Raw genomic sequence first — 71,611 nt, 5'->3', positions numbered from 1 at the left:
ACCTCCTTACTCTTGTACTCGATACAGCATTCTCTGCTTTATTAAGAAGGGTATGTTTTACTTACTGCTCTCTTTACCTGTCCTACCACCTTCAATGATCGATGAACATGTACACCCAGGTTCAGTAGCTCCTGCATTTAGAACTCTTCTCCTTATTTAAGATGATCTGTCCCTGTTTCTCCAATCAAATGCATGACCTCACATTTCTCTGCACTGAACCTCATCTGCCACCTATTTGCCCTCTCCCAACTTGACTTTTTCCTTTGAAGTTTACATTGCCCTCCACACAGTTTACAATCCTTCCAAGTTTCATTTCAGCTGCAAACTTTGAAATTATCAAGATTTAGATCACTAATCAAAATCAGGAAGAGCAAGCATCCCAATACAGACACTTGGGGAAATTCACGAGAAATCTTTCTTCAGCCTAATAAATAATTATTGACCATTAACTAGTTTCTTATCACCCAGCCAATTTTGTGTCCACATTGCTACAGTTTTATTCCAAGGTCTATATTTTCTTCAAATTTGTTATGTGGCACTGTGTCAACGCCTCACTCCATACCAACAGCATTTATCTCAGTGAGCCTGTTACCTCAACCTCAAATTTAACACATCAAAAACTCAAACATTTTCAGAGTTAGGTAAATCAAAAGGGAGAATGATCAGGAATGCAGGAACCAGAAAATGTTTACATACCCATCATAGGAGTATATGGAATAATTATTGTACCTGTTCCTCCAGCCACATCAAGCAGCTTTGTTCCAGGCAGTGGGTTCATCATACGAATCAGTGCATCTTTCCATAACCTGTGAATGCCGAGGCTCATGGCGTCGTTCATTATATCATAATTTTTGGCAACATTTTTAAATACTTTGTAAACTGTAACAAGAAATAAAAAAATTATTCTACAAAAACCACCATACATACAAGTTCAACTAAGTTGTATGCGAGTCCCTATCAGGACTGAAAGAAAATCCTGTATTCAAAGCTGGCAAATGTCAAAGACAAAAGTCAAAGGGTGGCTCAGTGGTTAGCACTGCTGCCTCACCCTCTGGTTTGATTCCACCCTCTGGTTACTGTCTGTGTGGAGTGCGCATATTTTCTTTTTTATTCCAGGTGCTTTGGTTTCCTTACACAATCCAAAGATGTGTAGATTAGGTGGATTGGCCATGTCAAATTTCCCATTGTATCCAGTGATGTGCAGGCTAGGTGTATTAGCCATAGGAAATGCAGGGTTACAGGGATAGGGAAGTGGTGGGGCACTCTTCAGAGGAGTGGTGTTGACTCAATGGGCCCAATGGCCTGCTTCCACACTGTAGGTGTTCTATGAGAAAAGAATTCTGTGAAAAGGATCTTGTGAAAAGGATCCTACTTCATTCCAAACAATCATTCACTGAAATTTTGGTTTGTGTCTCATAGCCAATTTTGCATAACTGCCAATTATTCCTTGTATTCTACAGATTTTGCAAACAAGTTTATTACATGCTACTTTGTCAAACACCTTATTGAAAGTTCACATATAGGCTCTTTATCCTTAACTCTAAGCCAGGAGACCTCAGATTGAGTTCCACCTTCTCTAAAAGTGTGTAATAGCATCCAAATAGGTTGATTGGAAAGTTTCTACAGATAGATAAAGCAATGAAGAGTGAAAATCCACACTCACATCAACTGTATTACACATCAACTCTCTCCGTTATTTGAACAAAAGCACTTAAATTAGTCAGATGTGATTTACTTTTTTCCAGTTCAGGATAGCTTTTGTTTATTAATCTAAGTTTGTCAAAATGACAATTACATCTTGCATTCGCGTCTCTGGATGTTTCATTGCCATTAACACTAGGTTAACTGGTCTTTAATTGACTGTTTTGAACAGGGTTGTATAACATTTGCAGCCATCCAGACACCTAACACCAATTGTGTATATCCAAGAATTGAAATATTGTTGGTACAGCAGACAGTATTTCCACTCTTACCTCCTTCAGCAACCCAAGAACCCATCTGTCCCAGACAATTTATCTACTCTGAGCACTGTCAACAATTTTGTATCCAACTTATCTACTTTTATCTTTCCCAATTCCTTTACCACTACCTTCTTTATTGTAACAATGGTAGTATTATTTCTAAAATGTGAAGTCAGATGCAAAGTAGTCATACAATGTCAGCATACTCTCTGGTTCCATAAGACAATTTTATTTTTGTAGCATAATTTGCCTTATTTTCCTTTGACTAACCTTTTACACTACTAAATAATAGTATTCCCTTTTAAGTTATCTACAATCTTTTCTCATACTTTTGCATTCTCTTCACTTTCTTTTCAGCTTTCCTCTAAAAAGGAAGAGGACTAATTAGGAATTAAAGGGGATTTAGGCACAGAAACAGGTGATATGGCTGAAATACGAAATCAGTACCTTGCATCTATCTTTACCAAGGAAGATGATGCTAGCAAATCATAATGAAAGAGGAGGTAGTTGAGATAATTGACGACCTAAAAATAGACACAAAAAGTGTTGGAAATGCTGGCTGGACTTTAAGTCACCAACATCTGATCAGATTCTCTGCAGGTTAATGATTGAAGTAAGGCTGGAAATTGCAGATGCTCTGGCCTTATCTTCCAACCGCCTGTAGATGGTGGAGTGGTGCCAGAGAATGGCCTGTTTCCACACTGTAGGGATTTTATGATGAGCTATGATGATTGACAAACTGCAAACGTTGCACCATTCTTCAATAAAAAGGTTATAAAGGACACGTCCAGCAATTATAGACTGGTCAGTTTAACTTCATTGATAAAGGAGTTCTTGGGGGAAAGAAAAATCAGGACAAAATTCTTAAATCCACATTTGTTTAAGTGTTTAAGGAAAGTCACAATGAATTTGGCAATGGCAATTGTTTCACTAACTTAGTTGAGTTTGTTGTTTTAAATGGAGAGCGCTGATGAGAGAGATGTGGGCTTCTGAATAGGCATTTGATAAAATGACAGGCTTATGAGCAAAGTTAACACCCATGGAATAAGAGAGACTGTACCAGTATAGTTAAGTGACAGGAAACACTGTAGTGAATGGTTTTTGTTCAGACTGGAGGAAGATGAATTACAGCAGTTGCACAGAGGTCATGACTAGAGCCACTTCCTTCTCTAGCAATCTAGTTCATCAATTGCCCAGGTCACAATTTCAAAATTTGCAGACGACTTGGAAATATTGTCAAATGTGAGGAGGATTATGATAATTCATCAAGAGGACACAAACTGATGGGCAGATGAAATTCAATGAAGAACATGAAGTGAAGAGCATGATGTTAAGGCAAAAAAAAATTTCAGAGATAGGACTGAATAAGATCACAAAGAGACTGGAAAATGAGGATGAGAACTTTAAAGATCAAGTCACTTCTTGACCAGGAGGCAATGTAAGTTATGAGCTAAGGATTGATAAGTGAATGGGACATGGTAAGAGTTAAGACATCAGTAGAATTTTGGATGACCTCAGATTTTTGAAGGACAGAATACTACAGCCAGATAAGAATAGCTTGGAATACTAAAACTCAGAAATAGCAAGGGCATTGAAGAAGTTTTCAGCAAGAGTTGAGGCAGGAGCAAAATCAGGTGGCAGTATCACAGAAGAAATAGGCTTAGTGAAGTAGGTGGTCTAAAACACATCTCAGAGTCAATTATGACACCAAGGTGGCCAACTGTGTGTTTCAATTTCTGATAGCTGCTAAGGAAAGGGAAGGTGTCAGGAGCTACGTCTAGAAATTGCAGCAGGGACCAAAGACAAAAGTTTCTGTCTTCCTAATATTTAATAGGAGAAAATATCTGGTAATACGAGATATCATATAAGCAGGCTGACAATTTAGCACCAGTGGAAGAATCAAGAGATCTCAAGGGCAACACAGTGGTTAGCACTGCTGCCTGACAACACCAGGGATCTGGGTTTGATTCTCGCCTTGACTGTCTATATGGAGTTTGCATGCTCTCCCCGACTTGCATGGGTTTCCACTGGATGCTCCAGTTTCTTCCCACAGTCCAAAGATGAGCAGGTTAAGTGGATTGGCCATACCAAATTGTCTGTAGTCTCCAAGGGTGTGTGGGCGAGGTGGTTTAACAACTAGGAGTGTGGTTATAGGACTAAGTGGGATGGCTCTGTGGAGGGTTCGTGCAGAGACTATCGGTCAAATCGCTTCTTTCCGCACTGTGGGGTTCTATGGGGAGGTAGAGGTAAGAGTCATCAAGTACATGTGAAAAGTAATAGCGTGTGCTCAAATGCTCAACTAAAATCCAACACTTCCCACATGACATAAGGAGGGACATAACTGAGAGTGAACAGGAAGACAAAGACAATTCGGGTATCGGGCTCCTAATTAATATGCCCTTTACCAACCTGAGGTCAACTGCATGTCAGCAGTGTTTAGCTCAGCGAAGTCATTTCAGAGCAGCTCACTGGAGCTTTGGGATTTCCTGGTTTCTATGGCTCGGCTACTCACAGTTATGGATCCCTTAACAGGAGGAAAGTCAAGGGTCTTCCCAGGTTCACCCAAACCTCCCAAACCCCAGTCCGCCTGAGCCTGCCCACACTCGCACCTTTCTCCGCCTTTTCCGACTCGGACACGTTCTCGAAGCCGAAATGAGTTTGCTTTTCCTCGGCTCGAGCGGAACGAGCTCTCACAAAAACGGGAGCCACAAGATTCCGGCGACAAATAAAGAGCCCGACTGGAAGTGACCCCAGTAACCGACAGACAGCCATCTTGTTTCTGACCCCCCCCCCTCCCGTTCCCGTGTATCTGGTTTCCGCTTCCGGGGCCAGGCAGCAAGTGGGTCATGAGTCAGCTGGGAGTTGATGGCAGTTACTGCTTTCGAATCAAACAATACTCTGTTGTACCAAAAGACCCTAATATCCAGTAAATGCGAGCACTGAGATCTTAAAACAAGTGCCCAGACTACTTAAATAATTGAGTCTGTATTTATTTTGTAGTAATGAGAGACATGGAGACCACCTCCCAGAAAATACAAAGTTCACTCATGGAATGCGAGAATTGTTGGCTGGGACAGCATTTATTGCCCATCCATAGTTTCCTTTGGGAAGATAGTTGTGAGCTGCCGTCTTATTAAAGTCCATTTGGTGTAGATACACCGAGAATACTGTTAGGGAGTGTGTTCCAGAACTTTGACCAGCAATCCTGAAGGAACAGCAATATACTTCCAAGTCACGATGGCGAGTGGCTTGGAGGGAACTTGTAGGTGGCGGTGTTTCCATGTATCTGCTGCCTGTGTCCTTCTTGATGGAAGTCATCACAGATTTATAAGATGTTGTCTAAGGAGCCTTGATGAATTTCTGCAGTGCACCTTATTGATTGTACACAGCTGTTGGATGGAGTAATTCTTTGTGGATGTGGTACCAATCAAATGATTGCTGCTTTATCCTGGATCGTGTTGAACTTTTTGAGTGTTGTAGCTGCACGCTTCCAGACAGAAGAAGTGTTCCATCACATTCTTGACATCCCTTATAGATGATGGACTGACTTTGGGAGCCTGGAGGTGAGTTACTCATTGCAAGATTCCTAACCTCTGACAGGTTCTTGTAGCCACAATACTTATATGACTTCACCTGCACATCCACCAATGTCATTTATTGTATCCATTGCTCCCGATGTAGTCTCCTCTACATTGGGGAGTCTGGACGCCTCCTCGCAGAGTGCTTTAGGGAAAATCTCCAGGACACCCGCACCTATCAACCCCACCGCCCCGTGGTCCAACATTTCAACTCCCCTCCCACTGTGCCAAGGACATGCAGGTCCTGGGCAGCCTCCACCACCGCTCCCTCACCACCTGACACCTGGAGGAAGAATGCCTCATCTTCCGCCTCGGAACACTTCAACCCCAGGGCATCAATGTGGACTTCACCACTTTCCTCGTTTCCCCTCCTCCCCATCTTACCCCATTTCCAACCTTCCAGCCCAGCACTGTCCTCATGACCTGTCCTACCTGACAATCTCCCTTCCCACCTATCCCCTCTGACCTATCACCTCCATCCCCACCCCCCATTCACCTATTGTACTCTTTGCTACCTTCTCACCAGTCTCACCCCCCCCATCTCTCCACCCTGGAGGCTCCCTGCCTCCATTCCTGATAAAGGGTTTTTGCCCAAAACATTGATTTTCCTGCTCCTTGGATGCTGTCTGACCTGCTATGCTTTTCCAACACCACTTTAATCTAAACTCTGGTTTCCAGCGTCTGCAGTCCTCACTTTTGCATACTGATATGACTAGTCCAGCTCGGTCAGTGATAACCTCCAGTGTTGATAGAAGGGAATTCAGTGATAGTGATGCCATTGAATGTCAGGGGCGATGGTTAAATTCTCTTTTGAAATAGAATTTAGAACATAAAACAGTACAGCACAGGACAGGCCCTTCAGCCCTCGATGTTGTGCTGACCTTTTATCCTACTCGAAGATCAAACTAATCTACATACCTTTCATTTTACTATCATCATGTGCATATCCAAGAGTTACTTAAATATGCCTAATGTATCTGACTCTACTACCATTGCTGGCAGTGCATTCCACGCACTCACCACTCTCTGTGTAAAGAACCTGCCTCTGAAATCTTCCCCTAAACCTTCCACTAATCACCTTAAAATTATGCCCCCCTTGTGATAGCCATTTCTGCCCTGGGAAAATGTCTCTGGTTATCCACTCTATCTATCCCTCTCCTCATCTTGAATACCTCTATCAAGGCACCTCTAATTCTTCATTGCTCCAATGAGAATATCCCTAGCTCCCTCAACCTTTCTTCATAAGACATGCCCTGCAGTTCAGGCAGCATCTACACTACACCCTCTCTAAAGCTTCTACATGAGGTGACCAGAACTGAACACAATATTCCAAGTATGGTCTAACTAGGGCTTTATGGAGCTATAGCATAACCTCCAGCTCTTAAACTTAATCCCCCTGCTAATGAAAGCCAACCCACCTTCTTAACAAACAGTCGGAGAAATTTGCCCAATAGGTTAGAGATCACAAAACACAGCTCGAAGTGAAATTGACAAACAGTTTATTGCAAACTATATCGCTGGAAGAGAAAGCAGACCAGCTGACACAGAACTGACAGTCTGTACAGGTAGATCAGATTTCTCTTCCCAGAGCTGAGGATGAGACCAGTTTTCTAGTAATATTGCACAATGACACTGATTAAGAAATGGGAAACTACAATGTATCTGGAAGTGGAATAATCTAATTGCAAGGAAGCTAATTAGAAAACAGTTATCGGAGGAATGTCCTGTTCCTTCACACAATGCAACATCCTGACAATATCGACCGGTTCCATTCCTCTTCACAGGTAGGAGTTAATGTCTCCTCTGAAGTGTTGAGGTGCTTCCATTGTCCTGTTCCTGGAGCATGTCCTTGCTGGGAGCTTAAAGTGTATTCCCTTGTCTGCGTGCTGTCTGATTCGGCTTGTGAGCTGCTTGGGAATTCTGGGTGTTTTGGTACAGTTTAGCCAATTTTGCTTTTGTGGGTCTATCATGCGTTAGCAAATCTTTTCCCACAATTCCCCCATTTTTTGTTTTGCTTAGGGGAGGGACAAGAAGGGGGCAATGTTGCTGGAGCCAGGGGGATTGTTGGGTGAGGGGGGGGCGGGGGGGTCCGTATCGGACAGTTGGCTCTCAGTATCCGAGTCTCGCTCAGCAGTGCCAATGCCAGGGGCAGGGATGTTCCGCCAGTGGATCTGTGCTAGCTGAGTGGTGGAGGGAGCAGAGGGTAACAAGATTGCACATAGGCTTGAGCAGCACACTCGGATGGCCATGGCTTGCGCTATAAGGCCAGCAATGAGGGCTATCAATCCCTGTAGTAGGGCTGTGCCCCGTGACCCCAGCCAGGAGGCAGCCCAGTCCCATAAGTCCCTGTGGGAGTTCTGATCATGCAGGACAGAAGCTGCCTGCTGGATATGTTGAGCCAGGTCTGTGTTGTTTTCACTGGGGTCAGGAATGTAAGTGCAGCAGTCAGCACCAATAAGGGCACGTGTGTCCCCTTTCGCAGCGAGCAGGTAATCCAGGGCCATCCTGTTCTGCAGAGCCACAGTACGGATGGTAACAGCCTCTGCATTCAGCTGGGCGAGTGCTTCTGCTGTGGAGTTTGCCACCTCCTCCAGTGTGGCGGCGAGTTTGTGGGCTTCTACCTGTAACCGCAGGGTTGCAGAGTGGGGTGATATCAGTTAGAGACCTGCTTTAATGGCAGCAAGGGCTCGTCTGCTGTGGGTCATGGGCATACCCGACATAGCAGCTCCCAGTCCAGGATAACGGCAACCAGGGTTGGCTTTGTGGCCACAGATAAAATAGGTGCCGTTGTAGGGTCGGAGATGGCGGGTCTGGATCCCTGTCAGATGGTGAGGGAGGCGGTGTTCTGGCTGGTCCTGTTGAGGACCTGTAGGTTTAAAATGCTGCCTTCTGCAGCGGATCGGCATGCTGCGGGAGTTAGGACTAGGGAGTCAGTGCACTGGCTACAGCCAGCCTCCCATCTGAATGGCTGTATGCTTTTTAAACAGATGGATCCCATAGATGGCCCTTGTGTGTTAGTGTCAGCAATAGTCAGGGCTGGGGGCTCATGGGAGAGGTTGTAGGCCGGGTAAAACCACCCTGTAAATTTCACCAGGTGGTACCCTGCCGAACTCCAGCGGGCTGGGCTGTTGTCCCCGTAGTTGGCCATGGCAAGTGTGGTTAGTTCAGGGACCTAGCTGGGTCTAGCCACCGTTCCGCCATGTCAGAGGTATTTAATGGGATTGAGGCTAAAGGAATGCCTCCGTGAGAGTGGTCAGGGACCAAGTGCAGACCCAGCAGCGGGTCTGATTAAATCTCTGGGCATACCCATGGGCCATTTTGAGGAAGGTATTGGCCCGTAAGTCACGGTGGGTTATGAAATGTCCTGCCCCTTGTCCCTGTTTACCAGCAAGCCACAGTGTGACGGTCAGATAGCTCAGGCCGAGAGTGCTGATGGCGATGGCTGCCACAAGCAGCTGGATCCATCCTCGGGGGGAGGGGGGTTGGAGTGGTGTCTTCCTCTGTGTGGTCCCTGTTCATAGGTTGTGGACCCCTCTTGCAGTGGGTGGCATGTGCCCATTGGGGCCGTCCTTCCAGTTTCATAGCAGTCCAGGTCGTTGTTAGGATCAGATATGGACCTTTCCACCTTGTTCTTGCAATTTACGTATTTACCATGCCTTTTCTGGGCACTCTTGTTCATTTTCAGCCCCAGACCTTCCTCAACACATGGTTGGGGTTGCCCAGCTCCCACAGCTGGCATCTCCCAGCAGACGGTTGATGTCTGTGCCCCCATGGTGTCCTGGATGTCTTGGGATGACTTCTAAGTTTAGGTTTCGAGGAAAAAACACAGCGATAGAGAGCTAACGGAATACAGGTAGTGAGTGATTGACAGGTTAGGCAATAAAAGTTACTTAAGCCAGTCATCGCTGACCGCAAACAAACACGTAAGCGCTGAACAAACACAGTCAGGTGGGAGAACTGAAATTGACAAAGCAAGCACTCATAAGCACAGAAAAAGCAGACACACCCAAAATAAATACTTAGAAACCACAGGACAGGACAACATAGCTGGGCCCAAGTCAATTTTGTTTGAGCTGTGGATCTGTCAGTAGTAAAGCGAGAATTTGATGAGCAGTCTCTCCACGTATTGTGGTAAAAACAATGACTGCAGATGCTGGAAACCAGATTCTGGACCAGTGGTGCTGGAAGAGCACAGCAATTCAGGCAGCATCCGACGAGCAGCAAAATCGATGTTTCGGGCAAAAGCCCTGTGATGAAGGGCTTTTGCCCGAAACGTCGATTTTGCTGCTCGTCGGATGCTGCCTGAATTGCTGTGCTCTTCCAGCACCACTGATCCAGAATCTCCACGTATTGTGCCTAACTTTCTCTGCCCGACCGTCTTTCTCCTGGCTAGAACAGGTTCGTGACAGAAATCCTGGCTCAAGGTGGATCATGCGTGGGCAAAATTAAGGTTTGTTGCAAATATTTCAGTAATTAACTTAGCACAGGTGAGAACTTCCACAAGCCCAGTCCACGCTGTTTAGTACCGAATTATCGGCTGCCAGTTAACTTACTTTCCCACCAGAAGACTTCTACAGGCCCAGACATGGTAGCTTAAATGTCAGTTAACAATTTGAGCCAAGTGCCCACTTGCACAGGCCAGAGTCACTACTCAATTTCCCAAATGAAGTAGCTGACGCCAATTCATTGCAAATCAGAAATGTGACCACCCTCCGCAGTCGTCCAGCCATTCTCTGGTCTGACCTCCAGGCAGGGCTGGCCGCTAGGTACGAATCGGGTTAAATTTAAAATGTGAGGTTCGCTTACCCTGTTGAGAGAGGAAAAAAAGGGCCTACCGACTAACGCCAAACTGTCAGAGAAATTTGCCCAATAGGCTAGAGATCACAAAACACAGCTCGAAGTGAAATTGACAAACAGTTTATTGCAAATGATATCGCTGGAAGAGAAACAGACCAGCTGACACAGAACTGACAATCTGTGCAGGTAGATCAGATTTCTCTTCCCAGAGCTGAGGATGAGACCAGTTTTCTAGTAATGCTGCACAATGACACATTGTAGTTTCCCATTTCTTAATCGGTATCTGGAAATGGGAGTAATCTAGGTTCAAGGATGCTAATTGGAAAACAGTTATCGGATGTATGTCCTGTTCCTTCACACAATGCAACATCCTGATAGTATCGACAGTTCCATTCCTCTTCACAGGTAGGTGTTAATGTCTCCTCTGAAGTGTTGAGGTACTTCCATTGTCCTGTTCCTGGAGTGTGTCCTTGCTGGTGCCTCTCTGTCTGACCTGCTCTTTGCGTGGCTTTGGTATTGCTGGGTTGTGAAACTGCCCTTGGGACTTTGAGATATCTGTGGTGCTCTGTCATTGATCGTGGGAGCTTAAAGTGTATTCCCTTGTCTGCATGCTGTCTAATTCGGATTGTGAGCTGCTTGGGAATTCTGGGTGTTTTGGTACAGTTTGGCCAATTTTGCTTTTGCGGGCCTATCGTGGGTTAGCAAATCTTTTCCCACACAACCTTATCAACTTGGATGCCAACTTTGATGGATCTAAGGACATGGACCCCAAGATCCCTCTGTACCTCTACAATGCCAAGAATCCTGCCTTTAACCCTGTAATTTGCACTCAAATTCAACCTTCCAAAATGAATCACTTCACACTTTTTCAGGTTGAACGCTATCTGCCACTTCTCAGCTCAGCTCTGCATTCTGTCAATGTCGTATTGCAACCTACAACAGCCCTCAACATTTTCCAAAACTCCAACCTTCGTGTCCTTGGCAAACTTACTAACCCGCCCTTCTACTTCCTCATCTAAGTCATTTATAAAAATCACAAAGAGCAGAGGTCCTACAACAGATCCCTGCAGAACACCACTTGTTGAATACAGTCATTGTCTGCCATTTGTATGGTGTACATTTATCAGCCCAAACCTCAATATTATCCAGGTCTTGCTCATTTGGTCATGAACTGTTTCATTGTCTGAGGAGTTGTGAATGGTGCTGAACTTTGTACAACCAGTGAGCATCCCATTTTTGATGTTATGAGGGAGTGAAGGTCATTGATGAAGAAGCTGAAGATGGTTGCGCCTAGGATAGTACCCTGAGGAACTCCTTCAGAGATGTCCTGGAGCTGTGATGACTGACCTCCAATCATCACAATATTCTTCCTATATGATAAGTATGACTCCAACCAGTTGAGAGCTTCCCCTGGATTCTCACTGGCTCCAGTTTTGCTGGAACACCTTGATGCTACACTCGGTGATAGGCCTATAGCCTTTGCAGTAGCCAGAAATTCCAACTATTTCTTCATATCACATGCAGAGTTGAATTGGCTGAAGACTGACATCTGTGATGTTGGGGACAGCTGAAGCAGAGTGAGATAGATATGTTTGGCAAGGAAATTGTCCTGCATTGTAGTTTCACCTGATTAACACCTCATTTTTAAATGTACCTGGAGCTGCTTCTGCACACTTCACTGAATCAGGTAGATCCCCTGGCATCATGGTAATTGTAAAGTGGGAGGATAAGCCAGGTCATAAAGTTGTTGAGCCCTTTGAGTTGCTTTTTCTATTTGAAGTTGGTTCCATTCCGCATAGTGCCACACAACATGATGTGAAGGCAGGATTTAGTCTCCATGAGGACAGCGTAGTGTTCACTCTTACTGATACTGTCATTGACAGGCAGTTTGGTGAGGGTGAGATCAAATATGTGTTTTCCTGTTATTATCAGTAGGGCCACAGCACTCAATATGTTAACTTTGTTTTCTCTCTCCAGATGTGGCCACACCTGCTGAGTTTCTCCAGCAATTTCTGTTTATGTTTTAGATCTTCAGCATCCGCTGTCCTTTGTTTCATTTTAAGGTTTTCTTGCCCACCTTTGATCTGCTTCCATAAATTAGATGACATGTCTCCCACATGAATGCCTCCAGAGTCTCCAGCCAGGGATTTAATGGAGAACAGTATCAGGGCAAATGACATCAAGGTGGTGAGTACAAATGAAACAAAAGAAAAGCAGCTTCTGTAATGCAGTAGACCACCTCTCCTGGGAAACAACTGAACCAGAATGGCCCATGTGAAGACTAGCATTGTAATTTGTTTTAGTTTGCTTTAAGGACCCTATATGACAAACTCACAACATCGGTGATGTGCCCACCTACAGCTGCTTAAGTTCCTCCAAGTATCAACAACAGCATAAGCTGTCAGGTCTGTAGACATCTATGCCAACTCTGCATCAAACTTCCAAAACAAGAGTTGATTTACAGAAGGTATTTAAATCACTTACAGCTTACAACCAATGGGAAAAATACCAAGAAGGACCAAGTCTCACATTTTTCTGATGTAGACACAAGAATGCTACCAACCAAATCTGAACATTTGTTACCCAGGGTACAGAATTCAAAATACTCTGCCAAACGGTAGGCATTTGTTGGTTAATCTGTATGATTGAGCTAAATGATAAGATTGAATGTTCTGAATACATTTTGCTGTCCTGAAATGTTAACTTTTTTTCTCTCCACAGAGGCTGCCTGACCTGTTGAGTATTTCCAGCAGTTACCTTTTTTCTGCACGAATTAAGCTGTGTTAATTCTTATTAATCACTGCCAAGGGACCACAAGGGGGCTTGATTTGTCTCATCTGTAAGATTGTTTGGCATTTTGACTCAAGGGCAAGTGTGTTACAAAAACAGAAGTTGCAGGAAAAACTCAGCAGGTCTGGCAGCGTCTATGAAGACAAATCAGAATTAGTGTTTCAGGTCCAGTGACTCTTCCTCAGAACTGCTGTCAGACCTGCTGAGTTTTTCCTGCAACTTCTGTTTTTGTTTCTGATTTCCAGCATTCACAGTTCTTTCGGTTTTTATAAGTGTGTTACAGTTTAGCTGAGACAAAATGAACTAAAAAAGGTCATGAGTGAGCTGGACAATTGGATTACTAAAATAAAATCGAACAACCAGAGTTCCTGGAAATCTGAAAGAAAAATAGAAAATGCTGGAGAAACTCAGTAGGTCTGGCAGCATCTGCAGAGAGAAAGACAGAGTTAAAGTTCCATGTTCAGTGACTCCTTTGTCAGAATGGTCAGAGTTCAAAGATCTGAGAAAGGACCAAAACTATATATTGCCATGCAATTCTTTTTTGTGGAAACTCAAAAACTTTCTTCATATTATTTTTACCATCAGTGGAAATTCAGGAAAGGAAAAGGAGCCACTATAATGTATTATTCAGTATTTTTACATGTGTAAGGGGATTGCAGTTTGTGCTTTAAAAATTATCCTGTGTATTAAATCTCGAAGACTTTTAGATAATGACGCCTAGTGGGACTAGCACTATATGTTTACACAGATGTGTACCTATGTACCAAAATACAAAATATGCTGACAATAAATGATAGGCCATCCAGCAAATGCAAAGAGAAAACACATTTGCTTTAAGGTGGCTGATCTTCTTTAGAACTTGCTTACTTTTCACTTCAATTTAGAGTCGGTGTTTTTACAGTCCAGAAAGAGGCCATCAAACAGCCATCTATTTTAATCTCATTTGCCAACATGACCTGGAGCCTTGAATGCTATGGTATTTCAGGTATTTTCACCTCAACCACTCTTTTAGACAGTGAGCTCCAGATACCCATCATCATCTGGGAGAAAACACTTTTCCTCAAATCTCCTGTCCCTTACCTGCGTACCCTAGTTATTGTCTGCTCTACTAAATGTGTGACCCTCTCTGACCTTTTCACAGCCCATCACCAATAACTGCTTGTAGACATTTTTAATCACAGGGATGAGTTGAAACTTTATTGCTGGAACAGCACAGCAGGTCAGGCAGCATCCAGGGAACAGGAGATTCGACGTTTCGGGCACAGGCCAGGATTCGAAACGTCGAATCTCCTGTTCCCTGGATGCTGCCTGACCTGCTGTGCTGTTCCAGCAATAAAGTTTCAACTTTGATCTCCAGCATCTGCAGACCTCACTTTCTCCTTTAATCACAGGGAGGCAATGGCCTAGTGGTATTATTGCTTGACTTTTAATCCAGAAGCCCAGCATAATTTTCTGGGGACCTGGGTTTGAATCCTACCAGCAGATGGTGGAATTTGAGTTCAATAAAAAAAAATCTGAAATTAAGGGTCGACTGATGACCCTGAAACCATTTCCAATTGTCAGAAAAACCCATGTGGTACACTTATGCCCTTTAGGGAAGGAATTCTGCAGTCGTTACCTAGTCTGGCCTACATGGGACTCCAGATCCACAGCAATGTGGTTGACTCTCAACTGCCCTCTGAAATGGCCTAGCAAGCCACTAAGTTGTATCAAATCACTACAAAGTCACAACAAAGAAATGAAACCGGATGGATCACCTGGCATTGACCTTGGAATCGGTAAAGACAATGGCAAAAAGACAAACAGCCCTGTTGATCATGCAAAGTCCTCCTTACCAATAGTGCTGAAATTGGGAGAGTTGTCTCACAGACTAGTCAAGCAACAGCTTGAATCATACCTTACAGATAACGCCTCAGACACCATCATTACCATCTCTGCATGTGTCCTGTCCCACTGGCAGGACAGACCTAGCAGAGGTGGCAGCATAGTGGTATACAGTTGAGAAGGAGTTGCCCTGGGAGTCCTTGGCATCAATTTCAGACCCCATGAAGTCTCATGGCTTCAGGTTAAACATGGGCAGGGAAACCTCTTATTGGTTACATTGTAAACCTCGTACTGTCCTCCTTAAGTTGATGAATCGGTACTCCTCCATGGTTGTGCAACACTTGGAGGAAGAACTGAGGGTGGGAAGGGCACAAAATATACTCTGGGTGTGGGGTTTCAGTGTCCACCAGCAAGAGTGGCTCGGCAGCAGCATTACTGATTGGGCTGGTCGGGTCCTAAAGGATATAACTGCTATACTGTGTCTGCAGCAAATGGCGAAGGAACCAACATGAGGAAAAAACATCCTTACTAATCTGCCAGCTGCAGAACTATCTGACCATGACAGTATTGGCAAAAGTGACCACCGCACTGTCCTTGTGGAGGTGAAGTACTGCCTTCACGTTGAGAACAACCTCCATCGTGTTGTGTGGCACTGTTACCATGCTAAATGGGACAGACTTCAAACTGATCTTGCAGCTCACGACTGGGCATCCATGAGGCGCTGTGGGCCATCAATAGCAGCAGAACTGTACTCCAGCACATGGCCTGGCATATTCCCCATTCAATCATTACCATCAAGCCAGGGGATCAACCCTGGTTCAATGGAGTGCGCAGGAGGGCATGCTGGAGCAGCATCAGGCATACCTAAAAATGAGGTGTCATCTACCAAACAGGACTACCTGTGTGCCAAACTGCATAAACAGCAAGTGATAAACAGAGCTAAGCGATCCCACAACCAACAGATCAGATCTAAGCTCTGCGGTCCTTCCACATCCCATTGTGAATGGTGGTGGACAATTAAACAACTCACTGGAGGAGGCAGCTCCACAAATATCCCAATCCTCAATGATGGAGGAGCCCAGCCCATTAGTGCAAAAGATAAGGCTGATGCATTTGTAACAATCTTTGGTCAGAAGTGCCAAGTGGATGGTCAATCTCAGGCTCCTCCAGTGGTCCCCAGCATCACAGATACCAGTCTCCAGCAACATGATATCAAGAAATGACTGGATGCCGCAAACGCAATGGGCCCTAATAACATTCCAGCAATAGTACTGAAGATGAGTGCTCCATAACTTGCTGCTCCCCTTGCCAAGCTCTTCCAGTACAGTTACAACACTGGCATCTACCTGACAATGTGGAAAATTGTCCATGCATGTCCTGTACACAAAAAGCCAGACAAATTCAACCCGGCCAATCAACACCCAGTCAATCCACTCTCCATCATTCGTAAAATGATGGAAGGGGTCATCACCAGTGCTATCAAGCAGCATCTGATCAGCAACAACCTGCTCAGTGAAGCCCAGTTTGGGTTTCACCAGAGTCATTCAGCTCCTGATCTCATTACAGCCTTGGTTCAAACATGGACAAAAGAGCTGAATTCCAGAGGTGAGGTGAGAGTGACAGCCCTTGACATCAAGACCGCATTTGACCGAGTATGGCATCAAGAAACCCTGGCAAAATCGGAATCAATGGGTATTGGGGCAACCACTTCGCTGATTAGAGTAATATTTGGCACAAAGGAAGATGGTTGTGGTTGTGGACGTTCAGTCATCTCAGCTCCAGGACATCTCCGCAGGACTCCCTCAGGGTAGTGTCCTAGGCCCAACAATCTTCAGCTGCTTCATCAATGACCTTCCCTTTGTCATAAGGTCAGAAATGGGGATGTTCGCGTGATTGCAGTGTTCGGCACCATTCCTCAGATATTGAAGCAGTCCGTGCTCAAATGCAACAAGATCTGGACAATATCCAGGCTTGGGCCGATAAGTGGCAAGTAACATTTCGTGCCACAAAAATGCCAGACAATGTCCATCACCAATAAGAAACACTCTAACCACCGCCCCTTGACATTCAACAGTATTACCATCACTGAATCCCCCACTGTCAACATTCTTGGGGTTACCGTCGACCAGAAACTCAACTGGACTCCCCAAATAGTCACAGGGACTACAAGAGCAGGTCAGAGACTAGGGATACTGTGGCCAGTAACTCACCTCCTGCCATCCCAAAGTCTATTCACCATCCACAAGGCACAAGTCAGGAGTGTGATGGAATACTTCCCACTTGCCTGGATGGGTGCAGCTCCAACAACATTCAAGAAGCTTAACACCATTCAGGACAAAGCAACCTACTTGATTGGCACCACATCTACAAACATTCAATCCCTCCACCACTGGCACTCAGTAGCAGCAGTGTGTACTATCTACAAGATGAACTGCAGAAATTCACCAAAGATCCTTAGACTACACCTTTCAAACTCACGATCACTTCCATTTGGGAACACCACCACCTGCAAGTTCCCCTCCAAGCCACTCACCATCTTGACTTGGAAATATACTGCCCTTCCTTCATAGTTGTTGGGTCAAAATCCTGGAATTCCCTCCCCACCAGCATTGTGGGTCAACCCACAGCAAGTGGACTGTAGCAGTTCAAGAAGGTAGTTCATTACCTTCTCAAGGGCAAATAGAGATGGGCTATCAATGCTTGCCGAGAGTGATGCTTAAACCCCACAAATGAATAACACAAAACCCTGAATTGTTGCACCTGGATTGAGACTTGAACCGCGGACTCCAGCCTCTGGAATTAGTAATACTACCTCTACACCACCAGACCCTTTACGTGGTTGTGATGTGGCGGAAGCAGGAGACTGCTGTGACTGAGAATCACGTGACCAACGGGAACAGATGCGCTGAGGAAGGCTCACCATGATTGGCGGAACGTGGAGCAAAGACTACAATTCCCGGCAGTACTGCGTGCAGAGGACGCATGCGCGGCGGCTCCAGGGTCTATAAAAGCACCTGCATCCGGGTGCTCCGGTTCCTTCCTGGCGACTCGTCGCCATTGCTTCACGGACTGGGAGCGGTGCTGGACTGCTGAAGCTCGGCCTTTACAAACCCATACCGCTTCAGGAGCGCGGGGTGGGGGTCAAGTGAAAGCGCTGGGCCCTCTCCACTCCTCTCCAGCGGCTTGTTGCAAGCCGATTACGTCCCCCACCCCCTCCACTTTCTCTCCCTGATCCTCGCTCCGCTCGTCTTTACTTTCGCCATCTTTAGATTTGGTCACAATGCAGAGGTCGCCATGATGAAGATTAAAGTTAGGCCCCGTTACGCGATGCCCTGTGGAAAAACGGTTGGCACAACCAGCCACGTCGTTCCCGTTGAGCTGCTGGAAGCTGACGCTGGAAGATCCAGACATGGAAAAGAAGTCTGCACGTTCCGCTTCGGCAGGACCCAGCAAGGTGCCACCCTCGGACAGTAAAAGTAAACAAGGTAGAGTCGGTGGTGCCGCCCCCATTCAAATCCTGCAGTGTTTACATTGCCTTTAAAAGTACCCTCAATGTCTTCCCTCCGTCTCTGTCTCTCTTCCCCTCACCGCCATCTCATATACACATGTCGCAATTGTTTTAGCTTTCAATAAGCCTTGACTGCACCTCGCACCCTTTGGGCATGACTAACCTGAGTAGCTATGTTGCACTGTAAAAGTAGTCTATTTATCTCCCCCACTCCCGACACCTGTAAAAGGTTCCTGTTGGATGGCTGTGGTGGGGGACGGGTAAAAATTCCTCGATTCTCTGGTCAATATTTAGTCCGCAACCATAAGTATAACTCTGACTCCTATAGCTGGTTCTCGCTCTCCTTCGGTGTTGACCTGCATGCCATAGAGTCATAGAGATGTACAGCACAGAAACAGACCCTTCAGTCCAACATGTCCATGCTGAGCAGATATCCCAACCCAATGTAGTCCCACCTGCCAGCACCCAGTCCATATCCCTCCAAACCCTTCCTATTCATATACCCATCCAAATGCCTTTTAAATGTTGCAGTTGTACTAGCCTCCATGACTTCCTCTGGCAGCTCATTCCACCCACACACACCACCCTCTGTGTGGAAAAAGTTGCCCCTTAGGTCTCTTTTGTAATCCTTCCCCTCTCACCCTAAACCTATGCCCTCTAGTTCTGGACCCAACCACCCCAGGGGAAAATACCCTGTCTACTTACCCTATCCATGCTCCTCATGATTTTATAAACCTCTATAATGTCACCCCTCAGCCTCTGACGCTCCAGGGAAAACAGCCCCAGCCTATTCAACCTCTTCCCTATAGTTCAAATCCTCCAACCCTGGCAACATCCTTGTAAATCTTTCCTGAACCCTTTCAAGTTTCACAATATCCTCCCGATAGGAAGGAGACCAGAATTATATGCAGTACTCCAAAAGTGGCATAATCAATGTCTTGTATAGCAAAATGACCTCCAACTCCTGTACCCAATACTCTGACCAATCAAGGAAAGCATACCAAACACTGCCTTCACTATCCTACCTACTTGTGACTCTACTTTCAAGGAGCTATGAACCTGCATTCCAAGGTCTCTTTGTTCAGCAACACTCCCTGGGATCTTACCATTAAGTGTATAAGTCCTGCTAAGATTTGCTTTCCCAAAATGCAGTACCTCATTTATCTAAATTAAACTCCATCTGCCACTTCTCAGCTCACTGGTCCATCTGATCAAGATCCTGTTTTAATGTGGGGTAACCTTGGCTCTCATCTGCAAACTTAACTATACCTCTTATGCTCTCATCCAAATCAGTTATATAAATGATGAAAAGTAGTGAACCCAGCGTTGATCCTTGTGGCACTCCACTGGTCACAGGCCTCCAGTCTGAAAACCACCCTCCACCACTCTGTCTTTGAGGTAAAAACAATGACTGCAGATGCTGGAAACCAGATTCTGGATCAGTGGTGCTGGAAGAGCACAGCAATTCAGGCAGCATCCGACGAGCAGCAAAATCGACGTTTCGGGCAAAAGCCCTTCATCAGGAATTTTGCTGCTCGTCGGATGCTCCCTGAATTGCTGTGCTCTTCCAGCACCACTGATCCACTCTGTCTTTGAGCCAGTTCTGTATCCAAATGGCTAGTTCTCCCTGTAGTCCATGAGACCTTGCTAACCTGTCTCCCATGGGAAATCTTGTCAAATGCCTTACTGAAGTCCATACAGATCATGTCTACTGCTCTGTCCTCATCAATCCTCTTTGTTACTACTTCAAAAAAACTCAATCAAGTTTGTGAGACATTATTTCCCCCACACAAAGCCATGTTGACTATCCCTAATCAGTCCTTGCCTTTCCTAATACATGTACATCCTGTCCCTCAGGATTCCCTCCAACATCTTTGGATGAATCTGAGTTCATCCAAAACTTTGTTCTTTGGTTAACTCTTAAATCCCATTCCTCTATCACCCCAAGTGCTTGCTGGACAGTAAAGATTCAGGGTGCAGCAATGTATTTTAAGTTCCCATTTTTGCATCCTTCCTGGTTGTGCCCCACCCTATTTGTGTAATTCACTCCAGTCTGACAACTGAGATCTGCACTTCCCCAATTCTGGCCTGTTGTCCATCACCAATTTTAATCCCAGCATTGGTAACCACGTCTTCACTTGTGTAGGTCTTAAGTTCTAGAATTACCTGCGTACATCTCTGCCTTTTGATTTTGCTTTCCTCTTCTAAGGCAGTCCTTAAAACCCAACTCTTTAACTAAGCTTTTGAGCATCTGAATTAATATCTCTGTACCATGTAATGTCATATTTTGCTTTATGTCCCTGTGAAACATGTTGAAATGTTAAAGTTGCTATATAACTAAAATTGTTTCAACCTGGTTCTGAGCTGCGCAGTCTATTTAATCCATATAAATGCACTTTATGCAGTGTTCAAACGCATGGAAATGCTTTGAGACATGTTGGAATGAAGATAAGAATTGGTTGAGTTTTTCATGGATTGATAAAGGCATTGAAGTGTCAATAATTCATGAAGTAGTTAAATATGTTTCTAAGTTCTCCTTGAATATTCTGCTTAGCTGGTGAAGATTGAATTTCTTTATCCCTATTAGACTTTGTCAACTTGAGGCAGTTTTGTTAAAGAGCAGTACTGTTAAGGGGAATGGAGAAAGCAGGTAACCTTGAATTTTCACTACCCAGCCCTGAAAATCCAATGCTCAGTTCTGTTTGCTACAAACTTTGCAATTTCTAAGTAAGCGTGAACAAAATTATGCATATGTATTTTCTTGGTCAGTGTTTCTCCCCACCCACTTGTGATTCACTTCATTATTCATAAATGCAGTTGACCTGATGGTTGGTATACAGGCAAAAGGCTAATGTTCAGCTTCGTCTTTCCAGTGACGCTGGAAAATTGTTGGTGAGCTCTGTGCTGTAACTTATTTTGAGTGTTGGTTAGATCACTTCAGATGTTTTTATCTTTCACTACCCAGCTCTGAAAATCCAATGCTGTTCTGTTTGTTTCAACTTTGCAATTTTTAAATAAGCTTGAACAAAATTATGCATGTGTGTTTTCTCAGTCAGTATTTCTCCCCACTCATTTACACTTTGGCAGATATTCCTGGGCTGGGTTCAGACTGGTGATTCATTTCGCTATCAATAAATGCAGTTGACCTGATACTTGGAGATATAGGCAGAAGGCTAATGTTCTGCTTCGTGCTTTCCAGTGACACTGGAAAATTGTTGGTGAGCTCTGTTGTCCTGTAACTTTTTTGTGTTGGTTAGATCACAATGTTTTTAATTTTTAAGCTGTACACTCTCAATATTGAAAACTCTAATCAATAGTCTTCAATAGGCTGTAGGTTTGATATCCAGACGTTTCATTACCAGGCTAGGTAACATCATCAGTGGTGACCTCCAAGTGAAGCGAAGCTGTTGTCTCCTGCTTTCTATTTACATCTTTCTCCTGCATGGGGTTCCGGGGATTGTGGTGATGTCATTTCCTGTTCGTTTTTTGAGGGGTTGATAGATTGCATCCAGATCTGTGTGTTTGTTTATGGCGTTGTAGTTGGAGTGCCAGGCCTCTAAGAATTCTCTGGCATGTCTTTGCTTAGTCTGTCCCAGGATAGATGTGTTGTCCCAGTCGAAATAGTGGTTTTTCTCATCCGTGTGTAGGGCTACGAGGGAGAGAGGGTCGTGTCTTTTTGTGGCTAGCTGGTGTTCATGTATCCTGGTGGCTAACTTTCTTCCTGTTTGTCCTATGTAGTGTTTGTACCAACGTCATCTACAAAATTCCATGCAAGGACTGCCACAAACACTACATAGGACAACCGGGAAGAAAGTTAGCCACCAGGATACACGAACACCAGCTAGCCGCAAAAAGACAGGACCCTCTCTCCCTCGTAGCCCTACACACAGATGAAAAAAGCCACCATTTCGACTGGGACATCACATCTATCCTGGGACAGGCTAAGCAAAGACATGCCAGAGAATTCCTAGAGGCCTGGCATTCCAACCACAACGCCATAAACAAACACATAGATCTAGATACCATCTATCAACCCCTCAAAACGAACAGGAAATGACATCACCACAAACCCAAGGAACTCCATCCAGGACAAACCTATAAATCGAAAGCAGGAGACAACAGCTTCGCTTCACTTGGAGGTCGCCACTAATGATGTTACCTAGCCAGGTAATGAAACATCCGGATATCAAACCTACAGCTCAGCGAGCAAATCTACACCCTAAACCTCAACCTGAGCTACAAACCTTGCAGAGTCTTCAATATCGAATCTGTGATTTCTACCTCCTGTTGCTCCTGTATTCAGTACTCTGTCCAAGTATACTGCATGTGTCTGTAAAACTGTTACAGTGCATGCTATGTTGATGTTAATGTTGGACCACATGTAGATGACAGGTGGAGTTTGAGACACCTATTTCTACTGGGGTTCTTAAATTCTGGCTCTTAAACATGAACCTTCAAGTTACTGGTCAAAATTTTATGTTTAGATAAATTGTTCTTTTACATCTTAACATGCATTAATTCCTTTAGAATCTAAACATATCAAATGCAGTTCATCTGTTCATAGAAGGGTAGGAGAAGGTGGCTGATCTACAACCTGACTCTGTAGTGTTCCAATAAAAGCAGTGTTGTGGAAGCTGGTGATCTGAAATAAAAAGACAAAATGCTAGAGAAACTCATTGGCAGTATCAGTGGAAAGAGAAACCAAGCTAAAGTTCCAACTCCAATGTGCTGAGTTTCTTCAGCATTTTGTCCTTTATCATAACTCTCCAATTGACATGCCTTTTCTAAACAAATCAATGAGTTCAGATGAACAATTGATTCATGACCTGTTTTGTCACTTTTAAATATTTCTGCAGATGGTAAAGGTGGAACTGGATCAAGATGCTACAACAGGAAACGAGACCCGGCTTTTCCTAAAAACGAAAATGTATCTAACCAGACCCGCCGCACCAATCCACAGAAAAGCAAAGCTTTTGACAAGAGACCGCCTGCACGTGGCAGCAACAAATCCTTTAGCACTTCTAGTAATGGTGGTAGACGGGAAGAGGTGAGATTGGGCGTTTTTATGATGTCATTAGTAGCTGCATGTTACAATGCATTTCTTTCATTGAAAGGGCCATTTGAAGAAACGTTATTAGCTTTGTTTTATGTTGCCAAAGCTGGTCTGTACAGGGTGTGGATGAGGTCTTAATTATATAAATTGAATTTAGCTGGTGAGTTGAAAGGTCTGGGATCACTTTTAGACTGCGACCTAGTCCTAGATTCCCCAGCTAGTGGAAATGGTTTCTGTCAACCCTGTTTTCAATAAATCTTGAAATCATCAAAGCACCCCTTCAGCCTTCTAAATTCAAGGCAGTACGACAGTCCTAGTTGGTGTCAGCTATGGCTCAGTTGGCAGCACTCCCACTTCTGAATCACAAAACTAAGTTCAAATTCTACTCCTGAATTTAGGTAATAGCTAAGATTCACTGCATTTCAGAGGTGGCATTTTTTCAGATGAATCCAGGTCTTGTCTACTTTCTCACTTTGGGCACTATTTTGAAAGTGCCATTAACTTATCCCTAATGTCCTGGTCAATCCCTCCTCTGGTCACTGACAGAAAAAACCCTGATCATCTGGCTGTTATCATAGTATTAACCACAAACATAAGTATTGATGGACACAGATTTTAGTCTGTGATACTGACACAACCAAAGCAGAATTTTGTCATCCTTAGTTTAACCATTAGATTCTAGATATTATTTTGGGAAATCAACGCTGCATTTTCTGCAAGGCTAATAAATCTTTTAAGATGTGGTATCTTAAAGTGCTCCAGCTGTTTTCTAACCAGAGGTTTGCTCAAGCATAATTGGACATGTTACTGTAAGTTGAACTGCTATGCAAAATAAACTTTCTTCTTCCTACAGGTAGCAGAGGTGAGGAGGGCAGAGTTCAGTCCTGCCCAGTTTACTGGTCCTAAGAAGATAAGCCTAAACCATTTGTTAAACTTTACATTTGAACCTCGTGGCCAGTCAGGCTCGCATTATGATGGTAATTGCCATGGAGGCTGGGGAAGGAGAAACAAGTGGGGTCTTAAACATAAGCCATTCAACAAAGAGCAATTCTTGCAGGCCAAGTAAGTAAAACAAACACTATGAATCCAGTGATCTAGACATGTTTACTTCACCTTAGTTGATGAGGAGCATAGTTACACACAGCAAACTATCTACTTTTTGACCATGATAGTTGAGGATAGTTTGGAAATTTTACTGCTATTTTGATGCTAGGGCCAAGAGTTTGAAACATGTCTTTTTTTTTTGCTGCTTAAATGTCTGAATTATTCTAGTACATGTTCAGTTAGATAGATTCCTGTAGTAAAACTCAGCAGACTCTAATGGTCTTTAATGCCAGCATGATTTAATTGTTCCACTTAGCTGCTGCTTTAGTGGAAGTGCTGTTGAGTACTGTTGATCAGAAAAGTGTTTAACGCCTACTGCAATGAGGTGAGAGAAGGGGGAGGATGAAGATCAAATTTCCTAAATATAGTTTGTTCTGGAGTTCCACTGGGTACAGTTTGAAATTGTCAAGTGACTGCTGATCAGGGAAAAATAATATGAAATTTGTTCTCGAGAGTCAGACTGTTGCTTTCTGTAGTTAACTGTTGTAAAACTTCATTTCACTGTCAGCTTCTCAAAACGATGACATTACTGTGTGTAGCCAAAGTTTTGGACACAGCTTTTCTTGGTCTTTAAATGAGATGAGGAACAAAGGAATATTAGTAGCATCTTCTGCTAAATGACTGTTTGCAAAGTCTGATTTCAGCTAAAATAAAACAAATTACAAATGCTGAAAATCTGAAGCAAAAATCAATTGCTAGAGCAACTCAACAGTTCTGGCAACATCTGTGGAGAGAAAGCAAAGGACGCACTCGACTCAACGTTAACTCTTTCTGTCCACAGATGTTGCGAGACCTGGTGAGTTTCTCTAGCAGTTTGTTTTTGGTCTAATTTAAGCTATTGGTTTTGAATGATTAATTTTCCATTTTCTCTTCAAGCTGTCAGTTTGTGGTCTCTGAAGATCAGGATTACAGTGTTCACTTTGCTGACCCAGATATATTGGTGAAATGGGACTTTGTGCAGCAGGTGGTGAGTATTGGTATTTAATAGATGGTGAGAGATTTTTCGGTTTCGCTAGCAACATTAATGATTTGGAGAGTAGAAAGCAACACTGTGTCATGGACATCAAAAAGTAAATTTTGCTGAAAAACCCTTTAAAACTAGTTAAGAGCCTTTTAATAAGTTCTTCATTTTTGTAAATGCATTATTGTCCAAAACTGAGAAATTTGTCTGCAAAGAACTCTGAGACAAAGAATTCAGATCATAGTTGCCTGTGGAGCTAACACTTTCTGGATTTAGAAATATCTGCATCTCAGTTTCTTTCTTATCACCCAGGCATCTAGCAATTTAAATGAAATGTTTTGAGAACTAATTGAATTTCATTGAAGACCACATTTAAGCTTATCTAGTGGGTTGATTCCTCCCATTGCGGTCAGTAGGGAGATGTCCTGGTCTAGAAACTAATATGCAGAGCTGCAATCGAACAGTCGTGCGGTAGGAAAAGTAACAACACCACTGACATCTTAAAAAAAATAAACTGAATAGAGTAAATGGTTGGAGATTCTAGGGATGAAGGTGAGCAAGCAGTTCGAGGTAGCAAACAATTAAAAATGGTGGCCTACCTAAAATTATTTCTATGAATTCAAATTAGTCAAATTATATTAAAGCACTTTAGGAATCTGCTCAGATTTTGGTGTTGCGCATAATGCCAGATTCAATGTTAAGAAAGATTCACCAGGTTGGAACTTTTAACGTAATTAGTCTGATGTACAGCACGGAAACAGCCCTTCAGTCCAACTTGTCCATGCTGACCAGATATCCTAAATTAATCTAGTCCCATTTGTTAGCCCAATCCCTCTAAATCCTTCCTGTCCATATGCTGATCTAGATGCCTTTTAATGAAACAGACTGAGTTTTAACTGGCGGTTTTCAAAATTCTAATTGGGTGTTTCTGTTTGCAAGCTAATGGTCTTAAATATAAACTGTTTAATAAATTAGAAAGGGAAGTGAAACTTTTTCATTTGGTAATGAGAATGTGGAACTTGCTACCACAGGAAGTGATTGAGGCAAATGGTTTGGCTACTTTCAATAATGAAGTAAATTAGTACATGAGAGTAAAGGAGTAGAAGGCGTAATGCAGTGTATATGGAGAATGAGAAATTGACTACTTCGAAGTACTTCTGACATCACGTATTGCTTCTGTATTGTCAATCTCCACCTGTTCTCTGTATTAATTACATAGTGACTACAGCTTGCTAAAGTGTGTCTTTACTTTCTAGCGCATCTGTAGTCATGAAGTTCCTTCGTGTCCAATCTGTTTGTATCCTCCCTCTGCTGCAAAGATAACACGCTGTGGACACATCTACTGTTGGGCTTGTATTCTTCACTATCTCTCCTTAAGTGAGAAAACATGGGGTAAATGCCCTATCTGTTATGAGGCTGTACATAAAAAAGACCTCAAAAGGTGAGAATGCGAGCTGCTTTCAAGAAACTAGTTACTTCTATTTGGCAACATAGTCTTTCATTGGGAAAACATGCCAAGTGAAATGGTATGAATTTGGCAAAGTAATATTTGTTGTAAGAATTGGATACACATACTTTTAATGCAATATTCACGTAGTAATAAGTCTGTGTGGCTGGTCTAATTAATAGCTGAACATTTGGATATAGTATCTCAAATCCTGCACCGTCTACTAAAGTGGTTCTGGATTTTGGATATTTCCAGATCTTTGGTCAGGCAGTTGGCACAGCAGGCAATTTGGGTCAAGCTGGGTAGGTGGAGTTAAGGGTTGCTTGGAGTGCAGGCTAGAGTAACATGCAAAGCTGGTAAGTAGTCTGGAACCACTGAATTGTTCAAAGATTTAGTTTATTCTTAACTAAAATTATTGCATGGAAGGTAAATGTACAATTTTCTTTGAATTCTGCTGGGCTTGGTAGCTTAGCACTCAACATATTGTTAAAACTTACTTGGACATGCGAAGACTTCATACAACAAGGTCAAAAATCATTATAATCTTAGATTAAATATTTTGATGGAAGAGGGCTTCTATCTGGAAATTAATTTTGAGGGAGAGAGGTGGACGAGAAGTCAAATGGTGATCGTGCATGAAACAAGTTATGCAGAAGAGATTGCGTGTAATTGGTCATGATCATTGGTTTATCTCATTATTAAGAATAAAAATACTGAGCTGATGAATTATCCTGTTAGTAAGCATTTTTCCTAAGCTATGAACTGTTTAGTGTCAGGGTCATGCTATTGGATTGTAATCTTTCAATCATGAGATTGCTTCTATGCATCTTCCAAGTACGCTATTTTAAAGTTATCATATTTGTTAATATTTTATCACGGTCTTTCTTAAATCGAGAAGTAGACAATACAATAGAATAACCAGATTTAAAAGATAAATTATCTATTTGAAGATAGTCATAAAATTTGAGATTCTACTGTGAAATTGACAGACACTGTTTCAATACAGTTTTATAAGGTGTACTAATTCATCAGGAATATACTTTTGCTTTTTTGTGCCTTGGTGAGTTTTTTCTGTCTGAGATGGAAGACTGTATTCAGATTAGCTAATCTATATTTTTGTAATTGAATTGAATGATTTTATTTATCTTGGCAGCTTTGCATCCCCATGTTGTGTTACACTTTGTGCAAATGGAGGACAAGTCTTCTATCTGTACAATTCAAAAATTGTTTGAAAGTCTGCTTGAAATATTGTTTTTCTTTGCTTGTTGCTGTCGTTGACTTGGCAGGATGTATAGATGTCCCTCAAATGGTGAGATTGAAATATTTGTGTAATGTTTGTACTTGGAAGATTTTGAGTGCCGTCTGATGCTCTTAAACCATACTATTAATTTGCAAATTGTTTGTTTTATCTTTTAACGCTTCTTTCCGAGCTTCATCAAAACATTGATGTTTTCTGACAATAGGTTCATCCTGCTTATTAAGAGTTGCTGGTCTATTCTAAAATAAAACTTTTCTTGAGCATTTTTACCACTTCAGTATTTTTTTGTTGAGGGCAAGTCTGTCAATTAACTTGTAGACCCTTTGTCCTTTCGTTGCTGTGTATTACCCGTTGATTAAGACAGCACTCGGGTGTCAATCGGCCCAGTCAACCATGCAGATGCCAGGCATTGAAAAGTTATAATGCTAAAATATTGGAATGTGAGCCTGTCTTCTGCCGCTCACTTTAAAGAAGTTTTATTTGGTATTACGATAAGTTCTCTGTTTAGGTCCTTCACTTTCACATCAATGTAGACATGATTAAAGATTGGAGCTCTTCATGAGTAATGCGAATTTAATTAAAGCTTTGCTTTGTTTTAGTGTTGTTGCCATGGAGACACATCAGTACAGTGTGGAGGATACAATAACCATGCAGTTGATGCGTAGAGAGAAGGGTGCCCTGATGGCTTTACCCAAATCCATGTGGATGAAAGTTGAACCAATTTACTTAGGAGGTGAGTGGAAGCACTAATTAATTTGGTTCATATTTCACTCAGCACCACTTTAGAGAAGTGTGTATGTATTAGGCATTAGGGTGGATCATCCAGATTGCATACAGAATTGTGGATGTATGGGAAAGAGCTGAAGGCATCCTTACTGGATGTCCATGGTGAAGATAAGACGTTGGGGACTGAGGAAGCTGAAGGCCAATGGTTTCATAAATTGTCAACCACAGATGTGTTGCTGATGCCATATAGGCATCTACATTTGAGTAAATGAAATAATCTTTTTTGTAAAGTACTTCAACACCTACCTAAAGATTATTGCATTCCAATGTAATTCATGAGGTGTTTGAATAGTGATGCAAAACAAATGTTTTTATTGTCAGGTGATAGCGACCTCTAGTTCCGAAGTGGAATTAGAAGGGTACTGGTTTAAACTAAATTTGAGCTATTTTAAGTTTGACATATTTTTGTAATCTGTGACTGTCACGTTCAAGGTCAATAAGGAGTACTAAATCCCTAAAAACAAAAGATGTGTTTTTACTTCAAAGTGCTTGGAATACTTTTGGATGGAATTAGTCTATTGCCGTACTAGAAAAGGAGCTTTTAAATTGACATTGTAACGTAGGTTTGTCAGGGAGCTTAAGGATTTCATTTACCTTCACAGTTTCAGTGACACTGGAAGACCAGTGGGAATTGTGGATATCTTTCATACTATTTTTAGTTGTCATGTGATATGATTGAGCTGGTCGCTGCAATATCTGCTGGAAATCACAATTGAAAATGGTGACTCCTAAAAAATTATAAAATTGAGATTCTACACTTTTCCTGTAATTCGTGTACTTTCAAGTCTCATTCTTACTGTTTTGTCTTTCGCCCTATGATGTATCTTTTTGCAGTTTAAAAATTACAAGTTTAAGTAATTTTTGACATTATTGACCACATTCTACTCTAGCTTTACTAATGACTAGACTAGTGAACAGGCAGCTGCAATACCACCTCACTACTTTTTACTATAGGCCCCCCAATAGCAGCAGAGATGTGGAGAAACAGATTGGGAAACAGATTTTGGAAAGGTACAGAAGCCACAGGGTAGTAGTCATGGGTGATTTCAACTTCCCAAACATAGATTGGAAGCTCTTTAGATCAAGTAGATTGGATGGGGCGGTGTTTGTGCAGTGTGTACAGGAAGCTTTTCTAACTCAGTATGTAGATTGCCCGACCAGAGGGGAGGCTACATTGGATTTGGTACTTGGTAACGAACCGGGACAAGTGATGGGCTTGTTAGTGGGTGAACATTTTGGTGATGGTGACCACAATTCTGTGACTTTCACCTTGGTTATGGAGAGAGATAGGTGCGTGCAACAGGGTAGGGTTTACAATTGGGGGAAGGGTAAATACGATGCTGTAAGACAGGATCTGAGGTGCATAAGTTGGGAGCATAGGCTGTCAGGGAAGGATGTCGTGGAAATGTGGAACTTTTTCAAGGAACAGATACGACGTGTCCTTGATATGTATGTACCTGTCAGGCAGGAAAGAGATGGTCGTGTGAGGGAACCTTGGTTGACGAGGGAGGTTGAATGTCTTGTAAAGAGGAAGAAGGGGCTTACATAAGGTTGAGGAAACAAGGTTCAGACAGAGCATTGGAGGGATACAGGATTGCCAGAAGGGAGCTGAAGAAAGGGATTAGGAGAGCTAAGAGAGGGCATGAAAAATCTTTGGCGGATAGGATCAAGGATAACCCCAAGGCATTTTATGCGTATTGAGAAACATGAGAATGACGAGAACGAGGGTAGGTCCGATCAAGGACAGTAGTGGGAGACTGTGTATTGAGTCGGAAGAGATAAGTGAGGTCTTGAATGAATACTTTTCTTCAGTATTTACAAACGAGAGAGACCGTATTGTTGAAGAGGAGAGTGTGAAATGGACTGGTAAGCTAGAGGAGATACTTGTTAGGAAGGAAGATGTGTTGGACATTTTGAATAACTTGAGGATAGACAAGTCCCCCGGGCCTGACTGGATATATCCTAGGATTATGTGGGAAGCAAGAGAGGAAATTGCAGAGCCGTTGGCAATGATTTTTTCGTCTTCACTGTCAACAGGGGTGGTACCAGGAGACTGGAGAGTGGCGAATGTTGTGCCCCTGTTCAAAAAAGGGAATAGGGATAACCCCGGGAATTACAGGCCAGTTAGTCTTACTTTGGTGGTAGGCAAAGTAATGGAAAGGGTACTGAGGGATAGGATTTATGAGTATCTGGAAAGACACTGCTTGATTAGGGACAGCCAGCACGGATTTGTGAAGGGTAGGTCTTGCCTTACAAGTCTTATTGAATTCTTTGAGGAAGTGACCAAGCATGTGGATGAGGGTAGAGCAGTGGATGTAGTATACATGGATTTTAGTAAGGCATTTGATAAGGTTCCCCATGGTAGGCTTATGCGGAAAGTCAGGAGGCATGGGATAGAGGGAAACCTGGCCAGTTGGATAGAAAACTGGCTAACCGGTTGAAGTCCGAGAGTGGTGGTAGATGGTAAATATTCAGCGTGGAGCCCAGTTACAAGTGGAGTTCCGCAGGGATCAGTTCTGGGTCCTCTGCTGTTTGTAATTTTTATTAATGACTTGGAAGAGGGAGTCGAAGGGTGGGTCAGTAAATTTGCAGATGATACGAAGATTGGTGGAGTTGTGGATAGTGAGGAGGGCTGTTGTCGGCTGCAAAGGGACTTAGATATGATGCAGAGCTGGGCTGAGGAATGGCAGGTGGAGTTCAACCCTGCCAAGTGTGAGATTGTCCATTTTGGAAGGACAAATAAGAATGCGGAATACAGGGTTAATGGTAGGGTTCTTAGTGAGGTGGAGGAGCAGAGGGATCTTGGGGTCTATGTTCATAGATCTTTGAAAGTTGCCACTCAGGTGGATAGAGCTTGTAAGAAGGCCTATGTGTCTTAGCGTTCATTAGCAGACGGATTGAATTCAAGAGTCGTGAAGTGATGTTACAGCTGTAAAGGACTTTGGTTAGGCCACATTTGGAGTACTGTGTGCAGTTCTGGTCGCCTCACTTTAGGAAAGATGTGGAAGCTTTGGAGAGGGTGCAGAGAAGATTTACCAGGATGTTGCCTGGAATGGAGAATAGGTCGTACGAGGATAGGTTGAGCGTGCTAGGCCTTTTCTCATTGGAACGGAGAAGGATGAGGGGTGACTTGATAGAGGTGTATAAGATGATCAGGGGAATAGATAGAGTAGACAATCAGAAACTTTTTCCCCAGGGGACAAAAATTTAAGGTGAAGGGTGGAAGGTATAGGGGGATGTCAGGGGTAGATTCTTTACCCAGAGAGTGGTGGGGGCATGGAATGCGCTGCCTGTGGGAGTGGCAGAGTCAGAATCATTGGCGAACTTTAAGTGGCAAGTGGATAGGTACATGGATGGGTGCTTAAGCTAGGACAAATGTTCGGCACAACATCGTGGGCCGAAGGGCCTGTTCTGTGCTGTATTGTTCTATGTTCTATGTTCTACTTCTGCCCTTCTGGACTCTAGATGTCCTCAATTGCTGCTCTTAAAGCTGAGGTGACTAATTTGGATGAATTATTTGAGGCAGCAATAAGGATGGCACCAGTTTGTGATAGGTCTGACTGAGACTCCACTTTCAAGGAACTATGTACGTGCATCCCTGGTCTTTGTTTATCAACACTTGCCAGGGCCCTGCCATTAACTGTGTCCTGTCCTGGTTTGCTTTGCAAAATGAGGCTGCCTGAAGGTGTCAGTTCAGGTTAATATTGTAGTTAAGGTACACATTACACTTTTATCATTTGTGGCATAGGCTGTAAGAGGAGGAAGATTACATTTGGAGGTGTTATAGGACTTCGGCTGAGCTGTATCTGGAGTACTGTGTGCAATTCTGTTTGCTGCAGTATTGAGTGTATTGGAGGGGATCTACAGGAGGTTCACCAGAATGTTGTCTGGGTTGGAGGATTTCCTCAGTGAACAGAGGCTGGATAATCTTGTGTTGGTTTCCTCAGTAAAAGAGGTTGAGTGGGGACCAGATAAAGGTGTATAAGATTTGAGTGGCATGAACAGTGTGCGTAGAAATCAGTTGGAAGGATCAATAACAAGGGGGGATATAATTTTAAGGTGAAAGGCAAGAGGTGTTTAGCCAGCTGGTTTGGGAGTCTGGAATGCACTGCCTTGGAGGGTAGTTGAAATCGATAACCTTAGAACCTTGAAAAGATACTGAGCATTGAATGTCACAACATTCAAGGCTATGGATCAAACTCAGGAAGGTGGTACTAGTGTGGATTTAGAGTAGTGTTGTCAGTGCAGACCTGATGGGCCAAATGGCTTCTTCTGTACTGTACAATTCTAAGTTTGCAATGATATGAAAAAGAGGCTGTGTGGTAGATAGTATAGAAGAGAATCTTAGACTACAGGCATATCATTGAACTGGTTAATCAGTGCAGGGAAGTGAGGCGCTCCATTTTGGGAAAGTGAGGAATTCTACAATAAGTTACATAATGAAGGGAGGGTCTCTCATTCCATGTCCAGATCTCTGAAGGTAGCAGGACAGATCAAGAAGGTGGTTACAAAGGTTTGCAAATATTTTCATTATTTGAGGCATGCCTAGTAAGAGCAGGAAGATTATACTAGAACTATCAGCATTATTTAAGCAATAATTTTAATTGAGTTCTAGTCACATCAAGAATGATTGCACAACCGGGTACAGAGGTTTTTGTCACAGTGTTTGCTCTGAGGAAAGAGCAGGTAGGCTAGAATTGCTTTCTTTGGAATAGGAGGGTGAAAGTGTGTATAATTTGGAATAGAAAGTAGATAGACTTTCTCTTAGCAGAGCATAGTAATCAGAATTTAAATTGGAAGGATTAGTGGAGTTGAATTATTGTTTTCATCCAGTGTTGAAGTCTGGAACTCTGATTAAAAGGTGGTAGGGGCGGAATTCCTCTTGAAAGCCACCATGTCTAAGGTTTTTTAATGTGGCGTAACCTATTGGTCTGTGGATTTAGAGTTGGAATCTGAATTTGATGGTATAGGTCTTTTTGAGCTGGCTAGTGGACAGTAAGCTCACTAGCCACCTCCTGTGCCATAAACTTACAAATATGTTTGAAACCACAGAGAATTATCACCATTCCTCTGTATCTCACAGTGTCACAATTAGATTTTCAGTGACTTGTTGCCTGTCTAAATTGTCCAGCTGGAGGCTCTAATTTTAAGTTGATGAATTGATGTAACTTTGAGTTTACTTTACATCCAAGCCCAGTTGTTGCATCTAACCAACTTGTGTTGCAATAAACAAAATAACATTTCATTTTCAATGAATTTGACATTGTTTTAGTCTCCCTGCTATGCACATGGTAACATTTAATTTGAATACTTCAGTAGATGAAGAATACAGCCGTTATTCAAAGCTGCTTCTGGCGACAACACAGCAGGTTTTGCAGCACGTGATAGATAAAGAGCGAGCAGCCTTGTTGAGACAGTATGAAGAGGAGAAAGACACACCTGAAGCCTGCTTTATTGAAGCAGCAATGCAGGAGCTCAAGGTATGATAAACTAGCATTAACAGGCTGTCCTGTTTTGTGCATGTGTAGAAGGGCCCTGAATGTTATCTGACTGCAACAGGAATAAAAATTAAGAATTTTTTGTCAATGAAAGCTTATCAAATCAAATGAAAAATTACTGTTGGTACATATTTTAGTATGAGACCAATGTCTGGATTGCATCTGTTCTAATGTTCTTGTCACTTTTGAAGACAAGTATCATATTTGGACTATGACACTACAAGACGTAATACCCTGATTTTGCCTTTGACCATTTTTGTGTTGGTAGTATTGTTTAGGTGACTGGCTCTATTTGACTACACACGGTCAGTGCTAACTTTGTGCTGTTACTGGCAATGATTCATGGTCTTTTAATTTTGTTAGATCAGGCATGAGGGAAATTAGATATACCAAAGGTGTAATTATTTCTGCAGAATACTAGAGTTAAATGTGGGGCCTGTACCTCGGCAGATTGAATTATGATCTATTGTAGAAGTAAAGAGCCAGGCAGAAGTAAAACTTGATTTTGGTTTGCTCATCTAAAAATGATAGAGAATCCTTGCTTTTTGCTAAATTTCTAAAGTTTGAAGGCCTTAGATGACTGGTTTTCCCAGTCCTTCTTATTTTCTTCGGTGACTGGAAGATACTGAAAAATCAGCCTGTAGTTATATATGTGGGTTCTAAAAACACTGATTTTTGACCTGAAATTACAGAGGAACTGATGCAGTAACTCGAGGAATGTTGGCTGTTTCTTTTTGCAGTTTTCTCCCACCGTTTTCTTGCATCTTCACACTTAAGTTGGTTCAAATGATAGAAGTGAGATTATGGTGATTATCCTGTCTTAATCTTGCTACCTGAACATGTAACTGGAGCTTATGTTAAATGTTTGTTTATTAACCAGTTCTCCTAGCAAGTATTACTAGCCTGAATCTGTAGTGCAATTATTATATTCCCATTTCAAGCTGAACTTATTGGATTTTGAAATTGCAGTTTCGAGAGCAAGAGTTGCTGGGCTGTCCTACTCCAGGGAAGGATGTTCCTGGAGCAGTGTCTAAACTTGAGGAATTGACCATTGCTGATTCAACAGCACCTGCAGAGAATACCATAATATATGGCAAGAACCAAGTTAGTACCAATATTGCAGGGTGATTTTAATTTGTGTTCATGGCGGTATTTGAAAACAATTAAAATTTAATGTAAGTGTTGCTAATCACTCGACTATTTAGCATCCAGGGGATCACCATGCTATGTTTAGCATGGCAATTTTTTTGCTGGAAAGTATAACGGGACTTTCAGCAAAATGTGGCAACATGATCAAGGGCAACTGAGTGGTGAGTTAAGTAGTTCACCAGGTTGTGATGGTTTGGATGGCAACTGAAGCAGTGTCTCAACGGGCAAAAAGTGTCTTTCGTGGAAGGAGGGCTGATGGGAAGGGTAGGCATATTAGGCAAAACATTCTTCAGCCCAGCATAGCCTACAGGCTTTATTATAGGTATGCACTGTAAGTAGTCAGGTATTGTTAGTGCTGGCAATGATATGGGGTGGGAAGTTTATGAATCAGTTATGATGTTTGGACTGCTACCTGGTCGTCTCAGTTGCCAGCAAGTCAGGGATTGCACAACTGAATTGGTGGCAGTGACTAAAGATAATGGCTTGGTTTTTGTAATGCAATTTTTGCTCATTTAGCACTGAATATTGATGTTTTTGTGATTTTTAATCTGTTGGTTGTGTAAATATATATGTTTAAATATAATCTGACCTGGTCTGAATATTTCCTATTAGCATGTATTGGCTTATTCATCTGCATTTGATGAAATTATTGATGAATCTCAAGAGAAGACCTTTGCTCCAGCGTGCACTGAAGTGGATGAGCCAACTGCTGTTCCTGAATCAATCAGCAGTGACAAAACTGAAGGAGCTCATGGGACTAATTGTGGCGAACCTGAAAATGGGCCTTCAATTGAGGCTGCTAGACCAAGCTCAGAAACAACCTACTATTATTATTACCAAGGTGAGCCTTCTACTTAAATGGTATCAAGTAAATCCTGGTGTTTGTCCTTAAAGAAAAGAAACAGCTATTTAAATTATCTTATAAACATGACTGAGTTGTTGAACTAATCTGAAATCTTAATATTTAAGTTCTGGCTTTATTTTGTTTCTGCAAGACTAATTCATTCTTTTTTTCAGCTGAGGATGGGCAATATATGTTTTTGAGCCCAGTTAATGTGCGATGTCTGGTGAGGGAGTATGGTAGTCTGGAAAAGTGTCCTGAGAAGATCACTGCAACAGTGGTGGAGATTGTTGGACATTCAATGACTGAGGTAGAGTAACTTGCATTTTATTTTATTAATTTGAACATTTTGTTCTCATGGCGGTCTTCACTTTTGGAGCATTCTTTCAACGTTGGCATCCAGTAGTCTTGAATACAGGCAGTGACATGACATTGTTTACTATATCCCATTGCATAACTTAATTACTATTATGTGAATGGCACAGTTTGGAAGTGTAATGAAATACTTGCTACTTGTCTGAATGCTGCTCTAAGAACATGAGGCTCAACATCAGCCAGGATAAAGCAGCCCCCATGATTGACGTCCCATAAAAATCCTTAACAGTTACTCCCTGCAGCACTGCTGTTTTTGCCACATACAAAATACATAACAATATCTGGCCAAGGCTTCAACCGTATCTCCAAGCCTGTGACCTCCACTATCGTGAAGTTAAGGGTTACTGGCACAAGGGAACATCACTGCCTGTAAATTCAGTTCCCAAGCCCTACACCATCCTGATGTGAAAATATATTGCCATTCTTTTACTGGCACAAGGTCAAATTCCTGGAGTGTGCTCCCTAATAGCACTGATTGCCTTCACTTTGACTGCAGTGGTTTAAGATGGCTCAGCATCTTGAAGGCAAATTGCATAGCTTTACAGTAAATGCTTACCTTGCCTATAATGACCAGATTGAGTGAATTTAATACTTAGAAAGTTAAACATTGACTATGACCTTGGAAATTGGTTCTGTAATGCTTGTTGCGATACTTACTTTGGAATGGTTTTATCTAGAATTCAGTAGACCTTGGGCTTTCACGTTAAAGCTTGATTTTTATTCTTTTCGATTACTGTGTCATTCAGTAGTACTATCTAAATATGTGAAAGACGATAAAATATAGGAGCAGAATTAAGTCGTTTGGCCCATCAAGTCTGCTCCACCATTTGATTGTGGCTTATATTTCTCCTGCCTTCTCCCTGTAACCCTTGTTTCCTTGCCAATAAGGAACTCCCCAATTCATCGCTGTCTTAAATGTACTCTGACCTGGCCTCCATAGCCTTACGAGGCAATGAGTTACAAAGATTCACCACACTCAGGCTGAAGAAATTCCTCCTCAGTTCTCAAGGGTCATCCCTTCACTCTGAGGCTGTTCCCTTGGGGCCAAGTCTCTTCAAGTGGAAACATCTCCACATCCACACGGCCCAGGTGCCTCATCCTTCTAACCTCCAAGTACAGAACCGGAGACGTCAACTGCTGCTCCTGACAAGCCCTTCGTTCCTGGGATTATTCTTGTTAACCTCCTCTGGATCTCCTCCAGTGCCAGGACATCCATCCTTTGATACAGGCCCAAAACTGCTTGCAATATTCCAAATGTCTGACCATGGCCTTAAACAGCCTGAGCAGTACATCCCTGCCTTGTATTCTAAACCTCTTGAAGTGAGTATTAACATTACATTTACCTTCCTAATTGTCAACTGAACCTGCATTTTAACCTTGAGAATCCTTGATTAGGACTCCCATGTCCCTTTTTGCTTCAGATTTCCAAAGCCTTCCCCTCACTGAATTAATAGCCTATGCTGCCTCTTTGTACTGAAATGCATAACCTCACTTTCTCACCTTGTATTCCATCTGCAACTTTCTTTCCCACTCCCACTTTGTCAAAGTCCTTCTGCAGCCTGTTCACTTCATCACTATCTGCCGCCTTACCTATCTTTGTCATCTGCAAACGTAGCAAAATACCCTCGGGTCCTTCGTCTAGATCATTAAAGTATAGTGTGAATAGTTGTGGTTCCAACACTGACCCTGTTGAATTCTACTAGTCACTGGCTGCCATCCTGAAAAAGAATTGTTTATTCCATTCAGCCTTTGGCCAGTCAGCCAATCTTGTCAGTACTTTGCCCCTAATGCTATGGGCTATTTTTTTTCTTATCTAGCTTCCCATGCAGTACCTTGCCAAATGCCTTCTGGAAATCCAAATAGATCATGTCCTTTTATCTAGCTTGCTCCTTACCATCTCACAGAATCCGTTAAGATTTGTCAGACTTTCCCTTCTCTTGAAGCTCTGCTGACTCAGCCCTATTTTAGTGTGCACTTGCAAGTACTCTGCAATCTATCCTTAATTAATAGACTCTAAAATCTTACCAACAGCAGAGGTCAGGTAGAAGAAAACTCATCCTGCTCACCAATCTTTTCCAGTATTTCACTTAATAAACAGGTAGAATAAATTGAAAAGAGTTGAGGTTCTATTTGCAATACATGGCATGAAGTCACCAGCTGTACAGAATTTGTTTGAATTTAATGGATAAATTCTTGCTGTGGCACTGTATGGTATGGAGTAATGCAGTTTAATAACTAATCACATTCCAGCTTGAATAGAAGGGGTAATTGCCATCACTCTTGGTGAAACAATATTATTGAGTTGGCAAATTAATGTGAAGGTCATTCTGACTAACTATTCTCTCTTATCCATTTGAATTTTCCAAATTAATGGATGTCAGTTGGTAGTTAGAGTTTTCTCATTGTGTTGGAGGCCCTTTGTAGTGCAGCGGTAGTGTCTACTGTTCAGCTCTTCAGATGTCATAACATCCCTGAATAGATTGACTGAACATATCTCAAGTGAACTGTGGCATCCTTTTTAGCTGAGAGGCGTAAGCTTCTAATGAATGGTGTACTGCATTGCTTGGTATTTTCCAACACCTTACCATTTTAGGTCAAAACAAAATGCCTTGACAAACCTTCGCCTTGTAATGCCTTTGTCCCAGTCTCTTACCCAAAAGTTCAGGAATATCTTGTTCCAACTGAACTTGGCTGATTTTAGCAGAAATCATGGATTGAAGCTCCTTGTATATGGAGTATTTGCCTGTTCAGTCAGTAGAAGGCGTATCAATTGGTTGTTACATAAATCTGTTATGCATTTATTGATGCGCTTGAATCTCTTTACACAGGAAGTACGCCGTAGACACCGCTATTTGTGTCATCTACCTCTTACCTGCGAGTTTGGTATTTGTGAGCTGGCTCTGAAGCCACCTGTGGTTTCTAAGGAAACTTTGGAAGCTTTTTCAGGTTTGTTTCTGCTTTGTGAATCAAGCTTGTGAATCAAGATTTGTGTTTTGAAGTTTGAAGTTGTTTCTCCTTTATAGAGGATCTAAACAGAAGGAGATGCCTTCGCTTAAAAAAAGCTCGAGATGAACGTCGAAGAGAGCGTCAGATTGAAATGGAAGAAAATAAAAAGCAAGGCAAATGTGAGCCATCTGTTCCTCTCCACTTATCTTTCAATTCAAATGTAACTTTTGTTCACTGGCTCTTTAATACATTTTCATATCTTTTAGATCCAGAAGTTCATATTGCCTTGGAAAATTTCCAGCAATTTCCAGCATGTGGATCTTCTTTAGAAATTCTACCAAGCATTGTTTCCCCAAACAGTTCTGATGGTGACCCTCTACCCTCAAGTTGTCTTTCAGTCAGTGCCACCCTTGGCAGCAGCCCCAATTTTTTGGCAGGTACGAAATTTGTATCAAAGTTTAGTCTGAGTAGCAAATATTGTTTTGTTAGTGCCTTGAATATTCCTTGAACCAGTTATACAATTATTTTATATTTAGTGTCATGCAGGCAAACATGGTACAAATTTTGTGTAGAGTAAGATTTGTTAACAAGAATGACCATTTAAATAACCTTGGTAATTTGAGTGAGCAGTGTTATCCAAGACAGCACAAAAACCATACTGAATATTCTACAAGTCCCATCTGAATAGACAGACATGGTGATCATTGCTTAACTGTATCAGTACTTGGAACAAAGCAATACTTTAAATACTGCAGTAGAATGTCAGCTTAAAATATGCTTTTATTTCTATTGTGTAAGCTTTCCTTGGGTGTGAAAAAATGCTCATGGTTTAATGCAAATTTTAAATGACTTTCATGGTTCTTATTGCACAACTATTTGTCTTTATCTGCGACGTTGATTAACTGAAAACATTTAAGTTTGGATTGTATCTGTGGAGAGAGATAAAAGTAAATGTTCCAAGCCAGAAAAGCTTAAGACAGAAGTTTTCAGCAAGTGAATATCGCAACTGTAGAAAACAAATAAAAGGAATATCTGCTAAGATTGAAGGGAAAAGAGATGCAATTATAAAGGGACGATCGATGTTTCGGCAACTGAGTGGTGAGTTAAGTAGTTCACCAGGTTGTGATGGTTTGGACGGCAACTGAAGCAGTGTCTCAATGGGCAAAAAGTGTCTTTCATGGAAGGAGGGTTGATGGGAAGGTTAAGCATATTAGGCAAAAGATTTTTCAGCCGAGTACAGCCTACAGGCTTTATTATAGGCATGCACTGTAAGTAGTCAGGTATTGTTAGTGCTGGCAATGATATGGGGTGGGAAGTTTAACGTGATTCTCCTGCTCCTTGGATGCTGCCTGACCTGCTGCGCTTTTCCAGCAACACATTTTTCAGCTCTGATCTCCAGCATCTGCAGTCCTCACTTTCTCCTAAAAGGGACGATGCAAAGCAAAAGGGATGGCAATGAAACAAGAAGATAGGTCCGAAGGAAGCGTAACACCAAGAGTTGGTGTCCAGAAGAAATGGGGAAGTAGTTAAGATCAAGATCTTTTGAAATCAGTTTTGAAACAAAGGCTCTAAAATGTCCAGTGAAAAGATGGTTGCTATTCTGGAGGCTATTTGACTGACCCATCAAATCCATGTTGGCTCTGTAGCATAAACCATTTGGTCCCATTCCTTACTTGAGAAGGTGAGGATTGTCGTCAGAGTACACCTATTTTCAGTTCAGTATACTGTTTTTGCTGCTCATTGTGGTCTCCTCAGATATAAGGCTCCAAGCAAATTCACTGAATATTTTGTGGCCCACCTTTAGCCTGAGAGACTGATTATGAACTTGCAATCGCCTCATTTCTACTCTAATCTTTGTGCATATCTCCTACAGTGGTCAACGAAGCTCACTTCAAAATTAAAAATGGCACTAATTGTTAATGAGACACTTAACAGCATCTGGGCTCAACATTGAATTCCACATGATAACATATGTCCCTATATTTTCAGTCAACTGTTGGAAATTATTTTATTTAACCCATTTACATCTCGGACTCATCTTTTGTTTCTTACTCGGCACCATTTCCTTTGGTCCTACATCGTAGGAATTTAGGGCAATCAGCCAACATGAGCCTGCTCCACCATTTGAGATCATTGCTAACCATCTACCTCTGCTGTTTTCCTCTGCTATTAATTCCCCCTGATTCCTGATGTCATAGGTTTATAGATATTTATCTATCTCTTTCTTGAATGTACTTCATGATTGAACTTCCACAGCTTTCTAGGATAAAGAATCATAAGGATTCACTCCCCTCCAGGTGAAGAAATTCTTCCATACCTCAGATCTAGATGGCCTGCTTAATCTGAGGCTGTCTCTCTTGGCCTGGACTCCTCTAGCCTGGTTGTCATTGTCAGCCCATTAGAACTGAAAACAAAGCTGGGCAGGTCTGGCACTATCTGTGGAAAGAGAAATAGGTCCAACTCCAAATGGTAATACTGTTTCAGTTGTGAAGAGAAACAATTAACATTTGGAGTCTGATATGATTGTGTGCTCAGCTGCTGCCAAACCTGAATATTCCAGCAATTTCTGTTAATGTTCTGGGAACCTGGGTTAGAATCCCACCGTGGCAGGTGAAGCTTGAATTCAATAATGAAGAGGTTGACACCCGTCTGAACTAAAACCGCAACACCCAAAGAGGAGCACTTCACCCTCTAATCTGTAAAAAGAATGTGAAAAGTGGTATAACCTGTTTTTTCAGCAACTTTGAGTGGTTAAGTAAAAATAAAGCCCTATCACTCACTCTAAAATCAACAAGTAACAATTTATCTAAGTGAACAAATTAACTAAACTATTAACAAACTGAACAAATCCCTTCTAACTACTAACTATTCCTGAATAAAGCAAGATACAAAAGTGGAGTTTAGTTATGAGGTAACAGCCAGGTTATCTATCTTCCAGAATGTTTTGTGCCTTCTGTCGATTCTCCTGCCAGGAATGCCTTTTCCATCATTGTTACCGTTTATTATTTAGATGGTACTTTCTCTAACATAGATGACTGATAGAGCTTTGATGGATGAAAGTTAACTGAGGTCTTTGTCCAACTGCCCCCTTCTTTTGTACCCTTTATGAAATATTCATGGTCTTGTGTTGTCAAAACTATCAGATTTAAATTTAATAGATTTTTGATATCTTAAGTACCTGGTTCAAATTGGCTAAATTCAAAAACCTGTTGTCTTGGTTAAAAAAAAACCTGCTTGGCCTGTTAACTGAAGAAGGGCTTATGCCCGAAAAGTCGATTCTCCTGCTCCTCGGATGTTGCCTGGCCTGCTGTGTTTTTCCAGCACCACATTTTTCAACTCAGCATCTGCAGACCTCACTTTCTCCTGGCCTGTTGACTGTACAGCCTTTTGATACACGCTTCATTTCAGGCTTTTGGTGTGTTTGCATTTTTTAAAGGGACCATGCAATGCTCCCCCCCCCCCCCCCCAATTGACAATTTTACAAATACCAAATTTTAACTTGCTCCCAGTCTGCAATTACTGTACCCAATTTTGCAACACCCATCATGGCAGGTCAAGTTCAAATTCACTAAAGACTGGATTAGATTCCCTACAGTGTGGAAACAGGTCTTTCGGTCCAACCTGTTCACACTGACCCTCTGAAGAGTAACCCACTAACTAATGCACCTAACACTATGGGCAATTTAGCATGACCAATTCACCTGACCGGCACATCTTTGGACTGTGGGAGGAAACCCACGCAGAGGCTAGGAGAACGTGCAAACTCCACCCACAGTTCCCCGAGGCTGGAATCGACCCTGGGACGCTGATGTTTTGAGGCAGCAGTGCTAACCACTGAGCCACCAAAATCTTGAATCAAGAGTCTTATGATAAAACCATTGTTGATTGTCAAGAAAAACCCATCTGGTTCACTAATTTTATTTAGGGATGGAAACTGTTGTCCTTACTTGGTCTGGCCTACATGTAACCCTGGATCCACAGAATGTGGTTGACTCTTAACTGCTTAATAGGCAATTAGGGTTGAGCAATAAATGCTGGCCTAGCCAGCTTTGTCTATGTCCCATGAATGAATATTAAAATCAACTGATTAAGTTGTTCCCTATATATTGCACATAATTGCTTGGAATAGGCTTCCTTTCACACTCTAAACTTTGGAATGTGGATTTTAAAAAACATTTTACTGTGGACCATTAACCTCAACACATTTGAACTCAATACATACTGTGACACAGCATGACATAAATAATGGGGTTTAGCAAACGTTTCATCTGATAGCTGCAGCAGCAATAATAGATTCATTTATTTAGTCTCTTGCATGAAGTTATGAGCTTGAAGTGTTCCAAGGGTAAAGGGAATATATCTTTCAAAAAGTAAGGTTATTATTTCTGGATAAGTTGATATTGTTAATTACTTGTAATATATCCGTGGCTGCCTTTGATACCTGGATAACAGCAATTTTAAATGTTAATACATTGCAAACTTGTTAATTTATATTTTTGTGTAATTAATTCATCACTTGAAATTCTGTAACCACACCTATGGGTTATAAAAAAAAATTTGCTGTAGATGCACTAACACCATGTGAAATGGTGTCACCTTATTGCACATTTTCTCAGCAGGGGGGGTTATGTGTCCTACTTTTAAAAGAAGACTTTAACAATGGATGCTTCATGTTGTGCAACTCTTCTTTAGACATGAGCCAACAAGTTCTGTAATTGGTTAGTTTTCCAAAATTGAAATGACTTGTAGATTTTGCATTTAGTATTGTACTTCACTGAAATATTGGTGGTCATGCTACCATTTTAGGTCTGAGTTGAATGAGGCTGCTGAGTAAATTGGAATTTTAAACTTTTAGTTTCAGCCTAGTTTTGCAGTGTTTATCTTCGAGGCAACAAAATGCTAATTGTCTTTAATTGAAAAGAAGGCGTGGGGATTTAAAGAAAAATGTCTATATTGTGGTGCTGCTTGTGAAACCTTGATAATTGAATAACAAATTCACAGCTGAATTTTACATAATCCTTATGTAGTGTTTTCTTACAAAGGCCTCTAGTGGTGCAGTGGTATTGTCTCTACCTCTGAGCCAGGGGGCCCACGTTCAAGTCCCACTGTTCCACGGGTGTAACACCTAATCAATCTGATAAGAAGTATTATCTGTGCTTGCTTCACAGCTTTCAGCTCCTAGGTTTGGGGAAGTTTTACCTCCGGCTGATGAATAGCTAGCTATTGTGATTCAGTCTGTTCTACGTAAGACGTTAAATGAAGCAGAAACTGAAATCTGGGGTTCAGCAAAATTCCTGGACTTAACGTTTTGTCCTGGTATGAATGATATGGTTACTGGGACGAGGCATCTGTCATATGTCCTGTCTTGTAATCTCTTTAGTTTTGTAATGTTTTGACCTAGCTGGGAACGTTGGAACTGCACAAAGTGAATGCTTCTGAATCACTTGTTAATTCTTTCTGTAGAATCAGCATTGAATCAATCCGTCCTTGCTTTTAGTCCAGGGAATCCTCCTCCGTGTGTTGGCAGCTTGGAAGATGATGCATGCTTTCCTTCATTTGCTCAGGTAATTTCAATTGAGGTGAAAATGGATAACGTACTCTCTGGCATAAATATGCACTTCTGGTATGAGCAGGTTTTGAATACAAAATTGTGCACAAGTTACTTTTACCAACCAAGATTAAAATTAGGATAATGCTTGGTTTCAAGTTGTGTACCTTACTGGTTTCTCAAGAAATGGAAGTAGAGGTCTGAGGATTAAAGGCCTCTAACTACCTGGAATTTGGGAACAGGGTGCTTATTTTGAGGGGGTTAAGAGAAATACTTATATACAGTATGGAGAATTAAAGAAAAGGAACATTATACTCCAGCCACAAATTTGTAATCTGTTAGGTCGCATTTTTTAAAACTCGTGTTGACTAGATTCATCCAACTCTGAATTCTATGAATCATCTTGTGTAGTTTTTATGAAAAAAATAACTTGATGAAATTTAATTGTTTCATTGGAATTAAATGCTTTGAGGAAATCTCTTCTACTTCCCCACATCTCTTTTTGACTCCTCTGTCTGTGTTTTTAGCTTGTCAGTCACCTAGGCTTGGTTGAGTTGTGGTTTCCTCCGGGTAACCATTCTAGAAAAGCTAAATTTCTGTCCTACTATTTACTTTCATCATCATCAATCTGATGTCAACTCAGTTGCTGAAACCCTTTGTCACATCTAGACTCTCTCTGAACTGCCGTACCTCTCTTCTGCATTCCACAAGCCATAGCTTAGCTACGTTTGGCACCTGATACAAATTTAACTTCCTTTTGTATTTAAATCCCAAATAGTCTCAATCTTCCCTATCTCCAGCCTTCTACTCTACAATTTCCCCAATATCCATGGTCTTCTGTCATGTTGTGCATTTCTTCCCTACACCCTGCTGCTCTATCTCCATCTTTAGTCTAGATCCTCTTTAAAACTCATCTCAGGTTTTTCGTCACATTACCTAATCTCTCCTCCTCTGGTTTGGTATCTATTTTTTCTCAGTCCTATGACATAATGTTTTTCGACAAACGTTTTAAATACCGGTACTTGGTATATTTTTCCTTACAGATGTTGAGGGATGGGAAGGCTAAGGCAGAAGTGTGGCCCAAAGTAACTCCAAGAAAAGGTGATATTTTCTAAAGTATAGAAACATTTAACAAGACTGTAATTGTGTTAATGATGATTTTCACATAGGGAGGTTGGAGTACTGATTTAAATTGTTTTGACAGCAGAAACCAGTTTGATGCCTCCACCTGCAGCAGATAGTGATGGAGAAAGTGACATTTCAGACCGTGTACCTGTACCAAGTTTTCAAAATTCCTTTAGTCAGGCTATGGAGGCAGCATTCCTCAAGCTTGATAAAGTTCCGGGCTCAGAGTTCTGCGCAGGTAGGTGGTTTGCTCCTCTTGGGAGGGAAGGAAGAGGAAATTGGTTGAATTAAAGGCAATAATCAATATGTTGACATTAATTTTATTTTAGGAAATGGTGTATGGTTGTAACATTAAAATTTTGCTCGCTTTGGCACTATGGGTTGCTCATGTAATTGTGAGCTGTGGACGCAGCTCTATGATGGAATGAGCCTGTTGTCAGTACTGCTTTAGACTACGTACAAGGAAGCATTGGAGTAGTTTGGAGAGACTTTTACTGGTTTTGTGGTAATTATTTAAATAATTCTCTGAATAAAGAAAGTAAAGTATATCTCCCCTAATGCAATGATATTTTTTCATGTGATGCAGCAAGTCTCTTGAATATTTAAATAGCCAGTGATTAATTCATAAGAGGTCCTTGCAGAAATTGCAAGACAGTATAGGTTAGATAAATACAAAGCAGTAGTTTTCTTTCAGTTTCAACTGTTCACTTATTTCTCGTGTAATGCTCCAAAAAGCCAGTAAATGAAGGGTAGAATTGGAGTCAATCTTCACACATTTTATATTTAGTTATATACATGGAAGCATGCACCTAACCCCACAACCGCTTTATTCTGTCTCAGGCTTAAGTCACCAGTTCATATCTACTATTTGTTTACAATTAAATGCAATGAATATATAACTAACACTTTACAGAACAACGTCCCATGTCTTTTCACAACAAGCAGCAAATCAGATCTTAACCTTCATGTACCCCTAAATATTTTTCTCCTCATTTTCAAAATTCAAAAGTAGGGTGACATAAGACACAAGGAGCAGACGATTCATTCAGCCCCCTGGGCCTACTCCTCCAATCAGTGTCATGGCTGATCTAATTGTGACCCAAATACCACTTTCCTGTCTGCATCCAATAACTCTTGACATAATATTAAGCTAACTTAGCCTTGAATACATTCAGTGACCCAGACTCCAATCCTTTTCGAGGGAAGTGTGTTCCAGGACATGATGTGTTGTTCTATGTAGATAATTTGACTAATACATGCAGATAAAAAAGTAATCGCAGTTACTATTGGGTAATGACAGCACTATTTAGTCTTTTGGTAATCAAAGTTTGGGTGAAGATTTGTAGCTCGGGTGCTTGTTGTTGTGGTTCTGTTTGCCAAAGCTGGATATTTTTATTGCAAACGTTTTGTCCCCTGTCTAGGTGACATCCTCAGTGCTTGGGAGCCCTCCTGTGAAGCGCTTCTGTGGTGTTTCCTCTGGCATTTATAGTAGCCTGTCCCTGCCGCTTCCGTTTGTCAGTTTCAGCTGTCCGCTGTAGTGGCCGGTATATTGGGTCCAGGTCGATGTGTTTGTTGATGGAGTTTGTGGATGAGTGCCATGCTTCTAGGAATTCCCTGGCTGTTCTTTGTTTGGCTTGCCCTATAATGGTAGTGTTGTCCCAGTCGAATTCATGTTGCTTGTCGTCTGCGTGTGTGGCTACTAGGGATAGCTTGTCGTGTCGTGGCCAGTTGATGTTCGTGGATGTGGATCGTTAGCTGTCTTCCTGTTTGTCCTATATAGTGTTTTGTGCAGTCCTTGCATGGGATTTTGTACACTCCATCGGAAATGACAGCCAGACTACTGCGACCACTAGGACTTATAACAGCACACAAACCAACAGCCACCCTCAGACAACAACGCACTAGAACGAAGGACCCGATACCCAGCATGAGCAAAACTAATGTGTACAAAATCCCATGCAAGGACTGCACAAAACACTACATAGGACAAACAGGAAGACAGCTAACGATCCGCATCCATGAACATCAACTAGCCACGAAACGCCACGATCAGCTATCCTTAGTAGCCACACACGCAGACGACAAGCAACATGAATTCGACTGGGACAACACTACCATTATAGGGCAAGCCAAACAAAGAACAGCCAGGGAATTCCTAGAAGCATGGCACTCATCCACAAACTCCAACAAACACATCGACCTGGACCCAATATACCGGCCACTACAGCGGACAGCTGAAACTGACAACCGGAAGCGGCAGGGACAGGCCACTATAAATACCAGAGGAAACACCACAGAAGCGCTTCACAGGAGGCTCCCAAGCACTGAGGATGTCACCTAGACAGGGGACAAAATGTTTGCAATAAAAATTTCCAGCTCGGCGAACAGAACCACAACAACAGTCTTTTGGTAATATATTTGACTTTGCCTAGATGCATGAAAAGGCATTAGGACTAGTGAGAATCTTTCATATATACAGTAAGAATAATCAGATCTTGCTGAGAAGCTGTAAAAAGGTGTTTTTGTATTCTTTCAAAATCCACATCTTACACTTGGCTACTCTTCAGCTTGAGTGATTTAATTTGTCATTTAGCAAAATGTTTTAAAAAAAAAACTGGTGAATAATGCTCCCAGTGTACCAATGAAATGAACAAAATACTTAGCAAACAATTAACTTTAAAAGTAGGGATGTGGACATTTTTCCTCTAATTATGGATCCTTTTCTCTTGCAGAGGAGAGGAATCGGAAAAAGAAGAAAAAAAAGCAGATGTTGCTCTTCAGTACTTCAGTAGTTCACACAAAGTAATGTAGGCAATCATTGCCCATTTCACCCATTTCAGAATCCCAGGCAGCCAGTGCCTGTATTTGCATTCATTGCTGTCTGTGCAAAAATAATTTTGTTTGCTGCTATAGTTTGAATTTTTGGTTGTATTTCAAATCTGGAAGATTACAACATTGGCAATTGTTTGAGTGGCTTGTCATTGAAAGTTTGCCTCCTGTTTTATGTATACAGGTTTCACAGCTTTGAGGTTAAACATCATAACCAATTTATATAGCTTGTGACATGGGACTTTTTTAAACAAGGGAAATTCCAATAAAATCTGGAGCTTAACTTCTGTTATGTGGACAGTGGGGGCTAATTTCTTTTGCTGTTATCACCCTCTACCCCAATTATTTTGTAAATAATTGGCACTTTATTTTCTTTCAGCTAATATTTGTCATTGTTAGTCAGGTGGTGTTTTGGCCCATCTTATCCCTTCCACCATCACTGAAGATTTGCAAAATATTCTGCACCTCAAAATCAAATGAATCAGTGATAAACATTGGGCCTGTAAGTATCACTCCTAACAAGGTTATGCTACTGGTGGCACAATATAAATTAAAATTAGCTGGAGTTTCCCTTTTTTGAAAATTTTAATTTGAAAAGTATCTTTTTAAAAAAGTGACTGTCAAGTATCTAATGAAGTGTTGAGTTCAGCTTTGTTACTTCTACCCTTCACCCTTTTTTTTTCATGCAACAGCAGAGTAATAGATGCAATAAAAGACTCTTATGCAGTGTGTTCATTTTCTGCCTTCTCCCATAAACGGGTCAATGCCTACTGCATGATGCTCTGGAAAACCATAGCCGATCACTTAGAATGACCAGTTTCTCTCATATAATTGGAATCTTTAGATCTCATTTAGTTTGAGGGAATAGTTAGTCAATCTGGCACATCTGACCAGGAAAACCACTGTTCTGCCCTAGAAAAATAATTTACACAAGGCTTCTTTTACTGGCTTTCCCTTTTCTTCAACTTAATGCCATTGTTTATCAACCTGCTCAGCTGTTATTACACACCTTTTGGAGCAGGTGCAACTTGAGCCTAGACCTTCTGGCTCAAAGAAACACTAACACTGCACTAATAGCCATCTAAACCAATGAAATAAAACACTTAGAAATAATCAAACTGATCTTCTGCACCAGTAGCTAAGTATATTGCAACAATGACTAATTGTTGTAAGATGTTTCCCTTTTAAGCACCACTATTTCTTGACCTTTGTCCATGACTAATTTTTTTAATGCTGTATTGCAATTGGTGCAAGCACAAGGGTTTTAAATGATCTCGAACATTCCCAAATTCAAGTTTAGTCTAAGGAGATGAGTACACCCAGCTCCAATTGTGAACATTGTTACTTCTGTACATATTATATTTCACATTCCGATGTCCTGCAGCATATAGGTTTGTAATTTGATAACTACATGGTAAGCTTAAAATGAGAGTATGAACAACTGCATTGAAAAATGCTTTTTACTTTGATTTTATGGGCAGTATTAATTGAAGAAATGGACTAATAGATAATATCTTAAAGAAAAGAAACTATATTTAATTTTGTAGGCTTACTCTGAAATCCTCAAGGCACAGATTGTTAACCTAAGTTGGGTGTAGGTTGCAGAGAGTCTGATAGATCAAGTATTTGATTGAGTTTTACTAGCTGAGCCAAATTTGTAGCCTTGATTATACATCAACTACAACAAGCAATAATATTTCTTCAAATTCATTTGTGGATTAAAAGTTACACAGGCAATATCAGCAGTAATCACCCATTTTTAAGTGGCCTAATAGTCAATGGTTTATTAGCCATTTTAAAAATCAACTTTTGGCTATGGGGAGCTCTCTTTGGCCGGTATAGATAAGGATGACATTTCTTTTCCTGATGGATATAATGAACCAGGTGGGTTTTTAATAATCATTTAGTTTCATGATACGATTACTGATAGCAAATTTAGTTCAATTAAATAAAGCTGAACTACACCTAACTGTTGTGGTTTAAGCCCAAAGTAACATGATTTATTTAAACTGCCCCAGAGATGACCTAGCAAGGTTTTCATTTGGAAGGTAGCTTACCATATAAGTGCCAACTTTTCATCTTTAAGACTATGCCTACAAAGGCTAAGCATCCAATAGCAAATATCATTCTGGACTAGTTTTTAATCACTTCAGTCCGTGCAATAAAAGTTCTTTTCCACTACAAGGCTGCCCTAATGAAAAGAAGTGAGGTGTTTAACAGTGAAGAATGGTCTGGGGTGTTGCAAGCTCTAAATCTGAACTAAAGATTATTCAATTTTCAACACCATGATTGTTCAGATGGAACAAATACCACAATGCAGTTCTTGCTGTTTTGCAGTTTATTTTCATAACTTAATTCACATCTGTCTCTTCATCTTGATACTTCAATTGCTCTTGCTCCATTTCTTTCAGTGAACAACTCAAGATTGACCTTTGAATGGATTCCCTCTCCCCTGAAAACAAAAGTGAAAAGACATTAAAAGCATCTGTTTGGATGGGTCAAAAAAGTTGAGGTTTTGTATAAGATCTTAAGGTTTCAATTAAATCTGCTGAAATCATCACCACATGATAAAAGTGGTACCTTAGCAGAGAAAGCAGTCAATATACTCAAGTGACCTTTTTTCCATAAAAGAAGTCAACATTGTAGCTGATTTAACCAAATAGTTTTTGTCAGACTTGATTAGTGTCTCACCTGTCTGATTCACACATTACTGGTGCTTCAATAATTTCTCTGATAGAGGTATTTTAGCTTTATCTATTGGAGGGATATCTGGAGGTGATCCTTTAAACAAGGCATTTAAAAAGGAAACAATTGTTTTGAAAATGGATAGTGGAAATGGGAAACCACAGTACTAACTCAAAGTAAAAGTTTCTCACCTTTGGTTTTACAGTCTTTCAGGAGGAGGAGCAATTGCTTGCGGTTATACTGGATGAGGAACTTCTGGCAGGTTCGGATAGTACCTCAAAAGACCAGAATTCATTAATAGTGCAGTTTTAAGGACAACTTAGGATTTAAAAGTTTAAAAAGCAAGAGTTTTTTAGGGTATTAGACTCAAACTTAACTTAAAACAGGTGTAACAACTCAATAGCCAATTCTGCATCAGAAGTTTCATCATTCCTACCTCCCACATGCAGTGTGCTGAAGGAACAGGGGTACTTTTGGTTCTTGCTCTCCAGGAAAGTGATGAACTGCAGGGCGGACCATAACAGTCGGTAGAAATCTTTCCGACATCTCAATAAGACTATCCCTGTGTAGGCATTTAGATACTTGACTGGGAGAGAAGAGAAAAAAAATCAGTAACACATACATGTGAACTGTCCATTGTATTTTTTAATACCATGGCTTGCTGGGGTCCAAAGCAGAATGTGCATTAATTACTCAATCCTAGAAGAAAAAGATTGGGCTGGGACAAATATGATTGGCTTCCATTTTCAACAAAGGTCACCCATAATCTCCATTTTAGTTCCACAGATTTTCTCACTTAGAATAATGCAGAGGAGGCCCCTTGTAAATGTTGAGTCAATGTTCCACAGTAGTCCTACAAATAAGTGTGTATTCAATTCCCTTTTGAAGTTTCTCTTCAATCTGCTTTATCACTTTAAAATGTTTTGAAAGCAAAATCACCCTCCCTTCTCCTGGTAGTATCCTTATCAAAATTCTAAATGTTGACTTCTTTGATCACTGACTCTCTTGGGATGAAAACCATTTCTCTTTTTTAAAAAAAAACAAACATTCTTAAGCTGCTTTGTTGAGAAGGACAAATGGCTGTTTGACAAGTTAATCACTGAAGGATATTTGTTGAATTGTGGGCTGTGCTCGAAGCAAAGTAGATGAAATTAGTTATTCCAAAAATCACATGCAAAGAACGATAGTTGCTAAAGTTTTTGTTCTCCCAGTTGGTTGTTACAGCAATGTTTAGTGCATTCATTCTTTGCTTCATCGTGTACATCACTACTTAACCCTTCTGAATTTTTGGGAAGCAAAGGAATAGGAGAGGACTATTTTTTCAAGAAAGGCTTCTTCAAAACTAATGAACTCATACATTTACTATAGATACTGGATGCATAGGGCTATTTTATAAGAATATAGTTTGAATGTAACATGTTTCAGCATTATATAGGACAGGAGTTATTGGTAAGCAGAGAACAAAAGTATAAAATCTCATTCTGCCAATTATATACAATCACTGATCAGTTATTTTGAACATCAAGGAGTGCTCATTGCTGGGTAAGAATTAGAGCACAATATGCTCAAACTATTGCAAACAAAAGACGGAATTCAACTGCAAGTCCAACTCTAGTTTTACATAAAGACTTCAGGTGCCTTTAAGACCAGCCAAACAGCAGCTCCATTTCTAATTTTATAGCTAATGAATGGAAGTGGCTAAAGGAAGTGGAAAAGTGCACAAACATCAAAATGTTCTATGGGTGTTGCATCACAAATGATTCTTGGGAGGCACAAGCAGATGAACTTGAACCTGGGTCTTCTAGCCTAGAAATAGGCACATTGATGTGTCAAGAGCTTCTCTAACATTCATCCTTCCCTAAATAAAAGGTGACCAGTACTACACAAGGATTTCTAGATGTGTTCTGAGTGCTCAAGCTTCTGTATTTATGTAGTTCTAATGGTAAACTATGTTCTATAGTTTTCTCAATTAAATGTTGTACTAGCACATCACTAGCGTATGGCGGGGTGGGGGAGGGGGGAGAAAGAGGTGCCAATGGTAGGTTTCTTAGCAAAATCAATGTTAGATAGATGGTAATATATCTAACATGGATTAACTTTTTTTTTTCCTCCGACAGCTCAGGAGTAGATGTCATTCCTCCTTTGGAAGACTGCTACTGGGATACCACAAGGATTAGTATTTGAGCCCAAACTATTCACACTATAATCAAGGGATTGAGTTAGTAATGAAATGTAATATTTCCAAATATGCAGATATACATAGCTAAGTTAAGAATGTGTTTGGAGGAAGATTTGGACAGTATTAGTAAGTGGGCAAAAGCATCTGGAATATAACTTATGAAGTTGTCAACTCTTATAGGACAAAGTTTTGTTTTTTGGAGAGTGTTAGGATTGGAAAGTAGTTGTGCAAAAGGACCTGGGTTCCTTGTTAACATGCGGGTGCAGCAAGCTATTAGGAAGGTTAATGTAATGTTAGCCTTTATTGAAAGAGCATGAGAGTTCAGGAATAGTGACATGTTGCCTCAATTGTATAGTAGTTTCATCTGGAGTACTATGCAGATTTGATCTCCTCAAGATATTGTTGCATACCCTCTATGGCAATAAAGGTTCGCTAGACTGGTTCCTGGATAGTGGGACTTTCATAAGAAATTACATGCCCAGTCTGCCCTTCTCCAGCATTTTGAGAAATGAGAATTTCACTGAAACCTACAAAAGTCTTAGGGGATAGATATAGTAGATGCAGGGAACAGGTTTCTACTATTTGTGAAGTGTACAATCACTGGGCCATCTTAAAAATAAGGGGAAATAACATTTCAGACAAATGAGAAATTCTTGTATGGGGCTTTACAAATCTTTAAATATTATGCTTCCACAGCTGACAAGTAGAAAATTCTAGAGGGTGGTAGATTTGATTGTGCAAGTGTTATGGGGTTAGTGTGTAAAAGACAGTGAAGTGTTTCTAAGCCTTGCTCGTTAAGTGGTTGAGCAGGGCTTGATGGGCTGAATAACCTATTCCCTTTCCTGTGTTCCTAATACCAATATTAGTTCCTAATATATTCTTTTTCTGGTCAGCTCGTGTGTGTATATATAAAAATAATATCACACACAATGTTAATGAAAATGTTCAGCGATCCTGAAAGCTTCTATGAACTCATCTAGGCAACCTCTGCCCACTTGACTTTACCAGCCAACGCATGGATTAAAATCCCCCTTTATTATTGTCAAACTTTTCTAACACTTCCACCTTAATGTGTAGTTCCTGTTAAGGAGCCTGTATTCCACTCCTCCAGGTAACTCAATGTTTTTACATCCTGGCTTCCTGAAATTAGGATATCCTTCTTTTGCTAATACGTCCCTTTCCTGGCCTTCTGTCCTTAAATGCCTTACACTGTTGATTCAGGTCCCAATCCATGTCATTCCTGCAGCCATGTCTAAAATGGCTACTGCATTGTACTTATTTCTATTCACTTTTTCCAAATACTATGTTTACTCAAACAATTTTTTGTAAGTTGTCTTTTCTGTTGGTTTGATTCGTCTGTCCCATCTGTCAGTTTATTTTCTGCATTAAGACCTTTCTCTTTTGCCTTAACTTCTGTTTGCTTTCTTAAATTTGATCTCTCTTCCCCACTATTGTGCTTAAAACTTTCCTCCTTCCCTAGTTAGACAGTTGACAAGAATACCAGTCTAGCACAGTTAAAAATTCAGTTATTCAGTAGATGAAACAAATGAATTTGAAAGGGTGTGATTTCTAGCAGGCATCAAGTGGTATGAGGAAGAACACTGACCACTTATTTCCACCAATTGACACTGGTTGCACATCTGCAACAGTACAAATAACTCAGTATAAGAGTGCAAGATAGCGATTCAGATTTTTCCCCAACATGTTGTATTCAGTCCCTTCAACTTTGATTGTCAACCTTCTGTTACAAACCTGCCAGAGATAATGAGCAACAGCCATATCCAAAGTCACCATGTACTTGAATGATTGCATCTTTGACTCTTTTATAGATATTCTTCTCCTCGATACAGTGCCGAAACTGTGGATTCTCGAACACTATCTCACATAACAGGTATCTGTATTTGGAGAAATATCACATTTACTTGGATATCTGAAATGGTCTCTGCACTGTTTCACTCAACTTTATGTACAATTGACTTATCCACTAAACCTTTCTCTAATCATTTTAAAATTATGCACCCTTTTTGATAGCCAGAGACTTTTTTCTCAGGGTGGAAATGGATATCCATTATATCTATGCTTATCATTTTATTGAACTATTGAGTCACCTCTCATCCTCCTTTTCTCCTGTAAGAAAAACCCTAGCTCTTTCGATCTTTCTCCATAAGACATATCTTGCAGTCCAAGTAGCATCCTGGTAAATTTCTCCACCCTTTAAGTTTCCACATCCATTCACTGAGGTGGCTAGAACTCAATATTCCAAGTGTGGTCGAACCAGGGCTTTGACCTGCAGCATAACCTTGCGATTCTTAAACTCAATCCCCCATTAATGAAAGCCAATATACCACACACCACAAAAATTATCAACTTGGCTGGCAACTTTGTTGGATCTATGGATGCATACCCCAAGATCCCCCTCTTCCTTCATACTGCCAAGAATCCTGCTTTTAACCCTGTAATCTGCATTCAAGTTAAGTCTTACAAAATGAGTCACTTCACTCTTCCAGGTTGAACTCTATTTGCTACTTCTCAGCTCAGCTCTACATCCTGTAATGTGCCATTGCAATCTACAACAGCCCTCGACTCCAACTTTGGTGTCACCAAACCTACTAACCCATTCTTTCACTTACTCATCCAAGTCATTCATTAAAAAAAAATCACAGAACTGAGATTCCAGAACAGATCCCTGCAGAACACCACTGTCACCAAGCTCCAGGCTGAATGCTTTCCATCTACTACCACCCTCTGTCTTCTATCAGCCAGCCAATTCTGCATCCCGACAACCAAATTCCCCTGTGTCCTGTAGCCTACCATGAGAGAACCTTATCATATGCCTTGCTAAACTCCATATACACCACATCCACTGCTCTACCTTCAATGCATTTTGGCACATCCTCAAAGAATTTAATAAGGCTTATGAGGCATGCCTGGCCCTTGAAGCCTCTCAATCAAGCTAAGCTTTTCCAAATAATACATCCTGTTTCTCAATCTTCTCCAATAATTTGCCCACTACTCCCATAAGATTGACAGGTCTTTAATTCTGTTATCCCTATTCCCTTTCTTGAACAAAGGGAGTAACATTTGTCACCCTCCAATCATCTGGTATTACTCCAGTGGACAGGATGCAAACATCATTGCCAAAGCAGCAGCAACCTCTTCCCTCACTTGCTGGAGTAACCTCATATCCTGTTTGGCCCAAGGGACTTAGCTATGCCATATTTTTCAAAATTTCCACCTTAACATCAACCTGTTTACACTGTCCTCAAAATGACCAGGTCTCTCTCAGTAGTGAATACTGAAGTGAAGTATTCATTAAGGACTTCCTCTGACTCCAGGCACAAGTTCCCTCCACTATTCCTGATCAGCCCTACCCTCAGTCTGGTCGTCCTCTCATTCCTCAAATGTAGAACACTTTGGGATTTTCCTTAATTCTACCTGCCAAGATGTTTTCATGCCCCCTGCTACCTCTAAGTCCATTCTTCAGTTCCTTCCTGGCTACCTGATAACCTTCTAGAGCCCTGTCTGATCATTGCCTCCTCAACGTTCGCTTCCTTCCTCCTCCTGACTAGATGTTCCATATCTCTTGTCATCCAAGGTTCCTTCACCCTGCTATCCCTTCTTTGCTTCAGTGGTTCAAACCTATCCAGTACTCGCAACCAGTGCTTCCTACACAACCTGCACATTTCTGAAATATCTTGTGTTCACTGCATCCAGTGTGGTCTACTCTGTATTTGAGAAAGCAAATGCAAACTGACCGCTTTGCAAAACACCTCTGGTATGTGTACAAGCATAACCCTGACCTTCCTGTAGCTGGTCATTTTAACAGCATCCTGCTCACAAACCCACTTGTCTGTCCTCGGCATGCTGCAGTGTTTCAGCAAACTACAGCACAAACTGGAGGAAGAACATCTCATCGTCAGACTAGGCACTTTACAGCCTTCTGGACTTAATATTGAGTTCAGCACCTTCAAACTGTGAGCCAACTTTAGCTTGTTACCATGTTCTTTCCCCTCCCCACATCTTACTGTCCTTTCAAGTCTGGCAACACCATTGTTCTACCATTCTCACATTCCAATTACTTAATCTGAACCCTACACTCACCACTCTCTTTTTTCTTCCCTCCCCCTCCCAAAAAAAACTATAATATAAATACCGTCCCCTCCACATTTCATTTCAGTTCTGAAGAAGTCATTTAGACTCAATATCTACGGATGCCATCTGACCTGGTGATTTCCAAAATTTGTTGTTTTCACCTTGCCTGCAAGTTTTACTTGCAAGGGTGACCTTTCACCCTTCACAGCATGATCTTCTCCAGACTGAAGGAGGCACTTTAGCAACAAACACTAGAGGAAATCATGGCAGTTACTTTTAAGCAGAACAGAGTCCGATGTACAGCACAGAAACAGACCCTTCGGTCCAACTTGTCCATGCTGACCAGATATCCTGAATTAATCCAGTCCTATTTGCCAGCAGTTGGCCCGTATCCTTCCAAACCCTTCCTATTCATACACCCATACCGATAGGTTTTAAAATATGGTAATTGTACTAGCTTCCTCTGCTTTCTCTGGCAGCTCATCCATTCACCACTCTGTACGAAAAAGTTGTCCTGAGATCCCTTCTATCTTTCTCCTCACCCTAAACCTATTCCCTCTAGTTCTAGCCTCCCCCACTCCAGGAAAAAGATCTTGTCTATTTATGCCCCTCATGATTTTAAACCTCTAAAGGTCACCCCTCAGCCTCTGCCACTCCAGGGATAACAGCCCCAGCCTGTTCAGCCTCTCCCTGTAGTTCTCCTCCTCCAATCCTGGCAACATCCTTGTAAATCTTTTCTGAACCCTTTCAAGTTTCACAACATTCTTATCAGAGGAAGACCAGAATTGCATGCAATATTACAAAAGTGGCCTAACCAGCATCCTGTACTCAAATGCTCTGTGCAATAAAGAAAAACATACCAAATGCCACCTTCACTATCCTATCAGCTTGTGACTCCACTTTCAAGGAGCTATGAACCTGCACTCCAAGAACATACTTGATGGGTTGAATAGCCTACACCCACTATTTATGGATTTGTGCAATTGTTATAATAATTTAACCCTTACAGGCTGCATGTCATTCGTGCAAGTTTATGCAGCTCTCCATTTTACAACAGTATCTAGAACTGTTTATAGATGCAACCTGAGTCATAGTCATACAGCATGGAAACAGACCCTTCAGTCCAACCAGTCAATGCTGACCATAACCCCACCTGCCTGTGTTTGGCCCTTATCCCTCCAAACAATTCTTACTCATACAAGTATCTTTTAAACTGTACCCACATTCACCACATCCTCAAAGTTCATTCTATGCCTGATCCACTATGTAAAAAAAAAATTGCCCCATTGTTTTTTAAATTTTTTTCTCTCCACTTAAAAATATGCCCCCAGTCTTGAAATCCCCCACCCTAGGGAAAAGACACCTCCATTCACCTTATGTATACCCTACGATTTTATGAGCCTCTATACAGTCACTCCTCAGCCCCCTATGCTTTAGTAAGTAGTCCCAGCCTATCCTTGTAACTCAAACCAGATTTAATCTCTGGATTCAGAATTGGTTGACTGACAAAAGGTAGAGAGTGGTTATAGATGAAAAGTATTCTGCCTGGAGTTCAGTGGTGGTCAGCGGGGCTGTTCTTGGGCCTCTGCTCTATGCAGTTTTTATGAATGACTTGGATGAGGAGGTTGAGGGGTGTGTTAATAAATTTGCCAATGACAAAGGTTGGCGGTACCGTTGATAGTATCGAGGGCTATTCCAAGCTGCAGCGTGAAATTACAGGATGCAGAGCTGGGCTGAGAAATGGCAAATGGAGTTCAACCAGGATAAATCGAAGTGATGTAGTTTGGAACATCAAACTTGAATGCTGAATATAGGATTAAAGACATTATTCTTGATAGTATGGTGGAATAGTGGGATCTTGGCATTCAAGTGCATAGATCCCTCAAAGTTGCCACCCAAGTGGATAGGGTCGCTAAGAGAGCATATGCTGTTTTGTTTTCATTACTGGGAGATCAAGTTTAAGAGCCATGAGATTTTGCTGCAGCTCTACAAAACCCTGCTGAGGCCACACTTGGAATATTGTCCAGTTCTGATTGCCCTGTTACAGGAAAGATACAGGGTCTTTGGAGAGGATGCAAAGAAGGTTTACCAGATGTTGCCTGGACTGGAGGGCTTGTCTTACGAAGAGAGGTTGACTAAGCTTGAACTTTTCTCTCTGGAGAGGAGGAAGAGAGTAGAGCTGATCGAGGTGTACAAGGTAATGAGAGGCATTGATAGAGTCAATAGCCAGAGACTGTTCCCCAGGGCAGGATTGACTGCTACAAGGGGTCTCTCTCGCTTGAACAAAACAGCAAAATAATCCCGTTGAATGTCCTCCTGTCACCTATTGTGTCTATAGGAAGGCCATTACACCTCTAGTAATAAAATAAAGCTGAACAGCAAGTCACAGTCTGGCTTCAGAAAGCTGGCAAACTGTCTACGTCCCCGCAAGATCACTACCTCCGAGTGTAAGAGCGGAGCTGAGCCCAATTACCTGGATTTGAAGCGAACCATTATAACCGCCTTCCCCCGGGCACGGCACAGCGGTACCACTTGCTACTGCGGAAATGTAACCATCTCACTGATTGACAACACAGCCAGCCAATCACCACAGAGAAAACGACAGCCGTCGGCACGGCTTCACCAATGGGCACACAATGAAGGCGGGGTTCTCACTGGACTTCCGGGTATAGGCGGGACCGGTGCCTCCGGATCCAATATTAAGCAGCATTGTGTCGAGACGCTAAGGATTATGTTATAGTTCTGGAGTAGTCGGGTCCTTGCCCAGAGATGGGGACACGGCTACTGTGCCACAAGAGACTTTTTAATAATGCTTTAGGATAGATATTCTCTAATCGATCTGTTCAAACAATGGCATTCAACCTGGGACTTAGGATCCACAACATTTTTGTGTGTACAATTGTTGAGCAGTTATTTTCGTTCCACATTTAATAGTGAACAGCTTTGTTGAGGTATTTATCCAATGCCAATGCTCGGTGCAGAGCTGTCCCAGTGTCCAGACTAACATTTCTTTACCAGTTTCGACAGAGAGCTGTTTGGTACAATTGGTCAAAATTGCTGCCTTCTTTCTGACAACATAGGTGTGCAACAGTCTGGCGCTGGATCTTTGAAATGTTTGAACACCACGATGTAGAGAAATTTATAAATATAGGAATTTATTTGCTGGAAAACTGGGTGTCTGTTTCTTGTGCAGGTGAAACTGCAAGGTTGAAAGTAAATTTACCATAAAGAGTCAATCTTGATCCCTGAGAATACTGAACAAGTAAAACAATTGTACTACAAGGTGTCAACAAAATGTATTTTCACTATTTTTAAAAGGGACTGAAAAATCTGGCAGGATGTTTTTATGCTTAATAGGTGCTGCTCAAATGGTATTGGAACTGATTGTACAAGAAGAAAATAATTCTGCAGTAGAAATGAGTCAAAGCTCTTCTATCTGTTTCTAATGATGGACAGTTTCTGTAGATGATCTGGGTGTGAATTCCCAAATAATTTAGCTATTAATAAATCTCTCAGGTAACAAAGATGAAATCTTGAGCTGCAAGCACCAGTTTAATTTGAGATGCAATCTTAGTAAAGGAATTGGCAGTGTGGGTGTGATGAATGGATGCCCAAATGATTAATAATTGGCTCTTAAATTGCCAGTTGAGCTTGTTGGTGAGTGTGCATGACACTTTAGTAGCAAAAATATAAGAAAAAGGAGTAAGAGTAAATCAGGCAGAAAACCTGGTCTCTCAGTCAATGTGAATGTGGATGACTTTAGGCTTTAACTCCACTTTTGTCCACTCCCCATTTCCTTCAATTCACTGAGACTTCAACATATTTCTTTACCTCAACCTTAAGTATAGAAATGATGTGGAGGTGCTGGTGTTCAACTGGGTGGGCAAGTTAGAAATCACGCAACATCAGGTTACAGTCCAACAGATTTATTTTGAAGTATTGCTTTCAGAGTGCTGCTCCTTCATGAAGTAACTAGTGGAGCAGGATCATAAGACACAGCAAAAGATCAAAGTGTCATGCAATTAAAATGATACATTGAACAAAGACTTAACAGCAATCTAGGTTTGTTCAATATATCGTCTTAACTGCATGGTACTGTGATCTTTTGCTATAAATCTTGTGTCTTATGATCCTGCCCCACTCGTTTCCTGATGAAGGAGCAGTGCTCTGAAAGCTAGTGTTTCCAAATACAGTAAACCTTTTGGACTATAACCTGGTGTTGTGTGATTTTTAGCTTTATAGAAATGATGATGCACCATATTTCTCTGGGTTAGAGAACCCAAAGATTCACTCTTTGAGTGAAGAATGTTCTTGTCATCTCAGTCCTAATATTGGCCCCTTATCCTGAGTTTGTGCCCCCTTAATCTAGATTACTCAGCCAGGGGAAACAATGTCTCAGTGAGGCCCTCTTGTGGCACAGTCCTATCATGAGACCCAGGTTCAAGTCCTATCTGCTCCAGAGGTGTACAGTAACATGTCTGAACAGGTTGATTGAGAAAACTAGGTTAAATAAATTTCATTTTTAAAAAATTAACAACATACTGAGTCAGACCCCTTTGTAATCCTGAATATTACAATGAGCCCCAGAGATTATAAACACTATTTACTCAGCACCTCATCCCAGTGGCTGCAGCATTGCCTCAAATGCAAGTATATCCTTCCTTAAATAAGGAGGCTAAAATAATATGTGATATTCTGGACATGTTTTTACCAAAGTTCTGTACAACTGGAGCAAGACATCTTTATTTTTAAGTTTCAAACCCTTTATGATTATCATAAAGATCAACATGCCATTTCTTGTCCTAATTGTTTGCTGTATCAGAATTTTAACTGTGTGTTCAGTGAATGAGTACACCCAAGTTTCACTGAACATCAATATATACAAGTTGCATTTCTTTATTGCCTCCTTATGGCTTGCATTCCCAGTTAGCTTTATGCTATCAGCATGAGTGGCACGGTGGCTCTGTGGTTAGTACTGCTGCCTCACAGCACCAGACACCCAGGTTCGATTCCAGCCTCGCGTGACTGTCTATGCGGAGTTTGCACATTCTCCTTGTGTCTGCGTGCTCCTGGTGCTCTGGTTTCCTCCCACAGTCCAAAGGATGTGCAGGTTAGGTGAATTGGCCATGCTGAATTGCCTATAGTGTTCAGGGATGTGTAGGTTAGGTGCATTAGTCAGGGGTAAATGTAGAGTGATAGTGTAGGGGAACAGGTCTGGGTAGGTTACTCTTTGGAGGGTCAGTGTGGGCCGAAGGGCCTGTTCCACAATGTAGGGATTCTATGAACAGAGAGTAGTGTAGCTAAGTTATTAATAGAATTGGACCAAACTCCTTTTCTTAACAGCGAATAGCTGAGTAGGAGTAAACTCATTGCAGAGAATTTCAAACGCTACTTGAAGACATTGATATTCACTTACTATTGAGGGTTTAAGAGGACTTTTGGAACATGTCAACAAACATTCCAGGATGCTTTTATCAAATCTTCAATGTGCTGTTAATATTTGGAAATTCCTTTAAGAATTCACTAAAAGCAGGGGAATGTCTGAGCAACAGAGACCATAATATAATGATAGAGAAAGACAGAGGTATAATGAAAACCAGGTTAATAGATTGGAGAAAAACTGATTTTGAGGGGCTGAGATTGGAACTTGAGAAAATAAAAAGTACAGCTCAGTTGGCAAATGTTGCAGAACAGCACTAGAAACACTAACAAAGGTGTTCAACAGAGTCGAACTGAGAAATTATATTTAACTGAAAGGAAGGAACAAACTAAACACAACCGTGACTGGGTGGATGAATGATGACATAAGGGAATGGCTGAAAGTAATGAAAAAGGCATGTACTAAGGATAGAGACAGGACCCTTTTGTAGTGTGAAGATAGTGTTCCTTCCCCTGAGCCAAGCAACCTGGGGTCAAGTCCCACCTGTTCCAGAGGTGTATAAAATCATCTCTGAATAGGGTGATTAGGAAAATGGGTGAAGTGTATAGACAGCAGAGGGGTGCCTGATGAAACAGAAATGTGATTTGGAAAGAAGTAAAAACAAAATTAGGAAGGCAGACATGAACAATTAAATTATCAAGGAGCATAAAACAAAACAGGAAAAACATTTACAAATTATTTAAAAAGGCTATGATGGGAGCAGGGCATTAGAAGATAGACAGGATAGCATCTTGGATTGAAAAATGGCAGAAATATACAATTATTTTGCCTTTACTGAGGAGTTGCTAAAACCCAGGTAAAATTCACTTTAGAATCATAGAATCCCTACAGTGCAGATGGAGGCTATTGAGCCCATCAATTCTGCATAGACTCGCCCATCCAGACCCAAACCCCTGGTATTTACCAGAAAAATTGCATAGGTATATATGATATTGAATGATGAGAAAAATGTCCCTTGAAACAGAGTGTATTGAATAAACTAAACAAATTCCCAAAATGAAGGGCCCCAGTCAAGATGGAGTTGAGCCACAGAATGAGCAGACCTTGGGCAGGGCTAGTTAGTTTGGTTGCAGATGGGAAATCCCAAATTGTCATGCTCCTGGATGAGAAGGGATCAACTGGATCCCCTTCTTCATTCACCTTCCATCCTCGGTTGGTCACAACACGGGTAATTTAAAGGAAGATCACCTCCGTCAGCTACCATTCCCCCAGACCAAATGAACATGTTTCAAAAGGAGCCAATTTAACCAGGCTTCCTCAGGTTAAGAGTGAGTTTATTAATTACAAGAAGAAATAATTGTATAACATACACACCCACAAACTTGAATAAGAGGTGAGTCCAAAAAAGATAAATGTTAAAAAAAAAGGATATTTGGGTCAATCTCAGAGTTGTTCGTGAAGAACAGATAGTAGCTTCAGCCTTTGCAGTGGATGTTACAGGTAGCATTGACATTGGTCATTTTCAGGACTTTTAGCTTTGAAGGTTGATTTAATTATTTTATCCTGCTACCTTTTGAAAGTGGTTTGCTGGCAACACTCAGAGTGTCTTCTCTCTTTCTCTGAAGCTGTTGGTCGCTTCTCCAAGCCAGTTGACTTTCTTGCAAACATTTCGTCTCCCTCCTGGGTGACGTCTTCAGTAGCCTCCAGATGAAGCGGTGTCATTGTGATCTGTCCTGAATTTATACCATTCTGTCTGTTGTGGCGGGTGGTTCTACTTCTGGTTTTGTACTGCAGTGGTCTGTAGGTTGGTCTATTTCAACGCGTTTGTTTATGGAACCAGTGGGTGAATATCAGGCCTCCAGGAATTCCTGAGGTGGTCTTTGTTTAGCCTGTCCCAGTGTTGTAATGTGGGCCGAGGTGAATTGGTGTCCTTCATTATCAGTGTGTATTGATATGGGGGAGGACAAGTTGTGTCATTTTGTTGCTCGTGTATTTTGGTGGCAAGTTTCCTGCCTACTTGTTCTGTGTAATGTTCCTTGTAGTTGTTGCAAGGTATTTTATATATCACATTCGTCCTGCTTGTTGCGGGCATGGTGTCTTTTGTAGTAGCTGATGAAGTGTGGCTGTTGATTTGTGTGCTGTCATTATTCCCAGAGGATGTAGGAGTCTCATTGTTAGTTCTGAGATGTTTCTAATGTAGGGTAGGGTGGTCAGTGTGTTGGGGGGCACAATGTCTTCTTGGTGTTGTTTGTATGCCAGGCATCGGTGGATGAAGCTGATAGGGTACCCATTATTGGCAAAGTCTTCGTATAGGTATTCCTGCTTTTTCTTTGCAGAGTTCTGAGGTGTTGCAGTGTGCTATGGCTTGTTTAAATAGGATTTTGACACAGCTCTGTTTGTGGATGTTGGAGTGGTTACTGTTGTAATTGAGGATCTGGTCTATATGTGTATCCTTTCTGTACACTCTGCTAAGGAATTCACCGCTGTTTGTTCGGTTGCTCAACCACTACATCTATGAATGGGAATTGGTTGTTGTTTTCCTTGATCCCAGTGAATATGCTATTGATGTGGTGGTGTGTATTTTCTAACTTGGACTCTTTAATGATAACAAAGGTGTTGTCCATGTATCTAATCCATTGTCTGGGCTGGACTTGGGAAGGGCAGTGCTTTCCAGTCTTTGCATTACTGCTTCAGCAATGAGATGAAAGTGAGGACTGCAGATGCTGGAGATCAGAGTCGAGAGTGTGGTGCTGGAAAAGCACAGCAGGTCAGGCAGCATCCGAGGAGCAGGAAAGTTGACATTCCTTCATCAGGAATGGTCCAGCAATGAGCCCAGAGATGATGAGCCCATAGGTGCCCCATTGATCTGTTGATATACCTGATCATTAAAGACAAAGTGTGTGGTCAGGCATAGGTCCAGTAGACTATCTTTGCTGATAGTCAGTCAGTCTGTGTTGTTGATTTGTCTAGAAGTGGGGCCAGTGTTTCCTTTGCTGGTGTTATATTGATAGAGGTGAACAGCGCTGTAACGTCAAATGAGACCATCATTTCATCTTTGTCAATCTTTGTATCTGTGATGTTATTGAGGATGTGCTGAGCAGATGGAGTGTGTTGAGCCTGCGATGAGGTGTTTCAGTTTTCAGTGTAGGCCCTTGGCTAGTCTGTGTGTCAGTGTGCCCAGTAGACAGACTATATATTTGATTAGATTCCCTACAGTGCGGAAACAGGCCCTTCGGCCCAACAGGTCCACACCGTCCCTCTGAAGAGTAGCCTACCCAGACCCACTTCCCTCTTTCTAATGCACCTCACACTATGGGCAATTTAGCATGGCCAATTCACCTAACCTGCACATCTTTGGACTGTGGGAGGAAACCAGAGCACCCGGAGGAAACCCACGCAGACACGAGGAGAATCTGCAAACTCCACACAGACAGTCACCTGAGGCAGGGATCGAACCTGGGTCCCTGGTGCTGTGAGGCAGCCATGCTAACCAGTGAGCCACCATGCACCCCCCACTGAGGTCTGAGGAGGATGTCTGGTTTGTGCACTTTGGGGAGTCCGTAAAAGCAGGATGTGTTAGAACGTTCAGGCTTCATTTTCTTGCATTCTGTCCTGCTTTTTCTAGTTTGTTTAAAGTGTAGGTCATCTTGTTTGTTAAAACTGGTGTGAGGTCCAACTCCTTCTGCTGGTAGGTGTCAATATCTGCAAGCATATTTTGTGCTTTTGTAATGTATCCTGATTTATTCATTCTTAGTGTCAGGTGGTCTTTGTAGGGGTAGAATCACGATTTTACTATCCTTTCTTAATCCTTCAAATGCTTTCCTGTCTGAGGTGTTGAGTGTGTTAAACTGGTTTCTCCTGTTTAGTGCAGGGAGTACAATCTATCAGATGATCTGTTGGGTTTCCTCTGTGAGTCCATTGGATTTCAGTGTAACCTCTGGTGCTGCCAGGAAGTACCGTATATACTCGTGTATAGGTCGATCTCATGTATATGTAGACCCCTTATTTTAGGCCCAAAAATTGGGTATTTTTCATATACCTCGTGTATAAGTAGACCCTACTTTTTCAGGGGTCTCTTGCTGACCATATATGCAGCCTTAAAGGGCATGATCTGCACATTTCTGATTCAAATGCAATACCTGCATCATCATATGTTTCGTGCGCCAGTATAGATTTGAGCAATGCGATTTTCAAATCATTAAATTGAATGTTGGCACGGTGGCACAGTGGTTAGCACTGCTGCCTCACAGCGCCAGAGACCCGGGTTCAATTCCGGCCTCAGGCGACTGACTGTGTGGAGTTTGCACGTTCTCACCGTGTCTGCGTGGGTTTCCTCCGGGTGCTCCGGTTTCCTCCCACAGTCCAAAGATGTGCAGGTTAGGTGAATTGACCATGCTAAATTGCCCATAGTGTTAGGTAAGGGGTAAATGTAGGGGTATGGGTGGGTTGCACTTCGGCGGGTCGGTGTGGACTTGTTGGGCCGAAGGGCCTGTTTCCACACTGTAATGTAATGTAATCTAATCTAATCTAATATAAAATATACTGTATATATTTATTTAGGAGAAAGTGAGGACTGCAATTGCTGGAGATCAGAGTTGAGAGTGTAGTGCTGGAAAAGCACAGCAGGTCAGGCAGCATCCAAGCAGCAGGAGAATTGACGGTTCAGGCATATCCTTGGCAGAGTGGGCGTGGGAGTTACAATGTTTGGCCACAGGGCGGTGTGGCTGTTTAGTATGTGTGTCCCAGAGATATTCCCTGAAACATTCCGCAAGTTGGCATCCTGTCTGTCTGATGTAGAGGAGACCAAATCAGATACAGTAGATGAGGTGTGTGGAAATACAAGTAAATTTCTGTCGGATGTGGAAGGATCCTTTGGGGCCTTGGGCAGAGGTATGGGCACAGGTTTTGCACTTCTTGAGGTGCTAAGAGAAGGTGCTGGGGGTGGGGGGGAGTGAGTTGGTGGTGGGGGGGGGGAACCTAACTAAGGAGTCGAGGAGGGAATAGTCTCTGATAGGGGTGGCTAGAGAAATATATCTCTGGTGGTGAAGTCGGTTTGTAGGTGGCGGAAATGGCGGAGGATGATGCGATGTATTCGGAGGTTAGTGGGGTGGACGGTGAGGACCGGGGTATTCTGTCCTTGTCGCAATTGGAGGGGTGGGATTCAAGGACGGAGGTGCAGGAAGTGGAGAAGATGCACTGAAGGGCATCATCAACATGTGGGAGAGGAAATTGAAGTCTTTGAAGAAGGAGGCCATCTGTTGCGTTCTGTGGTGGAATTGGTCCTCCTTGGAGGAGATATGGCGGAGACAGAGGAATTGGGAATAACGGTTGGGAGGAGGTGTAGTCCAGATAGTTGTGGAAGTTGGTGGGTTTGTAGTAAATGTCAGTGTTTAGTTGGTCGCTGGAAATGGAGATGGAGAGGTCAAGGAAGGGGAGGGAGGTGTCCAAGATGGTCCAGATGAATTTGAGGTTGGGGTGGAAGGTGTTTATGAAGTTGATGAACTGTTCAACCTCCTCATGGGAGCACGAGGTAGCGCTGATACAGTCTTCGATGTGAGCGGACGAACAATTGTAACTGTGGAAGATGGACTGTTCCACATATCTGGCAAACAGGCAGGCATAGCTGGGATCCATGTGGGTGCCCATGGCTACCCCTTTGTTTTGGAGGAAGTGGGAGGATTGGAAGGAGAAGTTGTTGAGAATGAGGACCAGTTCAGCCAGGCGGATGAGGGCATCAGTGGAAAGGTACTGGCTGGGATGGTGTGAGAAGAAGAAATGGAGAGCTTGGGGGCTTTCATCATTGCAGATAGATGTGTACGGCGACTGGATGTCCATGGTGAAGATAAGGCATAGGGGGCCGGGGAAATAAAAGTCTTTATAAATATTTATTTATGTAATATTTACATACATATATTTGACCTGTGCATGCAAATACCAACGGTACCTCATGCAGCTCTCAACCTTATCTTTCTGCTGTTGCCTCAGTTTCTTAGAAGTAGGTGTCGCATACAGTTATAGTATAACTCCCCCAAATTCAATAGCGGCCATAATTTGGTTTCCTTTTGTTGTTTATTATTTTATACAGAGATCTGGCTCTTATTTGTCCATTTTTTGCTCATGCCAAGCATGAATTTCATCCCCTTGAAAACAATACCTCATGTTTAAGTTGACCCCCTAATTTCAGCTGAAGAAAAGGTCTTCAAAACTTGACCTATACGCAAGTCCATAGGAATATGTTTTGTTGGCATCCCTGTAGTTGTAATGAAGTTGTCACGTGAGGCCAGCTTTCTCGGTTTCTGTTAGTTGTCTGTCTGATATGTTTCTTACTCATTGGTCTGTTTTGTTGTTGTCCTTGCTGTGGAGCTGTTTAGTGAGTTTATCTTGTAGTGCTAGTCTTTTCATCGTTCTGGTCCGGTTTAGCTTTTAGTGGTCCAGTTTTCCAGCTAATACACACTGACAATGAAGGACACCAATTCAATTGTGACAGTGTTAAACACTGGAACAGGCGAAACAAAGACAAGTTCGGGAACTCCTGGAGGCCTGATATTCATCCACTGGTCCCATAAACAAGTACGTTGGAATTGAACCCATCTCCAGACCAATACAGTACGAAACAGGAAGTGGAACACCTGCCACAACAGACAGAACAGTACAAATCCTGATTGGATCACAACGACAACACTTCATCCAGAGGCTACACAGCACTGAAGATGTCACCCAGGAGGGAGACAAAACCTTAGGATGAAAATCAACTGATCAGCAAACTTACAGACAACTTCAATCACAACTCAAGCTACAGATCTTCACTAAAACCTTTAACTCCCTTTCTTTACCTGTTTTGCAGGGGTGTCTAATTGCTGCTCCCAAATCTGTGATCTTCACAATGCCTTAGTCCACACACAAGAACATCAAACATCTACCTCAAATTTAACTTGACACCTGAACAAATTGAATTTAACCCCTGTCGCTATGTATTCTTGAGAGGGAAATTGCAAATATACCTTGCTCCCTGACTACTGTCTTCTTTACATTACCAGGTTCACAATCCCAGATACTCACAGGGGATTTCAATTCAGTTTATTATGCATTTCTCCCATTTAAGTCCATACATTTAAACCTTGCTCAACACTTTGTCAGGCACGATGTAACAGATCTCTTTCACTCTTTTTCTTGAAGTTCAATATGTCCACAGCTGACCCAGGGTTAAGATCCATGGTTATGATTCTTTTAATTTAAAAGAATCTGGGGAGGATATCGCAGCGGCTTTACTGCTAAGGTTTAATAATTAATTAGATAAAGATATGGTGCTGGAGTAGTAGTAAAGAGCTATTACACTTCAGATATTTAAGGGAGATAGAAAGTGTTTAGGGAATTACAGACCGGTTAGCTAAATATCAGTAGTAGAAAAAGATTGAATCATTACTAAAAGGGAGAATGGAGGAACATCTAAAAATTAGAAATATAACAATTAATAGTCAGCATGGATTTCAAAAGGGCATATGTTGGCATGTGCCATTGTCCATTAGTCAGCTCATTTCAGTGAAGGTAGATAGATGGAGTCCACATAAGAATGAAAATTGCTTCTAATCCGAGTGTTAAACTTCCAGAAGCAACAAATAGGCATAAAATTGCATTAGTAACTGACTATCAGGTATATCTTATTATGAAAGCCCTTAGTTAACATCTAGTTTTGCCCTTAACAGGCTTGTGTGCAAGTTAATCATTTGGGCTGTGCGACACAGTGGTAGTGCAACTAGCTCTGAACAAGGAGGGCATGGGTTCAAGTCCCACTCATTCAAATGGCATGAAATCATATAACAAGTCAGTTAGAAAGTATATTTAAGGCTCATTTCACCAAAATAGACCTTAGAGCATGGATCAGTACTTGGGGCTATGA

General features: G+C 41.7%; 3 protein-coding genes across 5 annotated transcripts in view; 1 reads left to right on the top strand and 2 right to left on the bottom strand.

The window, feature by feature from the left end:
• coq5 (coenzyme Q5, methyltransferase) overlaps nt 1-4,737 on the bottom strand; it is a 16,093-nt gene extending 11,356 nt beyond the window's left edge. Inside the window, exons 1-2 of the mRNA XM_043715955.2 lie at nt 4,571-4,737; nt 730-879 (exon numbers count right to left, since the gene is read on the bottom strand). Coding sequence (XP_043571890.2) covers nt 730-879; nt 4,571-4,733 — 313 coding nt within the window. The 5' untranslated portion in view covers nt 4,734-4,737. The remainder of the gene's footprint in view (nt 1-729; nt 880-4,570) is intronic.
• A 13,268-nt stretch (nt 4,738-18,005) lies between these two features.
• rnf10 (ring finger protein 10) lies at nt 18,006-50,107 on the top strand. Of its 3 annotated transcripts, none has more exons than XM_043715950.2 (17): nt 18,006-18,435; nt 23,315-23,505; nt 24,365-24,573; nt 25,492-25,582; nt 26,833-27,017; nt 28,881-29,014; nt 34,387-34,547; nt 35,535-35,669; nt 36,327-36,555; nt 36,732-36,865; nt 39,759-39,876; nt 39,954-40,055; nt 40,143-40,313; nt 45,340-45,440; nt 46,468-46,525; nt 46,629-46,787; nt 49,282-50,107. In XM_043715950.2, exons 1-17 carry the CDS (start codon nt 18,360-18,362, stop codon nt 49,353-49,355), a joined length of 2,328 nt encoding a protein of 775 aa, XP_043571885.2. In that variant the 5' UTR covers nt 18,006-18,359; the 3' UTR covers nt 49,356-50,107. The 3 variants fall into 3 exon arrangements, with proteins under 3 accessions (XP_043571885.2, XP_043571884.2, XP_043571886.2); XM_043715949.2 differs by having other exon boundaries at nt 34,384-34,547; XM_043715951.2 differs by having other exon boundaries at nt 18,007-18,435; nt 34,384-34,547; nt 46,632-46,787.
• Nucleotides 50,108-51,698: 1,591 nt separating this feature from the next.
• On the bottom strand, nt 51,699-60,911 carry pop5 (POP5 homolog, ribonuclease P/MRP subunit). The gene is made up of 5 exons (XM_043715956.2): nt 60,808-60,911; nt 55,995-56,137; nt 52,500-52,649; nt 52,255-52,338; nt 51,699-51,830 (listed from the first exon to the last, which is right to left on the bottom strand). Exons 1-5 carry the CDS (start codon nt 60,825-60,827, stop codon nt 51,730-51,732), a joined length of 498 nt encoding a protein of 165 aa, XP_043571891.1. The 5' UTR covers nt 60,828-60,911; the 3' UTR covers nt 51,699-51,729.
• Nucleotides 60,912-71,611: the final 10,700 nt, after the last annotated feature.

Source organism: Chiloscyllium plagiosum, unplaced genomic scaffold (genome assembly GCF_037043375.1).
Source record: "Chiloscyllium plagiosum isolate Xiang-an unplaced genomic scaffold, Cpla_swu_hap1 HiC_scaffold_24, whole genome shotgun sequence".
Taxonomy (NCBI): Eukaryota; Metazoa; Chordata; class Chondrichthyes; order Orectolobiformes; family Hemiscylliidae; genus Chiloscyllium; species Chiloscyllium plagiosum.
The sequence above is the reverse complement of the archived record's forward strand: the minus strand, read 5'-3'. Positions and strand labels throughout refer to the sequence as shown.

Excerpts from the sequence above, each read along its gene's own strand:
- rnf10 (XM_043715949.2), top strand. The coding sequence starts at position 18,360 with ATGGAAAAGAAGTCTGCACGTTCCGCTTCGGCAGGACCCAGCAAGGTG. Across the intron at positions 35,670-36,326 it reads TAATATATGGCAAGAACCAA|CATGTATTGGCTTATTCATC; the intron begins GTTAGTACCAAT and ends ATTTCCTATTAG. Across the intron at positions 45,441-46,467 it reads GCTTTCCTTCATTTGCTCAG|ATGTTGAGGGATGGGAAGGC; the intron begins GTAATTTCAATT and ends TTTTCCTTACAG.
- pop5 (XM_043715956.2), bottom strand. The coding sequence starts at position 60,827 with ATGGTTCGCTTCAAATCCAG. Across the intron at positions 52,339-52,499 it reads CAGCACACTGCATGTGGGAG|GTACTATCCGAACCTGCCAG; the intron begins GTAGGAATGATG and ends TGGTCTTTTGAG. Across the intron at positions 51,831-52,254 it reads GAAAGACTGTAAAACCAAAG|GGGAGAGGGAATCCATTCAA; the intron begins GTGAGAAACTTT and ends TTTTGTTTTCAG.